The sequence below is a fragment of the Notamacropus eugenii genome, chromosome 5 (genome assembly GCF_028372415.1).
Source record: "Notamacropus eugenii isolate mMacEug1 chromosome 5, mMacEug1.pri_v2, whole genome shotgun sequence".
Classification (NCBI taxonomy): domain Eukaryota; kingdom Metazoa; phylum Chordata; class Mammalia; order Diprotodontia; family Macropodidae; genus Notamacropus; species Notamacropus eugenii.
In genome coordinates this window covers 763,440-835,528 of record NC_092876.1, presented here as the reverse complement: position 1 = coordinate 835,528, position 72,089 = coordinate 763,440, and the positions used below count along the sequence as shown (strand labels likewise).

At 42.0% G+C, this 72,089-nt stretch overlaps 1 protein-coding gene across 1 annotated transcript; it reads left to right on the top strand.

The window, feature by feature from the left end:
• The first annotated feature begins 23,445 nt into the window (after window positions 1-23,445).
• LOC140508081 (uncharacterized) lies at window positions 23,446-60,378 on the top strand. Its single transcript, XM_072615822.1, is given in 6 exon segments — window positions 23,446-24,122; window positions 35,986-36,112; window positions 37,603-37,698; window positions 47,003-48,326; window positions 48,328-48,369; window positions 48,371-60,378. Coding segments are annotated over 6 exon segments (1,779 nt in total). The 5' UTR covers window positions 23,446-24,083; the 3' UTR covers window positions 48,522-60,378.
• Window positions 60,379-72,089: the final 11,711 nt, after the last annotated feature.

Genomic DNA, 72,089 nt, shown 5'->3' with positions numbered 1-72,089 from the left:
TTGTTTCTCTGTTTCTCTCCTCAGCCCCCTTCTATAAAGTTTGTTTTGCTTATCTACACCGCCTGCCCTCAATAGACTTTCATTATCCAAAGGTGGTCCTGCTGCTGTCCCTGACCCCTCCCGCTTTGTCCCTTCATCTCTACCTCACACGCACACACCCCGGCGAGGTTCGAGTGTTTCCTGCTCTCTGGAGGCCTTTATCACCAACCCCCTTCAGCCCCTTGGCATTCTCTTGCTTGGTCTGTTCATTGCTAACAGTGGGCAGAGCGCTGCACACACCCCCCCCCCCTGCCCCCCCGTTCTTTAGGTAAAAATTGCCCTTCTGGACCAAAAGATACCTGCCACATCACCAGTCACAAGTGGAAAATCGCCCAAGTTCAGGGTACTTGAGCTCGGATGACCCCAACAAGCTGAAAGCCATCCGACTTTCCCACTGCCCTTAGCTGAACGGGAAGACACGGAACCACAGCTTCAAGCGCTAGGAGGCAGCCAAGGACTGCTCCAATAAGCCCACCCTGAGCCAGGGCAACCCGCCCGCTGGGAGCCCCGCAAGGCGGCTCTGTTGGTTCGCTTTTTGGGAGTCTCCGTCAGAGACAAAGTCCAACATTTCGGCTCTCCTTCCAGAAGCCGAGGTCTTCCTGTTTCCAGGCAATGTGCACCCCGTGCAGACTTCAGGTGACTCCAATTCATCCTCATCCGACGTCCACAGACTTCCCCCTGGACGCCCATTGCTCTGACTCTTGTAGACCTCACCTCCATGCCCTGCCCAGACCCTCGGATCCCCATACCCCCACTTAATCCCATAGATTCACTTCTTGAGTATTTCATGGCGAGCAATGGGAGCGGGTGACAAATAATCCCTTTGTCAAGGATACGTGTGCCTTCTTGAGACAGCCCTGTCTGGCTGCCATCCACTTCCCCCAAACACTGCTCACTGCTCCCACCCTCTGTCTTCCCAGAGCCCCAGCTTGTCCTAGAGCACCTCCTCCGCTGACTAGAGCGAGTAAATCCTTGGGCCCGAGCCCCAAGACCCCTCTTTGCAAAGTCTCTTGCCACCCAATTGCCTTTCTTCCCATCCCCCACCCCAGTCTCTCCACCACTCTCCTGAAGACAACGACCACCAGGCTGCCATAAAGTCGGGGGATAAGATGGCTCATTCCTGCCAGGAGAAGGATGTGGGTTCCCCCTTGCCAAGGGCTATTGGCCTAGAGTTTAAGCCCTTCAGGCTGTGCTGAAGTAAGAAGAATTAGTAAAACTCAGAGGTGGGGAAGATAAAAGAGGGGATGGTGGAGGGGAGAGGACCCAGAACAGGGAAAATTAATCCTAACCACCCCAAATGCCACGAACATCATCATCCCTCCCTTCCTCCTTGGGCTGGGATTGGCTTCCGACCAGACCCTCTGATTTTAGATGGTCATCGAATCAGTATGGGGAAATGGAGTATCGTCCATGTCTTTGGAGATAAGGACTTCTCTTTGAGTCGTCCAGCGTCGTGGTTGTGAAGTCTCTCATCCGTTCCCCAAGTACCCTGAGTGACTCTTTTATTGTCGGAGAAGTGTGGGATTTCTGGGATCCGGGTAAGTGTCTCTCAGTGTGCCAGAGGTGACCAAAGGTTGGCTTGAAGGTGGAGCACCATTAGGTTCAGGGAGATCCAATCCCAGAAGAAACGGGGGCGGGCAGTCCAAAGCAGAACCTGGCTTTGGGGGATCCCCATGCTGCCCTGCAGGTTCAATTCCCCACAGCCCTCTGCCGCCATGAACAGAAGCTGGGGAAGGGTCAGCAAAGAAGGAGTCTAGGCAGGACAGGGGGCCTTCTTTCCCTGAGAAGAAGCTAGAGCTGAAGAACGCAACTCAGGCTGCTCTCTGCCATCCAGGGAAAAGTATCTCTTTCAGGTTTTGCCCACAGTTCTAAATCTTCTCCCTACCTCCATTCCTCCCCTAACACACACACTCACCTACTGAGAAGGCAAGAAAGAAATCAGATCCTCATTCGGTGTAGGAAGCAGCACAAAGCCTATTTCATAAAACTGCCAGCCCTTCCCTTAGTTAAGGATCTGACAGGTATATTTTTGAAAATTCTCTTGGTTGGCTTAGGATATGACCCTTTATGCCTCAGTTGTGCTCCCCCCCCCCCCCGTTTAGACCTTCTCTTGGTCTCCATTCAGAGAGAACTGTTAGTCTAGCCCTAGTTTCTCCTAGATCGCTTTCCACTTTTCCCAGCAGTCCAATAGTGAGTTCTTTCCCAAAGCTCGAATCTTTGTCTTACTACTTTCTTTTATTTACCTAATCTGTTCCACTGATCGACCACTGCTCTTCTGGGCCAAGGTCAGATGGTTTGGAAGATTCCTGCTTTTTTTTTTTTTTAAATAGAATTTGAGATCTAGCATTGCTGGGCCTCCCTCCTCAGTTTCCCTCCTTCATTCTCTTGATAGTGTTTCCAGCTGTTCTTCCAGCTGAATTCTATCTCATTCCCCCTGCCCCCTACAAAATGATTCTTTGGTAGTTTGATATGTGCCACACCAATACCGAATCTCCATTTTGACTAGATAGCATCGGCCCAATCTAACCAACCCTTGGTGATCTCTTCCATCATTGTTTTTCGTTCATAGTTGGTCTCCTGTGACAACATACCCTGCCACCAGAGGAATGGTCAGGAGGTTATCCACCCCTTCCTTGAATCCATTTGGGAAATGTCTGTTGTACACATCTACTACAACACTCTAATTAAGCCCTTCTCCTACACGCCAAGGAAATCTTTGTTTTTACTTGTTGATTATTTGTGTCCAAGCTATCTTGGCTGGTGTTCATTTGACTGCTCTGGCCCCTGAGGTCTGTACCCTTTCCCCTGTGCCTTTCTTTCTCACTTCCCTGCTGGCTCTCAGGACTTTGGATGTTCCCAGGCCAGCCAGCAAGGATGACTTTCTGTCAGGGACCCTGAGCTTTTGTGGCTCAGGTCTAGGGTTCCAGGGCCAGAAGGGGTCATGGAAACTCCCCCAGCAGCCAGGAAAGACTGGAAGGGAATGTGTGCACACACACACACAATTCTTTCCCAGATGTAGCTGGGCATGGATTCAGAAATCATTTCCTTTCCCCTGCTACCTGTCTGCCTGGCTTCTTCATGCAGCACAAGCCAGCTTTCTGACTCACTAGGAAGTTTCCATTGAATGAGTGAATAGGAATTCCAGAATAGGTCCAAGGATGCCTAACTGGATGGCTACTCTTCCACTTCATGCTTAGTGCCCCCCTATTCAACCCCCAGAAGGACAACTTGGTGCCTGTACTGGAGCCTGAGGCCCTCCTCTGTGGTCCTGTCCTGGACCCTAGGGGAGTAAGGGTGGGGAAGAACTTCAGAGGGGGAAGGGGATGGGAACAAGACCCCAAAGGGTCTGAGATTGCAGGGGCATGGGAGGGGCACTCCTGGGACTTTCTTCTGACTTTCTTCTTCTGGTTTCTCCATCATGACTGGGGTCCAGAAGGGATCCCTTGTTTTGGACATGGTTAGCTTGACTCTGGATATTCTGGGTCCAAATGTAGAACGACTGATCAGAACCTGCCCAACAGCTGACTAACAAGTTCTGACCTCCCCCTGAGCCACTCAGAGTCTGCCCCCCACTTCTGGGGACTCCTCACTCTCGGTACCCCCCTTGTCCCCCAACCCACATTAGGTGTTCAGGTATTCCAAGAGGTTGAGACCTGAGAAGGTGCCAGGCCTTCTGGCCCTTAGCCTGTGCCACACACTGAAGAACAGGAACCCCACCCCACCTCATCCTGTAAGAGCCAGGTTCACACCCCCTAAAGCAGGTTCTGCCCCCCCCCCCAGTAGCAACACAGCTTGGCTAAGTGAGGTCAGACTCTTCTCTGGCACCATTAACTGCTGCTTGGTCCTGGGGATGTTTCCTCTGCACCTGGTACAGAACAAGGATGCTCCCTCCCCCCCCCACCTTGGAACTGGTAACACCCGCCTGGAAACCACAACCCTAAAGCCCCACCTCCCTCCCCAACACACCTGCTATGCCTTGCTCAGCCTGGGAGGAACCCCCGAGGCCAAGGCTGAGCTCTATCTTGGATAGTGGCAGGCCTGAAAGCCTGGAAAGCCCAGGGTTTGATGGGGGCCATTTGGTGGGGAGCATCCTGTGGGTCTTGTGGGGCCGTGGATGGGCTTCTGGTGGGGGGCTGCGGGGGTGCAGGAGTGCAGTTTTTTCCTTCCCTCTCCTTTAGAAAAATCCTTATCAAAGTCAGCTACCCCCTCAAACTGGTGTCAGTGCGAATTCTGTCAAATATCTTCTAACTCTGCTTCACTTCCTTGCAGAAGCTGACCATCCCCTGAATAGGAAAGGTCCTGTAGATCATATTAATTTGTAGATCATATTAATTTTTGATTTTTTTCATTCTACTTTGAGTGGTCCTCCTCCCTCCCAACCACACCATAGAGGCCAGTATTTTATATAGACATATACACATATCTAACCAAGCCACCCCTCTTGAGAAGGCAAGGTTATGATGTAGGTTGTGCATATGTGGTCATGCAAAATGTATTTCCATATTAGTCACGTTGCGAAAGAAAACATAGACCAAAAAACTCAAGAGAAATAAAGAAAAAAAGTATTCTTCAATCTGCATTCAGACACCATCAGCTCTTTCTCTGGGAGGGGCAGCATCTTTCATCTTAAGTCTCCCAGAGCTGTCTTGGATCATTGTATTGTGAGAAGACTGAAGTCGTTCAGGGATGATCATCTCACAATATTGCTGTCACTTTGGACATAGTACATGTCACTTTGCATCAGCTTCTGTAAGCCCAGGTTTTTCTGAAAGCATCCTGCTCATCATTTCTCATAGCACAATATTATTCTGTCACAATCACATGCCACAGTTTGTCCAGTCATTCCCCAGCTGGTGGGCATACACCTCAATTTCCAATTCTTTGCCACCAGAAAAGACATTCTATAAATATTTCTTGTACATATAAGTCATTTTCCTTTTTGTTTTCATCTCTTTTTTTGGATACAGACCTGGATTAACAAGTATGCATGCTTTTATAGCCCTTTGGGCATAGTTCCAAATTGTTCTACAGAATGGTTCACAACTCCACCAACAGTGCATTAATGTCTCATTTTCCCCATATCCCCTCAAACATTTGCCATTTTCCTTTTCTGTCATTTCAACCAATCTGATAGGTATGAGGTAGTACTTCAGAATTGTTTTTATTTGCATTTCTGCAATCAATAGTGAGTTAGAGAAAATTTTTTTATATGACTATAGATAGCTTTATTTCATTTGAAAACTGTTCATATCTTTTCATCATTTGTCAATAATTCTTATTTTTGTAAATTTGACTCAGAAGTAATTCTTTTATCAGAGAAACTTGCTTCTAAGTTTTTTCAGTTACTACTGTGTTGGGGGTGTAAGCTCAGTTTTCACGTGGACAGTCTCGGGCAGGTAAAAGTGAGGACCTCTAAACCTCAGAGTTCTCAAGAGGCCCCCTGGGGAACAGCTGGGGATTGAGGCATGAAACACGGGCTATCTCATGCATTTCCACCTCTTCTCAGTGGGAAACTTGCTGGGGAGAGCATCCCACCCTTGAGATTGGTCCGTGGTCTGAGCACACCTGTTGTTAATTAGCTAGGGGCTGAGAGAACGCACAGTATTCACGTGCAAACTATGCAGAGGGAGAGCTTAAGTAGGGACAGGAAAGCCTGAAGGCTCTTTTCTGGCTGTGGGGTCCCCTTTGGGGGTCCCTCCCCTCTCTTCTTACTGCAGGGCCCTTAGAGGGAAGAGGGTCCCTCCCTCTTCCGCTCCCATCCTCTTGCCCTTGGGAGGAGGAGGGTTCCTCTCACCTGAGGAAGAATTCACCCTGCATATGGATACGTAACTAAGACCCTGAATAAAGCCTAACCCTTGTTTGACTCTGGAAAGTCTCTTCTCTCAATACGTTTATCTGGATGGCCACCGAAGACCTGGATGAAAGGTAAGTAGACTCGGGTAGCTCTCAGCCTCTAGGCCAAACACTACTGCTAACTGTCTTTCCCTCTATCCTATTTTCCTCTCTGTTTATTCTGTTCTATTCTCTCTCCCTTTACCTTGTCCCTCCTCAAAAGTGTTTTGCTTCTGACTACCCTCCCCTGAACTGTTCTTCCTTCTATCACTCCTTCCCCCGTTCTCTTATTTTTTTCCCCTCCTAATCTCCTGTAGGGTAAGGTAGATTTCTACACCAATTGAGTGTGTATGTTATTACCTCTGAGCCAATTCTGATAAGAGTAAAATTTTCTTGTTCTCTTTCATCTCCCCCATCTTCCCCTTCACTGTAAAAGCTTTTTCTTTCTTCTTTTATATGAGATAATTTGCCCCATTCTACCTTTCCCTGTCTCCTAATACATTCCTCTCTTACCCCTTAATTTTATTTTTAATATATCATCCCTTCATATTCGATTCACACTCGTGCCCTCATTCTATATATATTCCTTCTAACTGCTCTAATATTGACCTTTTTACTAAATCTCTTTAATGCCATCCCAATTAAATTACTAGAAAATTATTTTACTGAGTTAGAAAAAATAATAACAAAGTTCATTTGGAAGAACAAAAGGTCAGGAATTTCAGATAAACTAGGGGGAGAAATGTAAAGGAAGTAGATTTAGCAGTATCAGACCTTAAACTATATTCTAAGGTGAGACTATTGTTGAAGTGTAAAATGGATAACTTCTATTATTTTAAGTTGAGACCCCCTGGAAAGGTCTCAGGGTCCATTGACCACTCCATATCCAACACTTTGATTTTACAGAACTGGAAAGTGAGGCACAGACAGGTGAAGGCCACAGAAGCTGGGTGCCCCAGCAGACCGAGCCCCAGATCTGCAAAGTAATGCTGTGAAAGTTTTGTTGGTAAGGCACTGAAAAAATAAAATAAATTAGGTAATATTGTCATCTTCATTATGTTGTTTGGCCTTTGAGGCCAGGGACAATTCTCCAATGATTTTCTTTACTGCTGTACCGTGTTGTATAGTTGTGGTCATTTAGTTCGTGTGTGTGTGCGTGTGTGTGTGTGTGTGTGTGTGTGTGTGTGTGTGTGTGTGTGTGTGTGTGTGTGTTAGTTCAACCAGGCATGACTGCAATACAGCCATCTTTCCACAAGATGGAGACATTTTATAGCAAAGATCAAAGGAGGTAGGCATGGAAGGCTGAAGGAAGACATACCAATCTATTTGGTCCAGGTTGGGTAAGCTGCCAGGGATGGATAGTCCCAAACGTTCCCTGAAGTTGGTCAGAATCTCAGTGAAGAATACAAATCTTGGCTACTAGAAAAATGTTCCAAAGTAAAAGTTCGATTATTCTTTGTCTACGAGATTACTTTTCCTTAAGGTCAAAACCATTTCCAAAACAATACTAAGCTGTTATTTATCTATTAAAATGCTCCTTCCTTTTTCAACTACTCAGTGGCATGAGGTCAGTTATTTTGAACGACATTTTGAACATATAGCAGCACACCAAAGGCAGGAGCAGCCCAGAGAACCCAGCTTTATATCTTCTGTGAAGATATAAAGCATAATTACATTCTTACCACTTGTTGTTTTTTGCTTTGGGAAATACTTATTTTTTCAGGAAACTCTCTCATTTGTGTTCATGTGTAATGGGTTTATCAGAATTGTTAGAGAAATAAACCAGTATTTTATTAATATTTGATCTCTTAGGGTGTCTGATACAGTTGCTATGATGAACAGTGGGGTGCGTGGTGATGGTTGACAGACGGCTCCCCGGAGCATTTTTCAGCTGGATCCTTCTCCTTCAGCTTGAATTTGTCACTTTTTAAAGTCCAGATGACTCACAGAACAATAACTCCAGGCCGGGTGTAGGGGTGCACCGCTTTCTGAACACCAGACCCCACGGATAGTTCAATTCTTGGGGCCTCAGTCATTTGGGTGTGTCAAGGAGCTGGGAACCCCCAGGGGTGGGGGAGCGTTGACTCCATCTGGGACCCTGAAGTCCCTTTCCAACATTAACCCAGGCTCCTAGGGCTGCAAACCTCCAGAGATACGGAGGGGAAACTTCCCCAGGGTGGGACCACATCGCTCTCTGCACATTCAAAAAGGAAAGACAAAATACTGGGAGCCAGCATTCCTCTGTGGAGGGCCACTAGGTGGGGCAGTGGATAGCCTTGATCCCACACTAGGGAAGACTAGAGTTCATACTCTGCCTCCAATGTGGACCTGGGCACCTGCCTCTCACTGGAGTAAAGAGGATCCAAGGGACTGAGCAGGTAAAGCTCTAGGTCAGCCTCTGAGTTCTATGTACATTCAGGCTGTCGATTAGTCACTTTCCTTGGAGTTCTAGCTCCTGGCCCCAACAAGACAGAGGACTGGCAGAGGACTGGCAGAGTAGCCCACACTGTACCAGCAACAAAGAAACAAAAGGTAGGAGGTCAACGGTGACTGGAAGGGCTTCAGAGGCTTGGTGGGGGGGGGGGGAAGAGGGAGGAAAGGAGATTAAGACCCACCCCCAAGCTGGAAGCAGAGTTATGGGTTTAAAAACTCTCCAAACAACAGATAACCTGACAATGTCAAGGGTACAAAAATCAGCGGAATACTATCGCTTACCCCAATTTAGAGAGGGACTGTCTTTAAGAGAAACCATGAAAGTGTCTGCTGGGGCAGGAGAGGCTTTCTAGAGAGTTACACACACCCACATACCCACACCCCCACACCCCCAGCCTTACAGGGATTTCCAGGGATCTGAGAAGTGGGGAAAGTCAAGATGAGAAAAAGGTAAAAAGCAATTTTCTCATAAAAAGGGGGGATGAAAGAAAAAAAACTAATACAGAAGAAGCAGGTAGGGGTGGAGAGGTGGTAATATTGGAATCTTATAGCCATTGGAATTGAAGATGAAACAACTTAGACATCTAGAGAAGCTTAACAGTTTTCTGAGCTTCTAAAGAGGTGAGAAACCTGGGGGGCGTGGTGGGGGAGGGACTTTTGGATAGGTATATAGATTAAGATTAGGAGGGGAGGGGAGAAACTAGGGGAGTGTCATTTCTGGGATGTGTATAACAAGGTGGGGGAAAGGGAGAAGATAAGATTATAGAAATAGGGTAAAAAGAGAGGCTGAGAAGTAAAATAATGTGTAAAAATAAAATGGAGGGAAATTAAAAAATCGTGATTATGACAGCGAATGTGAATAGGAAAAACTCACCCTTAAAATGGAAATGGATACCAGAATGGATTAAAAAATCCGAATCCAACCATATGTTGTTTATAAGAAACACATTGAAGAATGAGAGATAACACACAGTTAAAATGGAGGATTGGAGTAGAATTTATTATACTTTAGCTGATGTACAAAAGGCAGGAGTAGAAATTATGATCTCAGGTAAGGTTATAGCTAAAATAGATTTAATTAAAAGAGATAAACAGGGTAACTACATTTTGATAAAAGGTAATCTGGACAATGAAGCAACATCAATACTGAACCTATATATACCAAATACTACAGCATCTAAATTTTTTTTTAAAAACAAACTAAGTGAATTACAGGTGAAGATGGATGGTAGTACTATAATAGTAGGAAACTTTAATTTTCCTCTCTCAGAACTGGATAAATCTAATCCTAACCCTAACCCTAACCACAAAATGAATAAGAAAGAAGATAAGGAAGAGAACAGATTTTTAGATAAGCTTCATATGACATATCTGGGGAGAACTGAATGGAAACAGAAAGTTATACTCCTTTTTTCAGTGGTTCATGGTACATTTATTCTGCAGAAAAGCAGAAATATTAAGAGTATCCTTTTCAGATCCTAATACAATAAAAATTATATTGAGTAAGGGACTAAGGAACCATAGATTAAAAACTAATTGGAGATTAAACAATCTAATCTTAAAGAATGAATGGGTTAAAGAACAAATCGTAGAAATAATCAATAATTCCATTAATGAGAATGACAATAATGAGACACCATAGCAAAACCAATAGGATACAGCAAAAGCAGGGCTTTCTGCTTTTAACTATAAAATTTTTATGTAATAATGTATGGTCAATCTTTATAAATGTACCATGAACCACTGAAAAAAAGGAGTATTACTTTCTGTTTCCATTCAATTCTCCCCAGATATCTGTCATATGAAGGTTATCTAAAATTCCACCCACTTCCTTATCTTCTTTCTTATTTATTTTGTTCTTAGTGTCAGCTTTATCCAGTTTGGAGAGAGGAAAATTAAGGCTCGATCTTCACCTGTAATTCATTTAACTTGTTTTTTAAAAAATTTAGATGCTGTAGTATTTGAAGAAAATTTTCCTCTCTAAATGCTTACATCAATAACACAGAAAAAAACAGACTAAGGAATTAGGTATACAAGTAAAAAACTAGAAAAAGAACAAATTTAAAATCCCCAATTAAACACTAAATTGAAAATCTCAAAAACTAAAGATGAAATCAATAAAATTGAGAGTAAAAAAACCCATTGGAATTAATAAATAAAACTAGTTGTTGGTTTTATGAAAAAAATAAACAATTGGTTAATTAAAAAAGATTAAAAAAGAGAAAATCAAGTCATCAGTATCAAAAATGAAAAGCTTGAACATACCAGTAACAAATATTAAATTAAAGCATTGTAAGGAGTTATCTTGCTCAATTATATGCTAATAAATTGAACAATTTAAGGCAAATGAAAGGATATTTACAAAAATATAAATCATCTAGATTAGCAGAAGAGAAAATAGAATATCAAAATAGGCATATTTTAGAAAAGTAAATTTAACAGGTCATAATTGAGCTTTCTAAGAGAAAAGCACCAGGATTTACAAGTGAATTCTATCAATCATTTAAGGATCTACTAACTTCAATATTAAATAATTTGGAATAATAGGCAAAGAAGGGATCCTTACCAAATTCCTTTTATGAAACAAACATGATATTGTTACACAAGCCAAGAGGAGTAAAAACAGGAAAAGAAATACAAACTGATTTCATTAATGAATATGGATGCAAAAACCCGTAATATAACACTAGCTAAAAGATTACAACATAGTGCAAAGATTACATATTGTGATCAACTGGGATTTATCCCAGGAATGCAGGAGTGATTTAACCTAAAGAAAACTATTAACATGGTTGATTATATCAACAATTAAAAAGTTTTAAAAATCCTATGCTTATATCTATAGATACAGAAAAAAGTTTTAGATGAAGTCCAACACTCATTTTTATTAAAAAAAAAAAAACTTTTGAAAGTACTGATATAAATGGATTGTTCCTCAAGTTGATAAAAACCCCCACATTTATCTAAAGTGATTAGCAAGCTTAATTTGCAATGAGGATAAACTAGCAGCCTTCCCAGTAACATGAGGTGTGAAAGAAGGATGCCCAGTGTTACTGATATCATTCCACAGAAATAGCAACACGAGAAGAAAAGAAAGAGGAAGAATCAGTAGGGAATGAGGTAATAAAAATGATCTCTTTTTGCAGACAATAAAAAGATATTCTTGGAAAATCCTCAGTCAAAAAGTTAGTTGAAAAAATGAATTTAACAGAGTAGCAGGATATAAAGTAAATCGTCACCATTTCTGTGTGTAACAAACAAAACTCTGCTAGAGGAGATAGTAAAAAATATCCCATCTGAAATAACTCTAGATAGTATAAAATACCTGGGAGTATACCTCCCCAAACAAACAAAGCTGCTAAAGTACCACGCCCCTTTTAATATAAATACTATCAGATTTAAATAATTGGAGAAATAGTAATTGTTCAAGGATAGGCAGGGCCCCCAAAAATAACAGAGACAATTTTACCCAAATAAATATATATATTCAACCCCAACCCAATTAAATTACAGAAAACAAAACAAACAAGCAAAAAAAACCTGAATTAGGAAAAAAAACAAAATTCATTTGGAAAAGCAAAACATCAAGAATATCAAAAGAAATAATGAAAAATGTAAAGGAAGGAGGTTTAGCAGGACCAGATCTTAAACTCTATTATAAAGCAGTAATTATCAAAACTATCTGATACTGGCTAAGAAATAGAGAGGTAGATCATTGGAATAGAGTAGACATACAATTTACAGCAGCAAATAAACATAATAACCTTGTATTTGACAAGCGTAAAGACTTCAGCTTTGGGGACAAGAATTCATTATTTGGCAGAATTGTAGAGAAAACTGGAAAGTATGGCCGAAACTGGACATAGACAAGTTTCTTACACCATTTACCAAGAAAAGGTCAAAATGGATACATGCCCTCCATGTAAACAGAGATTTTACAAGAAAATGAGAAGAACATGGAACATATTAATCATCGGACTTATGGATAAGCAAATAATTTATGGACAAATGAGATAGAAAGTGAAGTCAGGCATAAAATGGATATTTTTGATTACATTAAATTGAAAAGTATTTGTAGAAATGAAAAAAGTAGTCAAGATCAGAGGGAAAGCTGAAAATTGGGGGGAAAATTTCTAGACAATTTCTCAGATAAAAGTGTCATATCAAAAATATATTAAAGAGCTTTGTCAAACCTATAAGAATATGAGACATTCTCCAATTGATAAATGGCCAAAGAATGTGAACTGGCAGTTTTCTGATAAAGATATCAAAATAATTGATATTCATATTAAAAAACTGTCATTATTGATTAGAGAAATGCAAATGAAACTGCCTTGAGATATCATTTTTCTCCTACCAGATTGGCTAAAATGTTAGAAGGAGAAAGTGACAAATGTTGGGGGGATATGGAAAAATTGGTACACTAATTCATTGTTGGTGGAATTGTGAACTGATCCAACCATTTTAGAGAGCAATCTGGAATTTTGTCCAAAGAATTATTAAATTTCCTATAACCTTTGACCTAACAATATCACTACTAGATCTATTTCCAAAGATGATTATGGAAAAAGAAAAAGAACCTATGTGTGCTAAAATGTTTATAGCAGCTCTCCTTGTGGTAGAAAAGGACTGGAAATTGCAGGGATGCTCATCAATTGGGGAATGGTTGAACAAGCTGTGGTGTATGATAGTGATGAAATACTGCTGTGCTCTAAGAAATGAAAAGTTCAATGATCTTAGAAAAACATGGAAAGACTTTCATTAAATAATGAAGAGCAAAATGAGTGGAACAAAGAGACCATTGTATGTAATAATAGTAATATTGTTTTAAGAATGACTTTGAGTGAGTGGATTATTTTGAATATTATAATTGCCCAAACGGACTATAAAAGACACATGCTGTTTGTATGTATGCATGAATGCACACATGCGTGACTGTGTGCACATATATGTATATGTGAATGTGTGTATATATAAATACGAACTGCCAAGCATTCAGATTATGCTTCAGAGAACCCACTCCGATGGGCTGGCCACATTGATCAAATACAAAATGTACACTTGGCAAATGGACTATTTTATGGAGAACTCACATGGGACAGGTGATCACATGGTGGTCAGAAGAAGTGATACAAGGACACTCTCAAGGTCTCTCTCAAGAACTCTGGATTTGACTGTACAACACGGGAGACACTGGCACAGGACCACTCAGCATGGTGTGCCCACATCAGAAAGGGTGCTCTTTGAGCAAAGCAGAATTGAGACAGCACAAAGTAAATGCAGGATGGGCAAATATGGAGTATGCACCCCAAATATTCACATGGACTATCTGCGCCCAGCCTGTGGCAGAACATTCCAAGCCCGTATTGGTCTGATCGGCCACAGTCAGGCACGTTGAAACTTGACTCTAGCACAGTGATGGCATTTTGGTCCTCTTCGAAAATGAAGGACAACAACCAACCAACCAACATATATGTACATATATGATAAACATACACACACATAAACATATATTTGCATCCACTACTAGCTGTCTCTAAGGTGGCATAGAGGGAGGGTAGAAAAAAAGAAATTTACCTGATAATTTTGCTGTATATTTGAAAGAAATAGCAAGCTATCCTTAGTAGGTTTGCCGTTTTGTATACAATCATCTTTTTTATTGTACTATGTTATGGAAATGCTTGTTTCATCACATAAATATGCACTAATGTAAAAAAAAATAAAAGGGAAAGAAAAGAAAATTGGAATATGACAAAGTAATTTGATTCTTAAGCTAGAATGGACTGAATCCTGATCAACAATCTGGTTATGAACATCAAGATGGGCATACAACAGATGGCAGGCCAAGGGGAGCCCCTTGCAGGCCAGCCTGCTAAAGCATCAGCTGGAGGTAGAATTGTGGCCTTTTCTTTTGAAGGGCAGCATTTGATCCAGGGAGTATGAAAGGCCCTGCCTGGTGAGGTCTTCCCTTTAGTCACCTACTGCACTGATTTCCAATAAGCCCTTCCAAGAGAAGGTCAGTAATTACATAAAGGAGTTTGGACTTTTTATGCACATAGGAAAGAGAAAGACTTATCTGCTACCCAGACCAACAGGTACTTGGATTGACGTCTTGTAGGGCTAGCTTATTCATCAATATATATGGGTGGGGAAATGAATTTGGTCCAGAAGATGCTGCATCTCCTTCAGGAAATCTCAAGAATTTCCTAGCCCTAAGCTTCTCAATACCAACAGTTTACAAGTGTTGCTATAAAGCAATTAGATCTGGAACACACTTACCTCTAAACAATTCAAAGTTGTTGGAGAGCATTGGAGAGCTTTATGATGTGAGTAGATATCTAGAAATAACCAATAAGGAACTCTAAAGAACAGGAACAAAGGATGTCAGAAATTTCTATGACAGATGGGTTGGTCCTGTGGCAAGGGCAAGATATCTTGGAGAGATAGCCATAGGACTCCCCTTGTACTCTGGGAATGTTAGGAGAAATTGAGGAAGGCCTCCAACATGGTGGATGGATTTTCTATGGCAAACTTTTGGGAGAGGAACATGGACAAGAGTTGTGCAGGATGAGAAGTGATATGCTTTTCAAGGAAACTTTCTGAATCAAGGAGATAGATTGGTTAGATGTAGAAAAGGTCCAGTTATTAAGACACTGAATATTTTGACATTCAAGATCCTATGGAAGGAGTTGGCATAGAATTGCCCTGAGTGTCACACTAAGTTGTTGGAGGTGAATAGTACACATCTGTGCCTCCCATGTGGTCACCCCTCAAGAGAATGTAGGATCTCTGTGAAGGAGCCTCAAAGCCTTATGGAGATTTCCCCAAACTGGGAGTGATGAAAGGGCCAATTGAGGAGGAGGAAGTGATTGGAAAAGCTGGGAAGCCGATAACCAGGAATGGAAGAACTGTCACCATTCCATGCCACTGTGGCTTTGACTTTTATTGTTAGATATCTTTCAAGCTGAACTTGTTTCATTAAAATGTTCTTCATAGTCAAAAACTGTTCAATAAAGAAATTAATATCAAGTCTTTTTCATATATATATATAAAACATTGAGCCTATGAGTTTTTGCAGGATCATTTTCAATTCATAGAAAATATTCCACATGAAATGTTTATAATATTATAGTTCAGTTTTTATGCTGGAAAGTTTTCACAGTTGTTGGTATGGTGAAATTCTCTATGTTAAGATTGTTTAAGGTAAATTTAATTTGGAGATTTTTGGGGGGACAAATTTCATCATAATTATTATAATTATTTAATGACCAACATAAAAATGATAAGAGAGGTAATAATATTGCCCTTTGAATCACAGTTTTCCCCAGAAACTGTCTCCAGCTCCTGCCATTGGTAAAGTATAGATGGAGGAAGTTCTCAACACTTTTTGCTGCTTCCTGAGGTTTTCAGAAGAGATCAGTGTGCTATCAGAAGCACAATGTGGCAAAATAGGCTAGGTTTCTCTGCTCCATTGTGGAGTTTGTCTTGAATCCTTTGTGGAACATTGCAATGGTCACCACCCGTTGTGGCAAGAAAATGGAATGCAATGAGAGTTTTTAATAAGCTAAGGATTGCAAGGAAAGCTAAAGATCAAAACTCCAAGCATCTTAACCCCCCTCCCCGCCCCCCACAATATTAGGGAAGAATAAGATTAAAAGAGGACTGGCAGGGCACAGGACCAGCACACACAGGTCAGGTAGAAAGCCTCAATTCTGGTTGTGCTTGCTCTCTACTACGGAGAATGATCGTTGGACTCGAAGGGGCTGAATTCTTGCCCATATGAAGTTGACACTCAAGATCAAATAGTAAGAATCCACTGTTGTTCCTGAAAAGGGCTTTGCAATGGATTGAACCTCCTCCAAACAGGTCTGATGTCAGTCAAGGGAGCAAAGTTAATCTTGGCGATATTGAAAGCACTGGTGTGCAGAAACACGGAGTTGTTAGTCTCACTCTGCTGTCCTAATTAGCCTTTAATAATGGCCAGTGCCCAGGACTGGGTACAATTTTAGGCTGGTGATCAGTAACCTGAGAAACTTCTAGGTAAGAACATTATAGTGTCTTGAGTTTGTAACATGAAAAGCAGTTAAAAGGACTAGATATTCAGTCTAAGGACAAGAGAGCCATCTTCAATTCCTTTAAGCAACTCAACTTGTCTTGTTGAATTTAGAGAAAAGCCAGGAGTGATAGATATGGGGAGAGGGAGATTTATAAAAAGGTAAGTTTCATTTTGATTTAAGGGGAAAACCCTTCTTTATATTGGGCACCATTCACAAGTGGAATAGGATGTCTCGGGATATAATGGATTCATTTCACTTGAGATATTTAAGTGGTTAAGTGAATCACCACCTAGCCTTCTGGTTTGACTAGATGGCTCCTGAACTAGCTTTAAACTCAGACATCCAGAGATGTGAGAGAACTTCTGCCTGATTTGTTATCATAAACAAGACTCAAACAACTCCTTTCCCCCAACCCAGAAAGAATAAAGCTTCAGTCACTGAGGTGTAACATATAGTTGCCAAAGGAAGATCACGAAGCTGGGTGCCAGGCTCTCACATGAAGTATGACACCTGTGGCTAATCAGAAACTGAAACCAGAGCATTGCCTTATCATCACTATTTTCCAAAGGAGCACTTGGACCCTTTCCAATGTAGCATCCAATCCTACTAACAAATGCACAGAGCACATGACTGATGCCTTGGAGATGACGTCTTGGACTATTCCAGAAAGGATAGGAAGAGACAGACCCCATCAGATGAGACAGGGAAGTTTGAAGGGTATGGGTAGTCATAGGCTCTTTGATCACTTGATTTAAGGAATGTATGGTACGACTAGAGGATTATATTGAAGATGAAGGTTTTTGAAGGAAATTCTTTAGCCCAAACAGAACCCAGGAGACATTGTCTCAAATATAACACCTTGGAGAATGGATTAGTACTAATAGAGGCCATAAAGAGAGGGCTGATGGTTGCACTTGAAGAGCAGATGAAATCAACAGGGATGTGTAGTTTATACAAGGGGGATTAATAGCCATCTTCAAATATTTCAATGTGCATCCTGTGAAGACTGACTGATTCAATTTAGGCCAGAGTTTAGAACAAAGACTAGGGGGTGAAAGTTGGAGAAAGAACTGATAAAGGTTTCCAGAAATGGAATCAGCACTACGGAGGAACATTCATTGTAAGCCCCATAATAATAACTTCCTTCTTGTTTCAGATAAGAAATAGAGCCAAGGAGGTAGTGTCCCAGCCTGTGACTGGATTAAACCCCTTCTCAAAGGTTTTGTTCCAAATGAAAATGTCACACACTCCCTCTCAAGTGATTTGATTTGTGAGGATCTTTTAGTGACACCTGCATACTTGTAAATAGCATGTAGATGCCTAGACAAAGCAGTTAATGTCACCAGTTGTCACCCAGCATGACCCTATGAATGAGCAAAGGCACTGTACAGCCCCAAACTACCACTGGATCACAACTAATTCAAATTGGAATTAGATTAGTGTGCCATTCTCTCCCACTCCAGCACACTGGAAGGGCTTGGGGGGCAGGAGGGTGCAGCCAGAGAGCACATACAACAGCCCTGGAATCAGCAATGAGAACCCTTTTCCGATGGGGGATTCCAGAATGGTAAGGCAATTTACTAGAAAGTTGTCAAGCTGAATTCTGTTCTGTTAGAGGTATGGTTTGTGTGGCTTTAATCTGAGAAGAAGTGGTTCCTAAGCCAGTCTAGCTTTGTGGAAATTTACTTAGAACACAGACTTCATAAGAGTTGAGCTGTAGTAATAAATCTCTGTTCCCTTTGACTGAAGATGAACAGTCTAACATTGACTCTAGAGTGGGGGTGTTGGGGGGGAAGCCTCCAGGAAGAGGCTTCTCAAGGCACCTGCTAGTTGTGCTCTTGGAGGGGTCACGTGAAATGTGGAGCCTAAGAATTTGTGCAGTGTTCTATTTGGCCATTACAGACTGCCCAGGGAATTGGAGCCACCATTTACTTGATGAAGATACAAAGGTCCAAAGAGTGACCCCAATTTATCTTCCTGGAGAAGGAGGGATAGGATCAAATATATCTCAACAAGGATTAGGATTTCTCTAATTGCTCTTTGTGGGATGACTTGATCAGTTGAGAGTTGCATGTTGGAACTACTCCTTTGTATCAGCCATTAAGATGAAGCCTGTATTTAGACTTGGCTCTTGCTAGGTTCAAAGACAGCTCCGGAAAGACTCATGATGACAAATGCTCTCCATGCCCCGAGAACTAATTACAGAGGCTGAATGCAGATGCAAGTATACTATTTGCTCTCTCTCTTTTTGTTTTGTTTCTTCTTTTCCATAGTCCATCCATTGGTTCTAGTTCTTCTTTGCCACATGACTAATGTGAAGATATGTTTAACATGAATGTATATGGAGAGCCTATATCAGATTGCACACCCTCTTGGGGGAGAGGGGGAGAGAATTTGGAACTCAAAAGCTTGTGGAACTGAACGTTGTAAACTAAAAATAAATTAATTAAAAAAAAGATGAAGCAGGCATTGCCTGTCCCTCCCTCTCCTCTTTGGGGGGATCCAGAGCTGAGCACAAGGGCAGAGATCAGACTCTGGCACCTAGGGAGTGACTGCACCCTGCTCTTTCATCCACATTACCCCAAAGATGATTGCAGCCAGACCAGTGGCAGTGGAAGAATTCTCCAACCCAATTCTACAAAAGTAGCTGCAAAGTCATGTCATACTTGCACATGCTCCTGCCATGTGACTCCAGGAAAGGGGAACCCTGAGGCCAAGTAGGGGGAGTCTCTGGGCATACAATCAAGAGGGAGGGATGGTGCAAAAGTCCCTGCAGTAGCAGAAGTGGCATGGTGACAAGTCACAACTCAGTGTGGGATAACAATAGCTCTAGACAATCTCCCGTTACCGAGTTATTTGGACCATGCCTTGATGGGAAAGGGGTCACATCTCTTGAAATCCTCTAGGTATTTTTCTTCATAGAGCAAGGCTAAGCCTATCAGGGAGTCCCATGAGGCTTGTGGTATGTGCCCCTTGGATAAAAAGAACTTACTGACATATATGGTAAGATATGGCAGAAGGGGGAGTCTTTCTTTACATGCTGAGGTTGCCTTCCTAGAGAGGGTCCAAACCATAACTCAGTAGTGATGGTTTTATAAATTATTTGAATTACTGCAGCTCCTTGGTATAATTTCTACATTTCCTGCAGGGTGAAATAACGCCTTTCCTATACCCAATACACATTGTTACCTTGAAACAGAGGAGCTGGGTTTCTAGAACCACACCATCTTTGAAGGCTTCCCAGAGTGTGGCTGATGGTGGGGGGGGTGGGGGGTGGGGGGGGGGGGGGGTGGGGAGGGGAGGGAGGAGAGAGACAAACCAAAGATAAGACTTTCCAAAGATTAAACCCAGTCCATATAAACTCCATTTTAGGGCCTTCATTGCCTTGTTATTGCTGGATAACTCTAGTTCTGTGGTGCAAGAAGACCTTCCTAGACATCTGTGAGGAATAAAATTATCCAACCTCCAATAAGAGAGACTGAGGCAGAGTTCTGACCGAAGGGCAGTTTATTAAATGGTCCGTGGTCCCCTCTAACGAAGTAGACCTCAGATCTTCTTCATGATCCGAGATGCCCCCACCTTCTAGGGCCCAGTTTTTGTACAACTACATTCTAGACATTCTTGAGTGGCTATAGCAAATACAGAATAATTCCATTGGTTGACATATGACACATAGGCTAAAATAAACAAAACAATATATCAACAGGGCCACAGGTTGGACAAAGCAGGAAATGTCTCAGCTGACTTGGTGATCAAAAGCTGGAGGGGCTTCTCCTTAGCTTGGGCAGGACCAAGAACATATGGGGGCAGGGGACTTTCCATACCATGCTATCTTCCTGACTGGGTTTGGTCATGGAATATGAGCAAAGTAGGATGGAGATATCCTTGGCAGCCTTCTTGGGGTTGTGCATGTGAGCACCACAGATGTTCTGTCTGTCTATGTTCATCCTTCATTTTCTTTTTTTAAAATTAATTAATTTATTTGTTTTCAGTTTTCTACAATCACTTCCACATATCTTAGATTTTGTCCCCCTTCCTCCCCTACCTTCCCTCTTGCCTCTTCCCTCTCTTCCCATGACAGCATGCATCTTATATAGGTTCTACACATACATTCTCATTAAATATATTTTCACCTTAGTCATGTTGCATGGAAGAATTAAAATGCATGTGAGAAACCATGAAAAAAAAACAAAACATAACACAAGAGAAAATGGTCTGCTTCATTCTGCAATCCAATTCCATAGTTCTTTCTCTGGATGTGGAAGGTGTTTTGCCTCAAAAGTCCATTGGGAATTTTTTAGGTCCTTACATTGCTTTGAAAGGCTAAGTCTATCAGAAAAATTCCTCACACACTGTGGTTGTTACTGTGTACAAAGTTCTCCTGGTTCTGTTCCTTTCACTCAGCATCAGTTCATATAAGTCCTTCCAGGCCTCTCTGAAGTCTTCTGTCCTTTGTTTTCGAAGAAGATGATGACATCAGAGAAATGATGACATGACTTGCACTTGACTTTGTTTTGAGTGAGAGAGGGCTGTGCAAGGTCATCAGCCTCACTTTCCCCTCCTGAGTCATCTGGATCCAGTGACCAGATATTCATCAGGATGGAGAAGGCCCAGGATGCACTGGGAGACCTTGATCTATTCAGGTAATCACTTAGAGTGAGGTAAGGCCATTCAGTGAATAAACCTCTCTAAGAAGTAATCAGGGAATGGCTCCTGTAATGTGCAAAAGAAAAAAAATAAGTAAATCAAACTGGGAGGGAAAGAGCAACAGTTACTATTGATAATCACTTTGAAGCCAGGAGGGTCCAGAAAACAGTCATTAAGTGGAGTTTGTGGAATCAATCTATGGACTTCAGAGCACACTGGGTTTAAGGCTTTAGGAAAACAAGAAAGAAACAGAGAGAAAGAGAGAGAGAGAAAGAGAGAGAGAGAGAGAGAGAGAGAGAGAGAGAGAGAGAGAGAGAGAGAGAGAGAAAGGAGAGAGAGAGATGAGAGATAGACAGACAGACAGAAAGAAAGAAATCTAGCCCAAGTTAACTGGGCATCCTCTGAACATCCAAATTTACCTTCCTTTGGAGAGGAGAAGGAGTTGGGGACAGAAGGGAGCAGATGAGCTGAGTTACCCAGCTAGCTGGGTTCCCATCCAGGCCAGTCTACTCACAGGTCAGTGTTTGTCCTTTGTTTTCAAAGAAGAGTATGGCATCTGCCACAGCTGGTAAGGAAGTGATGAACATTACAATAGAGTTTGAGGTCTGTTATAAGACCCTTCTATTGGAATCTATACTCCTATGTTACTTATACAAAGTATGGATTAACACATGGCTTATTCTTATGCTAATATGCAAAAGAGGTGTGGCAAAATACAGAATCTCATTGGTTAACAGACCTTGCTCTTGAGGGCCCAAAATGTCATATTAGCAAGGTGTATTTGTGTGTGTGTGTGTGTGTGTGTGTGTGTGTGTGTGTGTGACAGACTGGGCAAAGCTCAGGCATCTCCAGTGATTAAGTGGTCACAAGATGGTCACTTGCTCATCTGAAGGCACAGAAGTTGGGGGATTTTCCATTGGGATTTATTGCTTCTTGAAACCACATGATAGAGTCCCCATTTCAAGTGAATTGGAGGAATTATTTTCCGTTCTGCATTCTAAGAGCTGACAACATCAACTTGAGTTAAGGAGTCTCATTCTGGATTGAGTCTGGTCTCTGCTGAGACCGTCATTTCAGAACACATTATTCCAGGTGCGATTTTCTAATTTTCATAATAATTTTCATGGTCAGACAATCTGTCAGATAAAAAGTACTTCTCTAGTAGAAGCAAACCCTAACCCTGAATGCCCTGGAGGTATCATTGTGTCCTCTGTGTGGGTACAGGACCCGGGTAGGTCTGGTTCCCGGCTTCTTTCTGGCTCCTGCCCTTTCCACTGGGCCTCTCCCTCCACTTGGCCCCCACTTCCCCTGGTACCGTTCTCAGTAACTCAGGAAAGCACTTCATCACTCACTTTCAAAGTGGCCAGCCTTCTTTCAGCCACTTCTTGCCCAGGCCTGATAAGATTTGGTGACCTTGCCTAAAGTCCCAAGGCACTGACTTGGCATAAAAGAAGGAGAGTTTAGGTGGTCTTCTTAACTTTTCTCAAGTTGTTCTTTTTGAATTAATTTTGAAGCAAGATAGGCTCGATTCAACATAACTTGTTTCGAAACACTGGCCACGCTCTCTTACAGCTTAATTCATATTTTCATAGCATCCTGATCAGCAGAGAAGTGAAATTTCTGAGCATACAATTATATCACCATTTAGAAATTGTTTTGCAAATTACAATATTTTATACACTGTTTTCCCAAACATTCCAAAAGGAGAACAAGCTGAACCACAATAATATAAACAATGTTATAGGTTTAAAACAAAACGAAATTGCCAAATGCCAGCAATTCACATCAACGCATTTCAGAATTACCTCCAACAGAACAATCCATTCACTTCCCAATTTGACATTGTGGACGGATTGCATTCAGAGTAGAATACAGTAGTTCAGATTCAATTGCGTTTCGTTCTCATAATTCCTCATCATGTTACCTTAATGCTGAAGTTTAAGTGTATTTTGCCTTAAAGTCTGGTCAAACATCACAATTACTAAGGGAGACAAACTCAGTCCCAGCCGATGTGGATTTACACAGACTGCATGGGGTATCCCAGTTTTCACCAGAGCCATGTGCTGCCCGCTCCTCAAAGCACAGGGTCCATCACATTCAGGTTAGTTGGTGCTGCAGCTTTATCAAGGAACTGTTTCTGCTGGAAGAAGGAGGGGATGAGTGGGGGAGGGAGGGAGGGAGCTGGTGGCCCAGGTGGAGCATTGGGGTGGAGTTTGGAGGCCTGGGAGGAGTTTAGGGGAAGAAGGATCATTGCAGCGGAGAAGACTTCCCACGTGATGGAGGGGTGGGCTAGGGGAGGAGAGGCAGGCAGGGTCCTTGAGTCCTGGCCTGACTGTGATTGGAGGAAAGGGCTCAGCCATTATGGGGGCCTCAGGGGTTGGACAGAGTGGTGCTCTTGGGACTAGGAGGACCCACCCAGAGTGGCCTGGTGGGAAGCAGGAAGTCTTTGAACTGAGATTGTTCTGACTTCCCCAGAGCTCAGAATGTCTCATTTTTTCTTTTGACCTGAGATCTCTCTGCCTTCCCTTGGATCTGAGTTCTCTCTGCCTTCCCTGCAGCTGAGATCTCTCTGCCTTCCCTTGGATCTGAGTTCTCTCTGCTGTCCCTGAAGCTGAGCTCTCTTTGCCTTACCTTAGATCTAAGATCTCTCTGCCTTCCCTGCAGCTGAGATCTCTCTGCCTTCCCTTGGATCTGAGATCTCTCTGCCTTCCCTTGGATCTGAGTTCTCTCTGCCTTCCCTGCAGCTGAGTTCTCTCTGCCTTCCCTTGGATCTGAGTTCTCTCTGCTGTCCCTGAAGCTGAGCTCTCTTTGCCTTACCTTAGATCTAAGATCTCTCTGTCTTCCCTGCAGCTGAGATCTCTCTGCCTTTCCTGCAGCTGAGTTCTCTCTGCCTTCCCTTGGATCTGAGTTCTCTCTGCTGTCCCTGAAGCTGAGCTCTCTTTCCCTTACCTTAGATCTGAGATCTCTCTGTCTTCCCCTGGACCTGAACTCTCTTGGCCTTCCCTGGGACTGGAGATTTCTGTGCCTTCCCTTGGACCTGCGATCTCTGTGCTTTCCCTTCGACCTGAGATCTCTATGCCTTCTGGAAGACCCCTCTGCACATGCAGGTCCCAGGTAGGTCTGCGCCAGGGCCCTCGCACACATTCTGATTTTTGTTGGCCCTCCTTCCCATTGGGTCTCATTTTCCAGGTCTGCCAGAAGCAGACCTCCCAGATTTGGCTACTGGACCAGCTCCCCACCCCTCAAACTTTTCCAGACTCCCAGTCACTTCCTAAACATCCTGGCACATCCTTCCCAAGATTTCCCATTGGGTCACACTTTTCCAAACTTTTGCCCAAAGAGATTCAGGTGTCCTGTTTCAGCCTTCTCATCAGGACCCAGGTGTCTTTGCTCCCTGCCCCCACCTCCTGGTTAGAGATTCAGTTGTCCTGTCTTCAGACCCAGCCCCCTGTAAGCATCCTCAAGTCCTATCTTCCTGTCCCCAGACCCCACCTTGGATGGAGGTACCAAAGCTCTTTCCTGATTCCTCTTATCTGAATCCTTGGCTCGTGGGCTGGATCCTTATCAGATACCAGTCTTTCAACTTCCTTGAAGGATTCAAAATGTGGGGATTAAAATTATCCAACCTACAATAAGAGAGACTGAGGCAGAGCTCTGAGCCAATGACACTTGATTAATGAAGTGGGCCTCAGGTCTCCCTCACTATCTGAGATGTCTCCTCCTTCCATGCCCAATTGTTATAGGGCTAGATATCTTAACCAGGGGTGGGGAACCTGTGGTCTTAAGATCATGTGTGACCTTCTAAATCCTTAAGTGCAGCCTTTTGATGAATCCAAACTGCTCTGTATTGTTCTGTAAAATTTGGATGCAGTCATAATGCTGCGCTTAAGGACCTAGAAGGCCACATGTGGCCTTACAGCCACAGTTTCTCCACCCCTGATCTAGTAATTCTTGAGTAGCTGTACCAAATACAATATAATTCCATTGGTTGACTTGATGCATAGGCTTCTAATGAAGTGGACCTCAGAGCTTCCTCATGATCTGAGATATCCCTCCTTCCAGGGCCCAGTTTTTATGGGGCTAAACATCTAGGCATTCCTGAGCAGCTATAAGCAAAGTAGTATGGCTGTAGAGTGACAGGTTGGGCAAAGCAGGAAATATCTCAGCTGACCAGGTGGTCACAAGCTGGAGGGACTTCTCCTTAGCTTAGGTAGGGGCTCCCAAGACACATGGGGGGGACTTTCCACACCATGCCACCTCCCAGGCTGGGTTTGGTCATGGAATTGGAGCAAAGCAGGATGGAGATGTCCTTGTAAGCATTCTTGGGATTGTGTATGTGAGGGCCATAGCTGGTGAGGGAGTAATGATCATTGATTAGGGTTTGAGGCATCATATCGAGGCCTTCTACTAGAAACTATATTCCTATGGGACTTATACAAAGGATGGCTGAATACATGGCTCATTCTTATGCTAATATACCAAAGAGGTGTGGCAAAATACAGAATCTCATTGGTTAAGAGACCCTGCTCTTGAGAGCCATACTAGCAGGGGATGGGGGGAGGGGAGGTGTCACAGGTTGGGCAAGGCATGGGGCATCTCCACTGTGGTCAGAACATGGTCACCTGTTCCTGTTGGACAAGAGAGAATGGTCCAGAAGCACAAAAATAAGGTGGAGGATGTTCCATGTAGTTGAGTCATCTCCACCACACCAGGCTTGGTCACCATGACGAGGAAAAACCAGGGGTCTCTAGTTAACGTCCTATGGTTAAGCCACTGAAGATAGTGTGCAGCTCACAGATCTGGGGCCTGATACTGAGGATTTCCCATCCCCACCTCTGTAGAATCAGATCAGATTGATTGATACTGATGGGAATGGAGTAGGGGTCCTCCCTGAATCAACTTCCTCATAACCCTAAGCTGTACCAGAGCGTCCCAGGCATCCTCCCCAGACCCTAGTTAGACCCCAGGGCACAATCAGCCTTCCCTTCCCAGTCTGGAATCCCTTCACCCATGTCCCTGACCTCCCTTCATGACTAATGCTAGACTGTCTTGCCTTCCAGACCCTACCCCCGCTCCCCTTCCCCAGGCCTCCTGCTGCCCTGCCTCAGATTCCCTGCCAGGAACCGAATCCCAGACTGGCTTTTGTCTCCCAGTCTCAGGCCTCCTTGCTCACTCCCTGGGGGCTCCATTCCACATCCCTCCTCCTCCTCCTCAACTTTCTCCAGCTTTCCACCCTCCTAGATCAGTCAGCGTATTATTTAGATAATTTGAGTGTTAATTGGGGAAAGGGGATGCCAGGAGGGCAGAAGACCAGTTGGAGGGAGAGCTCTGGCACAGGAGTCACTATGGCTCTGACTAGTCTCATCCCATCTGGGATGCCAAGCCCCCTCTGCCTCTTGGGGCTCTATAGGAGGATGGGGTAAATAAGGGGGACAGAGGAGGAGTAAGAGAGGGAGGGAAGTAGTTTCCCTGTTCAGACCCTCCTCATTTCCAAGCCTGATCCTCTCTGCTGTCTGATTCCCTCTACAGGTTGGAGTCTTTCCCCTGAAGGCAGGGCCTGGGTCTTCCTAACTCCTATGGGACCTCACCCTCTGTAAATGCCAGTTGGGCAGCCTCCTGCCTAGGAGGAGAAGGAAAGGAGCTCTCTCTGTCTGGGATCCTTCTCCCTCCCCAGCTCTGTCTGCAAAGGCCCCAAACCTGGCCCAATCAAGGGCTGGGTCAAATCTAGACACTAATGCTGGAGGGAAATTGGAAGATTCATTATAAGGTACAACAAGTGACAATAGCCCACAGTATGAGCCCCAAGGCAGTCACAGCTAGGGCGGATAGGGTTTACTGTGCAGAGGTGAAGAAGAGACAGACTTTCCAGGTGGTTCTAGGCTGTCTCCTGGTTATCAGAAAGGTCCATGACTCGTTGGGACATTTTTGGAGCCATAGAGGGTGGGGGAGCAGGTCCCTGGGGTAGACGAGGTCCAGGGATAAGATGGAGGGACTTTACACACTGGAGTCACTTTGGTTTCTTTGCTCCCTACACAGGGAGCCTGGATTGTGAGGGAATGGCCCTTGGGAACAGCCAAGTGCCAGCCCAGGTGAGTGCAGTCCATACACAGGCTTGACCCACATCAGCAATGCAGCCATTTCCATGGTCCTTGAGGATGGTCTATGAAGCTGGTGATGGCTGCCCTATGGGTCGCCTCTGTACGAAAAGAGGCATGAAATTGAATAGAGTAGTAACAGCACTGCCCTGCTCCTGTCTTCTGTGCTTGAACCTGATTCATGGGTACTGCCCCTCCCACCCCTGTTGCCCTTTCCTGTTTGTTTGTGTCTTTTTGTGAGGCAGTTGGGGTTAAGTGTCTTACCCTGGCGCACACAGCTAGTAAGTGTCAAGTATCTGAGGCTGGATTTGAACTCAGGTCCTGTTCACTCCATGGACAGTGCTCTTATCTACTGCTCTACCTACTGCCTCCAATTGGTTTTTAACTTCCCCTTCATTATAGCTGACTGACAAGGGGGGGCCCTTCATTCCTCAGTCTCTGTTACCCAGGGTTCATATCTTTGCTCTCTTATTGACTGCCAGCCCCCTCTCCCCCTACACACAGCTCCTCCCCCTCCTCTGTCTTTCTTATGGCCAAGGTCTCCCTTGTAGTGATTGACGATCCAGGAAAATGTTTCCCCCTGAGTCTTGTCTGGGCAGCCCTGGAGCAGAGCCCTGAAGACTCCCCCAGCTCCTATGCTTTGCCTTGGGGTCATCAGATCAGAACTTGTTCTCCTGGTGCTGCTCCTGTCCTCCTGCCCTAACTCTCACAAGCATTCCCAGATCCCTCAGAAACCCTCCCCTTTATCCATTTTCAGGTCAAGAGCAAGGTGTGGCCATGTGCTATCTGGTGAAATCTGTCATATCTGAAGGCCCCTGATTTCATATTGATAGACATTTGTACTTTTAGGCTTCCAGGCAGCCACACCAGAGTGAGAGACCCTCAGAATATTACTTGAAGGGAAGCACATGGAGCCTTTGCCCCCCATGTAAGTCAGGTCCTTGGGACAGCTTTGTCACCTTTCAGGGGGAAAAATAAACCAAACTGGCCTAAGTATATGACAGTGGAAGGACAGAACTCCAGGAGATCATGTCCCCTTCGCTCATGGGGGGGCTACCTTGGACAGCAACCAGGTGAGTACTCAGTCTCATTTCAAGACTGGCTGAAGGAAGGAAACCAGCATTTATTATGGAGTCTCTCCTTTCCCTTTCTGTCACCCTCCCTCCATTTAGAACCCTTATTACAAGAATGTATGTAGTTAAGCTAAACAAAATTTCTCATTGGTCATATCTAAAGAAAATCATATCAATCAGCACTTTGAGTACACCTCTCTATCAAGAGGTAGGCAACGTTTGGTGACTCCTCAAGAACTGATCAATCATTACATTGAGCAGAGTTCCAATGTGTGTGGACACTCATATATATGAAGGCACACATTGGTATCAGCCAAGATCCACCTTCTCATCTTCCCACCTGCTCCTTCTCCAACACCAAGAACACAAGCCAAACAAAGCCCATTACATACAATGTATCATCAATCTGAAAAAAAAAATCCACAGGGCCTGTGCCCTAAAAATATATTTCTCATTCTGTACCTGAGTCCTTCCCCTCAAGGATGGGAGGCAGGGTGTTTCATCACCCTTCGCCCTCGGAAGTCTGGCTTGGTCACTATGCTAATTCAAGGTCATTGGATCATTATCCCATTACATTTAGGGATCTTATTTATCCATACCCCATTTATGAATAATCCTTCAGATTCCCTTATTTTGCCACCTCAAAGAGAATTATAAAAATTCTGATGCATTCTTTGAATTTTATATGCTTAGGCCTTATCCCTCCCATAATATATCCTCCTAATTCCCCTTTTCCTTTTCCTCCTTCTCACTAGTGATTAAAATGTATTTCTATACCCAACTCTGTTGTGTGTATTTCTGCTTCCTTTGACTAGAGGACTAAGGTTCAGATATATTGCTCCTCCTTGTTTGTATAGATGTCTACTTGTGCCCCCTCATTATGGGAGATAATCTTTCCTAACCCACATTTTCATCCACCCACCTTAGTGTATCCCTCTTCCTCTCTTTCCATCTTTGCCTTAAAATCAAGACATAATAGAACCCCTCCCAGGACTTTTCTAATTTGATTTCTTCTATGAGCCCTGAGAAGGATCAAAGGGAATACATACCATCTCCCCATATTTGAATATAAGTGGGTTAGCCTTTATTTTTTTTAGTCCCTTAGGCAACTTCATCATTGTTTACTTTTTGATGTTTCTTTTCACTTGTGTTTGAACTTCAAAAGTTCTGTGCAGTTATGGTCTTTTCATCCAGAATGCTTGGATGTCTTTTCCTTAAGGGTTGCTTTTCTCCTGTACCCTCCTACTCAGCTGAGTAAATTACCCTTGGCTATAAGGTCATGCCCTTTGCCTTCTGGCGTATCCTTCCAAGCTCTGTCCTCTTTAATGATGATTATTGTTTGTTTCTTGCTGCTTGCTGTGCTTTTTCTCATTCACCTGGAAGCCCTGCATTTTGGCTTTGATGTTCCTGGGAGTTTCCTTTTAGAGATTTCTTTCAGGAATTCACCTGTGAGTTATTTTGGCTTTGTGCTCTGCTTGTGATAATGTTTAATATAAAATTTTGGAATAATCTCTTTGTTCTCTCTGAAGTAAACTCAGAGAGTGCCTTTTCCTATGCAAAAGCCAGCCAAGGCCAGCTCTACACTCCTTAAGGAGACCTTTAACCTAAGACACTATATCTTGAATAATGAGACTTTCCTTTGAATCTTATTATCTATAGACACATACTATGTTATGAATAACGGGACTTTCCTTTGATCTATAGACATATACTATGTTATGACATATTAGTGATAAAGAAAATATAGACATCTTAGATCATAATTTCTATTGAACATTGTTTACCCTTTCCTATATCAATTATCTGTTTAAGGGAGGAAGCCTGTCACTTACTAGTGGTGGGGTTTCTTTCCTTATCACCGAGACATATGCTTACCCAGCTTGGAATCTCAAGGCCTGACTAACATTGCTTTGTTAATTGTCCTGTCTTACTGAATTTATGATTTGCTTAATTAAGAGAGTTTCTTTCTCATGGCAAAATGTACTTAAGACAGATGATTTCTGTACTAGATAGTCAGAGTCACCTCTTACTCCATAGCGCTATGACTGTTATCTTTAAGAGGGAATTAATTAATTAATAAACAACGCATGCCTTTAGTCTGATGTTTTTCTTTAACCGAGTTTTCAGGTTAACATTTGTAAGACATCTGCGCAGTTTTAAGGTTTCTTGAAATCTCATGTCCGGCTCCTATTTTTATGGTATTTAGATAGTCCAGTGATATTTAAATTTTCCCTTATTCTCTTTTCAATGTGAATTGTTTTCTATGACATATCTTGCATTTTCTTCTGTTTTGTTTTCAGCCCCTTGAATTTGTTTTAATATTATTGCCTTGTGGCTTCTATTTGGTTAGTTCAGAATTTCAAAGAGTTTGTCGCGTGGCCAAGGTTTTATACCTCTCATGCCAAGGTGTTACCCCCTTGATTCTTTCTCCCACACTCCCCATTTCTTTTCCCCTCGAGCACTCTCGTTCCACTTAGAGACATGTTTAACTCTTGCTTCAAAGTTTTGGGAAAGTCTGATTGTGGCCAACCTGGGTTTTTTGGAGGCCATGTTTGTCAATATGAGTCCCTCTTCTGTATTTGTGTCTCCAGTTCCTCTGCCGCCATAATCATTCTTTATGGTGAGGTTCTTTGTTTGATGGAGCATTCTTTCAGCCTAAATCCCGACTTCAGACTTGAAGTTAGACCAGACTCTGCAGCACCTTTGGAAGGATTGATACTTTCTTCGGGTACTGAGTCTTATTCCAGGATCTCAGGAACAGGATAGAGGCCTATGAACTCTCAGTGCTCCCAAAATGGTTTGATCCAGGGCAAAATAGGATTGCTGCCCTCCTGCTCTGAATTCTCTAACTTTCTGACCTGGGGTGAGTCTTTACAAGACTGGACTGCTGCCAAGCTCTGTTCCTATTGGCCAACTACTAAGCTCTGCTGGCTGGCTCAGAGAGGTGGAACTGTAAGTTTCTCTTTATTTTGAGATTTCTGTCCTTGTTATTCCACTGCAGGCTGGGCTGGACATTGGAAGGCAGACCCTGCTTGGCATCTCAGGCCTGAGCCACACCCCTGCCTCTACAGACTTCTGTACTTTCTTCATTCCAGGGCTGCCCTATCCAGGAATTCCACTGCTTGGCACAGATTCCCTTGACCCTGATTATATTATCTGGGCCTGGGAGAGGGTGAAAGAGCTGCCAGTGACAGCCATCTTGTTGTTGCAGGGTGGTGATATGGTCAAATTTTTCCTTTAGGAAAGGTCACTTTAGTGTCTGAATAGTGGACAGATTGGAGTGGGAAGAAGCTGGAGGCAGGTAGATCCATCAACAGGCTAGGCAATGGCCAAGGTGTGGAGTGATGAGGGCTTGGACCAGGGTAGCATTAGGTGGAGGAGAAGTGATCATTTATGAAAGATGTTGCAAAGGTGAACTCAGCAGACCTGGACAACAGGTAGGAGAATGTGTGGAGCAGAGGTAGGAACCTAGCTTGTCTACCTGAGGGACTTGCACCAGGTGCTAAATGACATCTTAGTTTTTCACTTGGTTACCCAAGTCCTGGATTGAATAGGTGAGGACCTGGGCCTCAAGGCAGCCTTTGGGAATGAGGAGAAGTTGGAGGCTCTAGATGGAATACCTAGAGAGAAGCAAAGAATCCATCATTGGATCACAGGATGGGAGCCCAGGTTCAGTCCCAGCTCCTATCCCAGTCTGAAACACGCATGAGAATCACCAGGGCAGGAATCACAGACTAACTTGGGACCAGCAACCTGGCAGATAATGGCCAAGTCCAGTAGATTTACTGTTGCCAAGAAGGCTGAAAACCAGATCAGGAGCCTGCAGAACTAGGTTCCCAGTATGGGCAAGGGGAGCCTCAGTCAACTTTGCCACAGATCAGGGGGTGGTAGTGGTGACTGTCTTCATCCTGGAAGAGGACCAAAATGACATCACTGTACTAGAGTCAAGTTTCAGTGTGTCTTACTGTGGCTGATCAGACCATTCTGAACCTGGAAAGTTCTGCTGCAGGTTGGGCACAAATAGTCCATGTGAACATTTGGGGCGGATTCTCTAAATCTGTCTATCCTGCATTGCCTTTGAGCTCTTTCAATTATGGTTTGCTCATAGAGCCCAGCATCTTCTCTGAGGTGGGCACACCATGCTGGAAAGTCCTGTGCCAGTGTCTCCCAAGTCACACAATGAATTCCAAAGCTCTTGAGAGAGACCTTGAAACCATTCTAGGAGTACTGAAAGCTTGCAGGTCCCCAGCCTGAGCTGTCCTTGAGATCCTAGAGTAAAACAACATTTAATATCCCCAAGAGAGCAGCAGCGGGACCCAGGAGAACACAAGCTCAGCCCAGGTACTCCTCTAGGAGGGCACAGAGACTAGCTTTAAGTTAAACATTGAAGTCAGTAATGATATAGAAATGTGATGGACTACCATTGGTCTGTAAGAAGTGAGGAAGGGGTGGATACAGAGTAGTCTGGGAAGATATGTATGAACTGATGCATAGCAGAGGCAACAGCACCAGGTTTATATGGAGACAATGTTGCAGTGATTACCTTGCAAGACTTGAGAATTCTGATCTGTGTACTGGTCTGCCACTAATCAAGGGACTAATCAAAAATGCTCCTGCCTCCCCTTCTAATATGCGTGACAGACTCAGTCCAGAATGAAACTTGGGTGTGGCCAAGGTGAAAGTGGGTTTTACATGATTATATATATTGAAAACAAGTGTCTGGTTTTTCATTTTATTTTCAACGAGGGTCAAGGTGAGAGAAAATGTAGGGGGATTTTTTTCTGATGGAAAAACCTATTTATTTTCCATGGGTTAGTGACATTTTCCTCTCCATCTTCATGAAGACTTTAGGGAGGATCATTTGATTTTGTCTCTAGAATTGGGAGCCAAGAACTAGACACACTGAGAAAAGGCAGCTTCAGAACTACACAGAACTCTAACCTGTGAAGCCCTGTAAAGAGTTACTTCTCAGGGGAACCTCATGGAGACTCTGGGAAGAGAGAAGACCAATTTCCATTCTTCCAGCAACTTTGAATTGCCCATTGGCCATGTGAGGTCTAAGCATGAGTCCTCATACCCCTGGACTCTTTTTAAAAAAATATCTCAATGATTTATTGAATTTTTCACCTTTTATCCTGATGTTTAGACATAAGAATGCCAGATGGTATATGGAAAACAATTGTGATAAAACTGTCTAATAATTATGACAAAGAAAAGTAATAGCCTACTTCTTAGAAAAGATGAGAATGCATATCACATTTTTAATATTTTTATTTTTAATTTTCAATATTCACTTACATAAGATTTTGACTTTTAAATTTTCTCTCTCCCTCCCCTCCAATCTCCCCAAGACAGCAGGCAATCTGACATGGACTCCACGGATTGGATGGTTGGCTGTTGTCCTTTGTTCTCAAAGAGGACCAAAATGACATCACCATGATAAAGTAAAATTTCAATGCCCAACTGTGACTGATCAGACCAATATGAGCTTGGAATGCTCTACCACAGGTTGGGCACAGATAGTCCCTGTGAATATTTGGGATGGATACTCCAAATTTCCTCATCCTATGTTTACTTTGTGCTGTCTCAATTCTACTTTGCTCAGAGAACACAGTATCCTTTCTGATGTGGGCACACCATGCTGAGTGGTCTTGTGCCAGTGTCTCCCACGTTGCACAGTCAAATCCAAAGTTCTTGAGAGAAACCTTGTGAATGTCCTTGTATTTTTTCTTCTGGCCACCATGTGATTACCTGCCCCATGCAAGTTCTCCATAAAGTAGTCTTTTTGGCAAGCATACATTTTGCAATTGAACAACGTGGTCAGTACATCGCAGTTGCGCTCTCTGAAGCATAGTTTGAATGCTTGGCAGTTTAGTTTGAACAAGGACCTCAGTGTGTGGTACCTTATCCTGCCAGGTGATCCTCAGAATCTTCCTAAGACAATTCAAATGGAAATGATTCAGTTTCTTGTCATGGTGCGGTTAGACTGTCCATGTTTCACAGGCATACAACAATGAGGTCAGCACGCATTCAAAACTCCTCTATTTGTTGTAACCAATGGTTCCACTTATGGATAGTGTGGTCGTGGCTGATGGACTCTTGCTACATTGGTAGCAGTGATGACATTGGACTGGGACATAGCAGTGGGGTGTGGAAGACAGGTTAAAGCAGGATACCAATGAGAGGCTTATAGAATGTTTTTAGAAATTGTTCGGTGGTTTCAGTCATGTATGACTCTTAAGTAAAGAATGAGTGACTCAAGGGAACCTAGAGAAAAGAAAAGATTTAGAAATTCTTGGGAATGTCAAGAAGTGTAAAGGAACAATAAATTCCTCAATTTTTCTGAAGTAAAATAATAGAATAAGGGAAGTGAAAGGTGAAATGTGGATTGCAAATAGAACCTAAATCAAATATTTTAAAGAAGAAATCACAACGATGAAAAATGAATTGGTAATTTTATGCACAGGATAGAGGATTGTTTCCAGAGTATCTGATAAAGTGAATCCTATGCTTATGACAGCAGGGGAAAAAAACGAAGTGGAAGACCATCAAATTCCAAGATCATTGGAATGTCACAGGCTGCAAATATAAATGATCTCTCCCAAGTGTCGGTGTCATATCTAGCCAGCCTTTCCTATGTATTGCCTCTCATTTGGCCCCTTAACTCATTTGCTTGACTCTTCTCCCAAGTTTCTACAGTTCTAGGGATGTGTTTTGATTATATACTTCTCATACAGAAACTGGTTACGTTTTTCTTATGACTTAGCTTGAAAAAACCAAGATAATTAACTATTGCTTTTTTAGGCAATAAAGGAACCCTCTGTTCTCCATCGTTGTTGTTCAGTCGTTTCAGTCATTTCAACAGTAAACCCATGAGGGCTCTTGTTAGCAAAGATACTGGAGTAGTTTGCCATTTCCTTCTCCAGTTCATTTTACAAATGAGAAAACTGAGGCAAAAAGGTTAAGTAACTTGAGGTCATATTTGAACTCCTAAAATGAGTCTTGCTGATTCCAAGTCCAGTACTCTACCCACTACACCACACTTCTCCATTACAGTTATTCTGAATACTAAGTAATTAATTTTGTAATTAAGGAATATATGCTCTAGACAAATGAAAGCAATCCTAAAGCCAAGGCATAGGCTGTTTTAGAAGTGACACATATGCAGCGTGACCTCGAGCCCTCAATGAAATAACAGATACGGCTCCTTCACTTGGCTGGCAACCACCTCATACCATTCAGTGCAGTCCAGATTCTGATGAATATTTTTCCAGTGTCCTCTTCATGTTTTCATCTAGATAAGCCTTTGTTTCAGCCCTTCAGGAAGCAAACTAGATCTTTTCTTTAACTTTGCTCTCTTTTCAGTGATCATATTTAATGTTTCCCTCCTCTCTCCCCAGAATGCAGTGCAGCTGCCAGCTTCTCCCAGACTTTTCTTTAGAATATATCACTAACATCAGTTCTGATAAGGAAGAAATTTCATATCATCCTCTTTTTCTTTCTCCTTCGCAGATGCTCCTACCTTACAGATAATATACACACTTTCTCCCTGATTCCACAGGGAGATACATTCCACAAGATATTTCTCCGCTTTATTCCAGCTGATAATATAAAATGCTTTTCTCAAAATTCCACTGGGTTCTTACTGACTGTGGTTGCAAGAACTAACTCTGACACTCATAAAGGGCATGACCTTTGGGCAAATCCCTTCTGTGGGCTTCGGGTTTCCTCCTGTAAATTGATGAAGATTGGATTATTTAACTCTGAAATGTCTTTCAGCTCTACGTCCTCTGATTTTTGATCATTTAGGAGATAGTGACATTCAAGGACGTGGCTGTGGACTTCAGCCCAGAGGAGTGGGGCCTCTTGGACCATCCTCAGAAGGAGCTGTACCAGGAGGTCATGTTGGAGAACGCCCAGAACCTGCTTTCCCTGGGTAAGGACACTTCCTCTGGTAATGTTGAGCCTCTACTCAAAGGGAATATCTTCATTCCTTAACATGCAGGCGTTGGAGCATCTGTTAATTATTAGGGGAAAGTGCTGGTCTCCCGTGTTCAAGAGACAGGGTCCTCCTGCTCCCTAGTTTTCCTACAGGAAGTCTTTGCATTGTGTGATATGAACCTGAGGGTCTCCTTTGCTGTTCCTGAAGCTGTGTCTTACCAATTCTAGGTAGCTTCAGGTCAAATATCCAATCAGTGTGGAAGCATCTCAGATGTGGCACCAATCTCAGGGTTTATTTGGTCTAATTTATTCCTGGGCATGAATTTTGTCTGCCCCATCTCTGAAAACTGCTCTGGCAGCTTTTCCTTGCAATCCCTTCCTCTTTGAGGTAGGTCTAATATTTTTGGAATATTCTTCTCTTTAACAAGCACACATTGGTAACCTGTAGCTCTTAAGTATGTCTAGAGTAGCGGGTTTGGCCTTAACCTTCCCTGCTATTTCCCTAAGCTTCCAGCACAGATAGTGGGAAAAGAAGGGAAGGGAATAAAGGTTTGTATTCACCTGCTCTTGGCCATGGTCTCTGCCAAGGGCTTTCTTTACAATATTATGACACTTCATCCTCATAGTAAATTTCCATGTTAGGTGATATTATTATACCCATTTTACAGCTGGGAAACTGAGGCAAACAGGAGAAGTGACTGGTCCAGAGGCACACAACAACTAAGTTTCTGAGGATGGATTTAAACTCAGGCAATCCTGACTGCAGGCCCAGGGGTCTCTCCACTGCACTATCAGTGCATTGCCACTGCCTCTGATTTCTAGACAATGGAAAGTTTACAATGAATCCATCCTTCCATGAAGGATGGTGCACAAGATCAAATTCTCCGATGCCAAACTGGTTCCATGATTTTCTCCCCAGAACTCCCCAAATTAAATGCTATGGAATCTCTCCTTCAGGAGTCCTGGAAACCACTCAGGGGTCCTTGCTTGCATGCCCCTGTGGGTGACAGGAATAACACACTGGCCAAGAAATAAGACTTTGGACTAGCTAGGATTTGTTGAGTTTGCCTGAAGGAAAATCTCTCCCAAAGAGGCAAACACTCCCTGAGTAAACATACACAAGGTTTATATGGGGTTCAGGGAGTGAGGAGCCAGGTAGGGAGAGAAGTCAAATGCTTATGCATCCAGCTCCCTGTTCCTTGGGCTTGAGGCTGATCTGGTACAATTACCCTTTTACCCAGTTTTGGGGTAAGGAGTTTCTGCCAGAATGGAGCATAAGAGGAAGGGGGGCAGAGGGTTTGGCTGGTTCACAGAGCAGGTTGTACAACACATCCTCTTTTGGATTACCTGCATCACAAGCACAATGGATCAGTACAGACGCCTATAATGGAGGGATTCTGAAGATGGAGCAGCTCTGCATCCACACCCTTTCCCTAAAGAGAACTAAATTACAGGTGTCTTTACATGCTCATTCCCCATGCCCAGGGTGTCCAGTTCCCAGAGAAGACGTGATCGCTTATTTTGAGCAAAGGGAAGCCTCATGGATGCTGGAGCAAGGAGGCCCGAGGATCCTGTGTCCAGGTAAATGAGGTGAAAGCTCGTGTATGAGAGCTGGGGTTCCAAGAGGCTGCTATGTGTTGTGGTGAAGGAAGTGCTAGATTTGGGGGCAGGAAAATCTGCCTTGGAATTTTTCTTCAGATATTTCTCAATAGTGGTTTCCTGGGCCAGTCACTGAACCATGGAGCCTCAGTTTCCCCATATGTAGAATGAGGAGGTTGGACCCCATGGCCTTCTAGGAATAAATCTATGATTCTATAAGAAGTCATTGTTTGGAATGTGTGACTAGAATTCTCCTAGAAGTGCAAAAAGCATTTAGATTATCCAGTATGAGCTCTTTCCTATTTAAGTACCTGCTTTGTACCAGGCCTATGCCTGGGAATATAAAAGGTGTGAGGGACGTTCCTGGCTGTCATGGAGTTCCCTGTGTGGTGGGTCAGACAACTATGTAGAAACCCACTATGGACAGGATCAATTACAGTTGTTCAAGAGAAGGAAAGCCCTCCAGGGAAGGAGGACTGGGAAAGGTTATCGTGGAAGGTGGGCTCTAGCTGGGTCTTCAGGGAAGCCAAGGTGAGTGTTCTAGGCAAAAGGGACAGGGAGGAACCCATGGAGTCAGGAAGAACAGAAAGGAGGCCCATCCCACTGAATTATAGCAAATATGGGAGAAATAGGGTGAAAGAAAACTGGAAGAATTGGAGAGGGGTACATGTTGAAGTGCTTTAGCAGTCCTAGGGAGGATTTTATACTGGATCCTTTTGCTGTGGAGCCACTGGAGGGTGTTAACTAGATGGTGACATGGTCAGGTGAGAGCTTTAGGAAGATGAATTTGATGACTGGGTGGAGGATTGACTGGACTGGGAGAAGATGAGGCAGCCAGACCAAATGGCAGACTGTGAAATACCTCAGGTGTGAGGTATGTGATTGGGGTCTGAACCAAGAAAGTGAGAGTTTGGGGAGAGATTCCCACAGGTGGAATCATGGCACTTTGCTCCACATTGAATGAGGGGGTCAGGAGTGTGAATGTATAAGCTGGTGGGGAGTGCATGACATTCCATATCTGAGCTGGGACTACTGGAGGATTCTTTGGATAGAGTTAAAAAAGTAGGAAGATGGGAGCGTTGGGGGAAAGAGAATGAGTTGCCTTTTGCATATGGTAAAAGGAGAACCAGAAGAGAGTAGTGTCACCAAAACTTAGAGAGGAGAGTATCAAGAAAAGGTGTGATGGACAGTGTCAGAGCCTGCAGAGAAGTCAGGAAGGATGAGGTTCAAGAAGTGGCCATTGAATTTAGCAACTGCAGAGAAATTTTATTTTTTATTTTAAAAAAATTTTTGACATTTAATTTTTAAATTTATTTTCAGTGTTCTACCATCACTACCATATAACTTAGATTTTTTCTCCCTCCCTCCCCCTTTACTCCTCAAGATGGCATTCAATTTTATATAGGTTCTACACAGACATTCCTATTAAATACATTTTCACCATAGTCATGTTATGTATAAGAATGAAAATGAATGGGAGAAATCATATAACAAACTAAAACGTAAAACAAAAGAAAATGATCTTGCAGAGAAATTTTAGAGAAAGAAGTTTAAATTGAATAATGAAGTTGGGAGCCAGACTGTAGAGAGCTTCGAAGGAAGGGAAAGCAGCTGGAGACCCCAGGTGCAATGGCCATCTCCAGCTATTTGGCCATGAAATGGAGGAAAGGTATTAGACAGTATCTCATGGGAATGCATGGATCATTGAGGGTGCCTTGAGAGAAATGGTTTTACTTGTGACCACAGGAAAGGAGTCCTTAGTGTGAGAGAGTGTGAAAATAAGTGAAAAAATGGAGATAAAAATGGAGATCAAGGTAGATAAAGGATGGAATGGGATTATTTTCATACATACAGAGATTTGCTTTATCAAGCAAAAGGTTGACCTTTTCATCTGATGCTGGATGCCAAAAAATGAAAGAAGGGAGTATAGGGAGTATAAGATAGGGAGAGATAGGGAGTATAAGATAGCTCTTGGTAAATGTCCAGTTTTTTCAATGAAATAAAAGGCCAAGGTCTTAATTGAGAAGGTGCGGATGGGTAGGGTTGGGGTGGGCAGAGAATAAGCCATAAAGGAGGGTTGGGGATGAATGAAGAGACTTGGAAAAGCTTCTGTGGTGAGTGGCATGGGGAGTTCATTTAGGGAGATGTCAAAGAATTGCCTTGCCACAATGATGGTCCAGCTGACATTATGTAGCTTAAATTCGTAGTGGACCCAGGCAGCCTGGTTTCATGATTTTTCTCTTTCTTATCAAGTAGCATGAGCAGGAGTGAAGGCTTCTGCCTACTTGGAAGTAATCAAAGGCTAAGATTTGCATAAATCTTTAGCCCAAGTCCCTTTTCTGATCTGTATCCATGTCACATTCTTGGAGAATCCTTGACCAGGTTCATGAATGTGATGATTGCTTCCATTTAGGGAGCTGAGAGGTAGAAACTTGAAGGTGTCCCCAGGTAGGAGACCCTTCAGGAACCTAGAAAGAAGTCTCTGTGATCCTCAGTGTTGGGTCTGGTCAGGTTCCATCAGGGTTAGAGCCTAAAAAAGGGGATGACAGAGGTGATTGGGCGCAAGAAAGAGACAGAACCATGACAGAAGCCAGAAGATGCATTTGACGAGTGGGAGAGAGACCAGAATGCAAGGTAGAGGCTGGGGCCTTCTGTCAGCCCTGGTGTGAAGTCAGGCAATCTATAAACAAGGATTAAGCACCTTGTGTTTTAGGTACTTTGCTAAGCTCTAAAGGGTAGAAAGAATAGCAAAAGAAATCTCTTCTGTCAGGAAGCTCACAATCCAGTATACAAACCTGGAGATAATTGGAGAAAAAGCAACAGAAAATGAATTTCATCTTAGCTGATCTATGTGAAAAGAGATTGTTTTGGAATAGAAATACATTTAGTTCAACAAGGAAATGAGAGAATACAAGGAGTGAGGATAGTAACACTCTAAGATGGAGAACGGAATTGAGGGGAAACAATCTATATCAAAATCAGGGATAAAAATAAGAGAATCGATAGTCATGTGAAAAAATTCTCTAAATCACTATTGATCAGAGAAATGCAAATTAAAACAATTCTGAGGTACTACCTAACACCTATCAGAGTGACTAATATCACAAAAAAGGAAAATGTTGGCTGTTGGAGGGGATGTGGGAAAACTTGGACACCAATACACTGTTGGTGAAGTTGTGAACTGATCCAATCCTTCTGGAGAGCAATTTGGAACTATACTCAGAGGGCTATAAAACTGTATATACTCTTTGATCAAGCAAGATCATATCCAAAAAAAAGGAAAAGGTCCTATTTGTACAAAAATATTTATACAGCTCTTTTTGTGGGACAAAGAATTAGAAACTGAGGGAATGCTCTTCAATTGGGAAATGGCTAAACAAGCTGTGGTATATGATGGTAATGGAATATTACTGTCCTATAAGAAATGAGAAGCAGGATGATTTCAGTAAAGTCTTGGATGACTTATATGAGCTGATTCATGGTGCAGCAAGCAGAACCAGAAATTGTACACAATACCAGCAGTATCATTCAATGAAGAACTGTGACTGACTTAGCTTTTCTCAGCAATGTAATGATCCAAGATAATAAAAAATGACTGATGCATAGTGAACAGAACTAGAGCACTGTACACAGTAACAACAATATTGTTCAATAAGCAAGTGTGAATGACTTAGCTATTTTTAGAAACACAATGATCCAAGACAATCCCAAATACTGTAAATTCTTTTTTTTTTTATTTTAACTTCCTAACCGGTCAATAAAATGAATTGCTGGTGACTATATAAAAGGTTTATTATTCTACTGGCTCATGACAAGTAATGTATTAAATGATAAGTGTACTTTAAATCAGTTGCACATATTACTTTTTTTAAAGCAATGTTTATGTTGAAAACATCCTTTGTAAGAATGGGATTTCTTTAGACATTCTTTTTTTCTACCACTGGAAAATCTGCTACTCTCATTGAAACTACTGACTGACTAATCTGTATTGCCAAACACAGCTTTGATAAGCTTTCCCTCTCTATTCTTTGTTATTAATAAATAACATAAGTGGAGGATAGGTTCAAATCAGAAAATAACTTTAGCATTGCAATGATGGGCACTTTAAGGTCTGTTTTGTAGAAAGGTTGTGGGTGTCCATCATGGTTTCATTGTGGTCTCTACAGTAAATGCATAGCAATCATGGTTCCAAAGAGTGTGTTATCTCTGTTATAAGAATTCAAACTGAACTAAGATCTTGTTCTGGTAACTTCAACTTTTATGAGATGTGATTACAAGATAATGCAGGAATGAGAGGACTACTCTGGTGTAGTACCAGCCAGCCAGTGAAGGTCTATGTATGCTTATGAACATTTGCACATGAATGTCCAACCTTCCTAGAAGTTTGGAAACAATTTGATGTCAAGTTAAGGAGCTGAAAAAATATGTTGCACTTAGAAAGAGTAAGAATGTGAAGTTATCATTACATGAATTCCAAAAGCATTATATACCTGACCATAATGATTTGGAATCACTGCAATAAGAATCCTATTATGGTTGAATTATGGGCATGCTTGTTGTCTCAGAGGATTAATATTTCAGTTACAACATTAGGTGATTATTTACTCCGTAAGATGCCACTGATCAATTTTTAGTTCAAATCCTGTGGACCACTCTCTAGAATCTCCAAGGGGTTTGTGAACTCCTCAATGGGAAAGGTCTTCAAGAGGACTAATAGTGAAGCATGATGTCCACTTCCTTACAAAAGGATGATAGAATTGCCACAGGGCAATCAAACTGTGTATAACCTTTGATCCAACAGTACCACTATGAAGTCTGTATCACAAAGAGATTATAAAAAAGGGAAAAGGACCCACATGTACAAAAATATTTATAGCAGCTCTTTTGTGGTGGCCAAGAATTGGAAATTGAGGGGATGACCATCACTTGGGGAATGGCTAAACAAGTTGTGTTATATGAAAGTAATTCATGACTAATTAAGAAAAACCTGGAAAGACTTGCATCAACTGATGCTGAATAAAGTAAGTTGAATCATGAGAACACGGAACACATTAAGACGACATTGTGTGATGACCGACTTTGATAGACTTAACTCTTTTCAGCAATGCAAAGATCTAAGATAATTCCAAAGTTTTTATGATGAAAAATATTATCCATATCCAGAAAAAGAGCTGTGGAGTCTGAATGCAGATTGAATCATATTATTTTCTTTTTCATTTGGCTTTTTCTTTCTTGTGGTTTTTGCCTTTTTTCTGATTCTTCTTTCACAATATGACAAATGTGGCAATATGTTTAATGTATATGTATACTATGTATATATACATATATGTATATACACACATATATGTACAACATATGTAAAGCCTATATCCGATTGCATGCCATCTTGGGGAAAGGTGAGGGGTGGAAGGAAGGACAATTTGGAACTGGAAATCTTAGAAAAGTGAAAGTTGAAAACTATAAATTAATTACCTAGTTACAAAAGGGTTATAGTCTCAAATTTGTATATGAGACATTTTCAGACTTGATAAAATGCCATGCATTATTAAAATTTTGTTTATTGTAAAGATTTATTTTTAGTACAAACAGATTTTATTTTTAATATAATATTTTACTTTCCCCTATTAGATATTAAAACAACTTAAACATTTTTTTTTTAAATTTTGAATTCTGAATTCTGTCTCTGCTTACCCTCCCTCCTCCCAGAGATGGTAAGCAATTTGATATAGGCTATACATGTACAATTATCATTCCAAAGTTTTTGTTTTAATTTTAGTTAGCAGAGGCATTTAAGAACGGTTAAAAAAAGAAATAAGTAATGACTATCTCCCAACATTAATAGGCCAAAACAAATTTTTTTTGGTTTTCAACATTCATTTCCAGAAAAGTTTGAGTTCCAAATTTTTTCCCCATCTCTCCCTTCCCCTCACCCCAAAACACTGTGCATTCTGAATAGCCCTTCCCCCAATCAACCCTCCCTTCTATCACACCCCTCTCTTCCCTTATCCCCATCTTCTCTCTTTTCTTGTAGGGCAAGATAGATTTCTATATCCCATTACCTGTATTTATTATTTCCCAGTTGCATGGAAAAACAATTCTCAATATTCTTGCCTAAAACTTTGAGTTGTAACTTCTCTCCCTTCCTCCCACCCCACCAATCCCCACTGAGAAGGCAAGCAATTCAATATAGGCTATATATATGTAGCTTTGCAAAAGACTTCCACAATAGTCACATTGTATAAGACTAACTATTATTTCCCTCCATCCTATCCTGCCTCCCATTTATTCTATTCTCTCTTTTGGCCTTGTCTTTCCCCAAAAGTGTTTATTTCTAATTACTTCCTCCTCCCATTAGCCCTCCCTTTTATCATCCTTCCCACCCCACATATCCCCTTCTCCCCTACTTTCCTGTAGTGTAAGATAGATTTTTATACCAAATTGAGTGTGCATGTTATTCCCTCCTGAAACCAAATGTGATAAGAGTAAGCTTCACTTTTTCCCTCTCACCTCCCCCCCTTTCCCCTCCATTGAAAAAGCTCTTTCTTGCCTCTTTTATGAGAGATAGTGTGCACCATTCCATTTCTTCCTTTCTCTCCCAGTATATTCCTCTCTCACCCCTTAATTTATTTTTTTTAGATATCATCCCTTCCTATTCAACTCGCCCTGCGCCCTTTGTGTGTGTGTGTGTCTGTGTGTGTGTGTGTGTGTGTGTATTATCCCTCCTACTACCCAAATACTGAGAAAAGTTCCAAGAATTACAAATATGATCTTTCCATGTAGAAACAGAAACAGTTCAACTTTAGTAGCCTTAGGATTTCTCTTTCCTATTTACCTTTTCATGCTTCTCTTGACTCTTGTGTTTGAAAGTGAAATTTTCTATCCAGCTCTGGTCTATGCATCAAGAATGCCTGAAAGTCTTCTATTTCATTGAATGACCATTTTTTCCCCTGAAGTATTATGCTCATTTTTGTTGGGTAGGTGATTCTTGGTTTTAATCCTAATTCCTTTGACTTCTGGAATATCATATTCTAAGCCCTTTGATTCCTTAATGTAGAAGCTGCTAGGTCTTGTGTTATCCTGATTGTATTTGCACAATACTCAAATTGTTTCTTTCTAGCTGCTTGCAATATTTTCTCCTTGACCTGGGAACTCTGGAATTTGGCTACAATATTCCTAGGAGTTTTTCTTTTTGGATTTCTTTTAGGAAGCGATTGGTAGATTCTTTCAATATTTATTTTACCTTCTGGTTCTAGAATATCAGGGCAATTTTCCTTGATAATTTCATGAAAGATGATGTCTAGGTTCTTTTTTTGATCATGGCTTTCAGGTAGTCCCATAATTTTTAAATTGTCTCTCCTGGATCTATTTTCCAGGTCAGTTGTTTTTCCAATGAGATATTTCACATTTTCTTCTATTTTTTCATTCCTTTGGTTTTGTTTTGTAATTTCATGGTTTCTCATAAAGTCATTAGTTTCCTTCTGCTCCATCCTAATTTTTAAAGAACTATTTTTTCAGTGAACTTTTGAACCTCCTTTTCCATTTGGCTAATTCTGCTTTTAAAAGCATTCTTCTCCTCATTGGCTTTTTGGACCTCTTTTGCCATTTGAATTAGTCTGTTTTTAAGGGTGTTATTTTCTTTAGCATTTTTTTGGGTCTTCTTTAGCAATTTGTTGACTCATTTTTCATGATTTTCATGTATCACTCTCATTTCTCTTCCTAATTTTTCCTCGACCTCTCTTACTTGATTTTCAAAATCCCTTCTGAGGTCTTCCATGGCCCGAGGCCCTTGCATATTTATTTTGCAGGTTTTGGATGCAGAAGCCTTGATTTTTATGTCTTCCTCTGATGGTATGCATTGTCCTTCCTCCTCTGAAAGGAGGGAAGAAAATACCTGTTCACCTAGAAAGTAACCTTTTATAGTCTTATTTTTTCCCCCTTTTTTGGCATTTTCCCAGCCTGTTACTTGACTTTTGAGTCCTTTGTTAAAAGGAGGGTGTACTATAGGACCTCTGAGTTCTCAGTTCCTCCAAGGAGGCACAATCAAGGGAGAGTTTACTCCTCTCCTGGCCTGTGGTCTGGTCTGGGAGCAACCAAAAACTTTTCTGCCCAGGATCTCTGAGTAGAATTCTCTCTCCACAACTGCCTCCAGCTCCACCATGCCAGTGCTCCTCTTCACCCCAGGGCTGCCACTCAGAGCTGAGATCCAGATCAGTGGCTCAATTCCCCTAGGGTCTTTAGGCAGAGGGCTCCAAAAATGGACACTGCCATTGCAGTGGCTGCTGCTGGTGGGGCTAGACCTCATTCCCTTCTCACTCAGGTGAGAGAACTTTCTCACTGACCTTTGAAGTTGTCTTTGGCATTTGTGGGTTGAACAATCTGGGAACTGCAGCTGTTGCCAGGGATTTGGCCCCCTGAGACATGCTCTGGTCCTGTCCCTGCTATGCCATGAGGCCAAGGCTGGGCTGTGCTCTGCTCCATGCCAGGTGTGATACACCTTTCCTGTTGGCCTTCCAGGCTGTCTTGGGCTGGAAATCTCTTTACCTCTGTTGTTTTTGACTTCTGCTGCTCTAGAATTTGTTTAGAGTCATTTTTTACAGGTATTTTATGGGTTATGGGGGAGAGCTTTTACTGCCCTTCTACTCCACCATTTTGGCTCCACCTCCCAAAACAAATTTTTTTATGCCTTAAGGAAATACAAAAAAACAGGAGTGATCTTCTTTATATAACCTCAAATACTGCAACAGAAAAAAATAAAACTGAAAGCTATTATTAAAGAAGTTATATTACACTTTCAGATGATAGATCATAAAAGAATTTGAGTATATGCTATATGTGCACCATATGGCATGATATCTATGAAGAAAGAATTGAAAGTGCAGATGATGAAAGTGCAAAGGAAAGACTGACAGTGGAAACAATTTGTCTAGAATTGTGGACAGAGTATACCCTGTCATGGGTTTCAGTTTGTATTTCAGCTATTGGGATTTGGGTTGTCACTCAGCCATTTTGAACTAATGCCCTCAGATGTGAATGTGATAAGAATGCCCTTCCTGTGTCACAGGTATGTTGTGAGAATCTAATATAATTGTGTGTGTAGCTCTTTGTAAATTAAATAATCATTAGGCTATGAACTAAAGGCATTTTGAAATAATTCATTTTTCCCTTTGAGGTTTGAAGACTGTTCTCTTTGCCTGGGGAAAGAGAGTTTATGTTCTGCCAGTGGCGGGAAGGGGATAAAATTATGTACGTTTCTGTGTATATATGTTTTATTCTTTGTGTCTTTCAGAAGGAGAGATCAGATTTCAAATGAAAGAGACTACTGCAGAACTAAGCTTTTCTGTAATAGAAACTCACAAGCAACGATTCATGAGTAATAGTTCCTGTGGCTTAACTTGGAGAGAAATCTGTGCTATACATCAGAGCATCTACACTGGAGAGAAACCTTATGAATGTGATCAGTGTGAAAAGGCTTTTACACAGAGGGCCAGTCTTAGAGTACATCAAAGAATACATACTAGAGAGAAACCTTATGAATGTAATCAGTGTGGAAAGGCTTTCACATGGTGGACTCATCTTAGCGAACATCAGAGAATCCACACTGGAGAAAAACTTTATGAATGCAATCAATGTGGAAAGACTTTTACACATAGGGGCACTCTTACTATACATCAGAAAATCCACACTGGAGAGAAACCTTATAAATGTAATCAGTGTGGAAAGGCTTTCCGAGACAGCTCTAGTCTTACTAAACATCAAAGAATCCACACTGGAGAAAAACCTTATGAATGTAATCAGTGTGGAAAGGCTTTCAGAGGCAGCTCCAGTCTTGCTAATCATCAGAGAATCCACACTGGAGAAAAACCTTATGAATGCAGTCAGTGTGGAAAGGCTTTCAGAGGCAGGTCCAATTTTGCTAAACATCAGAGAATCCACACTGGAGAAAAACCTTATGAATGTAGTCAGTGTGGAAAGGCTTTTACCCAGAGGATTCATCTTGCTGAACATCAGCGAATTCACACTGGGGAGAAACCTTATAGATGTAATCAGTGTGAAAAGGCTTTCAGAGGCAGCTCCAGTCTTGCCAAACATCAGAGAGTCCACACTGGAGAAAAACCTTATGAATGTAATCAGTGTGGAAAATCTTTCTTAAAGAGAGCCAATCTTGCTTTACATAAAAGAATTCACACAGGAGAGAAGCCTTATGAATGTAATCAATGTGGAAAGACTTTCAGAGAAAGTTCTACTCTTACTAAACATCAGAGAATCCACACTCAGGAGAAACCTTATGAATGTAATCAATGTGGAAAGGCTTTCAGAGTTAGCTCCAGTCTTGCTGAACATCAAAGAATTCACACTGGAGAAAAACCTTATGAATGTAGTCAGTGTGGCAAGGCTTTTGCACATAAAACAACTCTTACAGTACATGAGAGAACACACACTGGAGAGAAACCTTATAAATGTAATCACTGTGGAAAGGCTTTCAGAGAAAGCTCCAGTCTTGCTAAACATCAGAGAATACACACTGGAGGGAAACCTTATGAATGTAATCAATGTGGAAAGGCTTTCAGAACTATCTCCAGTCTTGCTGAACATCAGAGAATCCACACTGGACAGACCTTATAAGTGTAATCAAGTTTGGAAATACTTTCAGACTCAATCTTAATGTGCATCAGAGAATCCACATTGTAGGCAAACCTTATGAATGTAATCAGTGTGGAAAATCTTTCCTACAGAGGGCCCCTTTTGCTTTACATAAAAGAATCCACACTGGAGAGAAAATTTATGAATGTAATCAATGTGGATAGGCTTTTAGGCAAAATCAGTCCTTGTTTCACATCAGAAAATTTATATAAGATATAAATTTTTATCACTGACATGATTGAGGAAAGGCATTGAAATGTAGTGCAGAGCTTCTTAGACAGTAGAAAATTCTGGGCACAAGGCATTTGTGGACTCAATGCTTTCCATCAGGAATTATTTCTCACCCTCTCATCAGAGGATTCATACTGGAAGAGCCCTTATGAAAGTGCTCCATGGGGACATGCCTTTCTCTGAACCATGGAGGTCTCTGGTGAAGGTTAAATTTTGTGTCAGATTGTAACAGAATGGTGAAGTGATGGGAAATAATTCATGCCATCCTACCAAGTTGCAAAATTAAAGAAATAGTAAATGTCCTCATCAATTGTAGAATTGAGGAAAAGTAAACATCTGAATGTTCTCAAAAGCAGAATGTCTTCAGAATAAGGAAATGAACTTGTATCATTACTATGTCAACTGGGGAACAATGTTTGTTGAAGGGAAGAAATCAGAGATGTTTGCTCAAAGGTATAAAAATTGGGGCAATTTAGAGGAATTTTGTGATCTCCTGTAGGCTACCTACATGCATGTATAAGCTTACATTCAGGCTACTCCATGTGATAATGAAGAAACTTCTCAATATCTTGAGATAGTTTCTGCCTCCTGATTTTTGTTATCCAACAGTCATGGTGGTGAGGAAAGGATTCCCCTGATGGATTTGAGGCAGAGTCAAACTACTCTCTGAAAAATCAGCCACTCCTAGGCAGGTAAGAGGCCTTGTGATTCCTATGTAACCAGCCTCCCATGGCTGCTCCTCTCCACCCTGTCATGGGAATGGAAAGGAGCTAGCAACCACATAAGAGGAATCTGGACTAATTTTCACATACAGTCCAGAGCTTTGGATAGTCAAAAACAACCTTCAGTTACACCTTTATGGGAGATACTGTTGTGTCTGGTAAATCTAAGTAGATTGTCTCCTGTGGGTAGATCAGCCATGGGAAAAGGGGTGTAAAGAGAATGAAAACTTCTCTGTGGAACTTTCAATGCGTTAAAAAAGACAGAGTCTCTCTCTTTTTTTCTACCTCTGTTCACATTGGCTAGGGAGACAAGAGACATACAAGAGGGCAGAACTCTCCAAAATTCCCCTCCAAACAACTTGAAATAATGCTTCAAATCAAAATCTGGGCCAACAAAAAGTCAAGATGAAACAATTTTCCAAACCAAGGCAACTTAGGAGGCCAGCAGGCAAAGTGATGATCATTGGGCCTGGAGAACAATGTGGTGCAGTCCACTCCTCACCAAGGCAACAACAACAGCTTAGAGAATTCTCAGCTCATAGACAGGGAAAGGGGTCAGACAGCTAGACAGAAGGAGATTATAAAGTAGTCTTTGCTGGCATTGGTGCAGGACCATTTTGTATTTGCCCATAGTTTCATGTCACAATTCCAGAGTAAAGGGAAGAGGGAAGGAGAGAATTTGGAATTCAATTTTTTTTCTAAAGTTTTAAAATGTTTTTGCATGTGCTTGAAAAAATATATAATTGTTTTTCACAAAAAAGTAAAGTGCTGCACTCCATATGCAAGCAAATTTGGAAATCTCAAAAGTAGTCATTGGATTGGAAAATATCAGTTTAAGTCCAAATCCTAAAGAGGGGCTATGCCAAAGAATGTTTAAATAACCAAACAATTGCACTTTTTTACACTCCAGCAACGTTATGCTTAAGATTCTGCAAGCTGGAGTTCACCTATATGTGAACCTAGAATTAGCAGAACTGATTCTCAAAGAGGCGGAGGAATGACCGAAAAATTGTCAGCCTTTGCTGGATTAGAATGAAAGCAAGAGAATTCCAGAAGAAAAAATACCCCATCTACTTCCATTTCATTGACTCTTTCCTTTAACTGTGTAGATCACACCTGTATATGGCCAGTTCTCAAAGGGATGGGACTACTGGTTCATCTTACTTGTCTCCTGAGGAACCTGTATGTGGGTCAAGAACAAGATAGAACTGACCATGATACATGACAAGATAGAACATGACCATGATTGATTTAAGATTTAGAAAGGAGTACAGAGCTGTCTACTGCCACTTTATTTCACATATACAGAGTACATCAGGTTAAATGCTCGTCTGGACAAATCTAAAGACAGAATCCAGTTTGCTGGAGGAAATAGGACCAATGTCAGGGGCAGCTAGGGGACCCAGTGAATAGTGCACAGGCCCTGGAGTCAGGAGGACTTGAACTCAAATCTGCCCTCAGACACTTACTAGCTATGTGATCCTGATTATAGATGGTTACACTCTGAGGGCAGAAAGTGAAGAATTAAGACACTTATTGATGAGAGTAAAAGAGGAGAGTGTAAAAGCTAGCTTAAACATAACACTCAAAGAAACTAAGGTAATGGCAACTGGTTCCATTACCTCCTGGCAGACAGAGGGAGAAGAAATGGAAGCAGTGTCAGAGTTCATAGTCTTGGGCTCAGAGGTCACTGCAAATGACAAGTACAGCCAGAAAATGAAAGGATGCTTGCTTCTTGTCAGGGAAGCTATGGCTAATCTAGACAGCATTCTGAAGAGCAAAGACATCACCTTGCAAAGGGACATTCAGTCAAAGCCATCATTTTTTCAGGAGCAATGTTTTGCTGCGAAAGCTGGAATCTGAGGAAAGCTGACTGTCACAGAATTTCTAATTGTGGTGCTGGGGAAGACTTTTGAGAGTCCATTGGACTGCAAGGAGATCAAATCCAATTCATGCTATTACTGGAAGGTCAAATACTGAAGTTGACGCTTAAATACTTCGGCCAAGTAATGAGAAGACAAGACTTGCAGGAAAGACCTTGATGCTGGGAAGGATTATAGACAGAAGGAGAAGGGGATGGCACTGGATGAGGTGGGCAGTGTCAGGGAAACAATGAGCATGGGTGATAGTGAGGGATAGAAAGGCCTGACATGCTGTGGTCCCTGGGATCATGAAGAGTCCAAGATGATTCAACAACTGAACCACAAAAATAATGGCATCAGTTTCTAGAAATCATTTTTAATTAGCAATGTTCCATGCACAATACATCCCAATATAAGAAAAATTAAAAGATAGTAGCATAAATGATCTTATGGATTTAAAATATGAGATAAAATTACTGACAGTCGAATGACGTCATTTCAATTCAATGCATTAGAAAATCACTCCATGTCTCAATTTGACACTGCTCTGATTGCATTCAGAGACCAGCATAGCATAATTTTGGCCCAATAATACATTTATTTCTTATTCTTACAACTTCTAATTATCATCTTCACATCTAATTTTATATGTATATATGTATGCATACACACACACACACACATATATACATATAATTTTTCAAAAGATGTGACCTACTGTGAGACATCATTCGTTTGGACCCCCTGCTCTATTTCAACCAGTATTAAACAGTTTGATATTTTACATAAACCATATAGGGATAGCTAGGTTCTTACAGTGGTTCTCAAACTTTAAGGTTCAGTACTTGTTCACCAAGTTATGAGGCTCATTTACACAACCACAAGAATATTGACAAGGATATCTCCATCTTTTGCTCAATTTCATGTTCAAACCCAGCATAAGTGAGACACCTTGATGCTTTGGAAAGTCTTTCAACTTATTTTTATATTTCTAGACCAGCCTCCCTTGGCCAACAATTGCAGGTGATCATCTTCTGAACACTTAGTGAAGATGCTCCATGCTTCACCCAATCTGTGACCCACCCCTCTGTAACCATGTCCCCCCTCCCCGCCGCTAATATGTCATTTTTGGCCCTCAAGAACAAAGTCTATCAGCCAATGATATTCTGTATTATGCCATGCCTCCTTTGCTTATTTGTATATCAGACCCTTTAATAACAAGGTGCTAGGAGAAGGGGGTCACCTCAGATTTTGAGGAAGATCTTAAGTCCACTTCCTCACATGGGATCATAGATTCTTTAAAAAGTGCTATTGGCTCAGAGCTTTGTGTCAGTCTCTTTGATTGTAGTTGGATAATTTTAGTTTCCAAACTACCTTTATACGTCTGGCAAGACAGTCTTTCACTTTCACAATCATTTTCTCCTTGTAATATTCAATTCTAGCTCAGAGCTAGATTAGAGTAAACCAGAAAAACTCTTCACATTTTATTTGCTTTTGGCTCATGGCTCCCAAAAGCAACTAGGAGACCTAATCAAGAGAACTATTCTATGGCTACACATGTATAACCTAGATCCAATAGCTTGCATTCTCAATGAGGGGGTGCGGAGGGAGGGAGAGAATTTGTAATTCAATTTCAGAAATGAATGTTAAACATTGTTTTTGCCTATAACTGGAGAAAAATAAAATACTAAATCAAATATAGAAAAATAAAATGCATGTCAATAGCACCCAATATTGATACTGTAGCAGTAACATAATTGTGTAATTAATCAAACATTAAATCTGATTTGGAGCCATGAAAAAAGAAATATACTAGATCAGTTATGAGAATATTAAAATGAGAAATCAAGTTACGTCCCTATAGCTTAACTAGCTACAGAGGGCTGAGCAGGAGGGAGGAAGAAATCAGAACTATTAATCAGGGGGCTCAGAGGAGGCCCTCACCCCATCCTCTTCTTGGTTCCTCTTTGGGCTGGCATGGTTTCTACAACACTCCCTTCCCAACCTAGATGACCTTTTGGTTTTTCTGGGCCGCTTTAAGTTACGATTTCTGCCACATTCCCCCGAAAACCTACGTGTCAGTCTTCTCATTTTGTTTGTTTGTATCTCTGTAAAATGTGTGGCTTGTGAAGCTCCAGCAAAGATTCAGCTACAAAACGCAATTTAGGACTGAGACATAGAGTGCAAGTGTGACTTCCTGTCACGTAAGTCCAAATACAGCTAAGTCGATCCATGGCTCAGTCCATCCTGAGTCACAGGGGCTAAGAAGGCATTATATTTTCAAAGTCACTTAACTGATTATTCTGAACCAGGTTCTGAACCTCCAAAGACAGCATGAAGGATTACTTATCACTCATCAAATCAGAAGTTATAAGAGTGGACCATTTTGGACCTACTCTATGCTTGAGGATGACCGCTTTCCCAGTCATATTTTCCTAGGATTCAGAGCCTGTAGGGAGATCATTATTCATAGAAGAATAGCAGACTTGTAGGTGCCTGACCATTTGAAATTTACAGCCATGGGCAAGGTCAACTGCTGTGGCCAGTGCAGTCCAGCAGGTCCAGGGCAGTTACGGGGCTCACAGAGTGAGGATGAAAAGACAGGCGGGACACAGCAGTCTGAACAAGCTGAGTTTATTCTGGACATCCTGAGCCAATAAATTAGGGGATCGGGGTGCTTAAATAGTAAAAAACCATAGGGGTAGCAATTGAGGCATGAAACAGAACAGATTGTGATAAGTAGAAAGGGAGGCCTCAAGGACTCTTTATTGGAATGTTACCCTGTGTAGCAGGGGCCCTGATTCCTGGAACTTCAACGACTCAAGGACATGCACCTGAGAATAATATGTCACTTAACTTCTCAAGTCAGCTACTCTCTCTTGGAGGAGGGGAACTCTTGATAAGGGGCTCTTTCAAACCCCTCAATGTTCTGCACAGTCAACTCAGTCCAGTTCTTGAGGATGGTACACAGATTTCATTTAGCTTCTCAGAGACTGAAGGTATTTGAAGTAACAAACCTGCCTTGGCAAGCCTGATTTCCAGGCATTGCTGAGATTGCTTAGAGTTTCTCTCCAACTAGCAATGCTCATGGCAGAGCTATAGCTTATACATCTAGCCACAAAGAGTTAAATTTATTGAACTTAAGAGCTGCTTACCTTAGCAACAAAAATGATTGGAGCTGTTACATAGATTACAGAGAAGAATCACAGAGTGGAATAAAATATAAAATACAGATTAGAATAACAGATTTGAATATATAATACCAAATCCATATCTGCTTTCAATTCATTACAAGCCAGCTGAGTCTTTAAACCAAATTCAGATACAAAGGGCCATGACTTAAGTAGTTACAGGATAAATTAATTACTTGTAGATAGGATCAATAAGAAAATGTTCCAAGATCAGTCTTGCTCTTCTCAGGGAAAATGATTTCATTGTTGGCTAAGTAATCAAGTGGAAGCTAGTGACTATGAGATATCTAGAATCAGTCAAAATTAAAAAATGAAAAAAATAAAAGAAGACAAATTTCCCATTGGAAAAACATGTGGTCTGGAAAATAGCTGTAAGAGAGACAATTTTAAAATTATTTGACTACCTGAAAGTCATGATAAAAAAAAGCCTAGACAGCATTTTTCAAGGAATTATCAGGAAAAACTGCCTTGATATTCTAGAAACAGAGGGCAAATTAGAAATTGAAAGAATCCACCAATCACCTCCTGGAAGAGATCCTATAATGGAAACTCCAAGGAATATTATAGCCAAATTTCTGAACTCTCAAATCAAAGAGAAGATATTGTTGTTATAGTTCCTGAGTGTGTTTTGGCAGGTAGACTCCCAAATATTCTATATCTACAGCAACTTTAAATGGAATTTCTCCTTGTATCTCTTGCTGTTGGTCTTTGTTGGTTATATATAGAAATGCTGATGATTTATATGGGTTTATTTTGGATCCTGCAACTTTGCTAAATTTATTATTTCCAGTAATTTTTTTTACTTGAGCCTCTAGGATTGTTTAAGTATATCATCATATCATCTTCAAAGAGTGATAGCTTTGTTTCTTCTTTGACTATTCTAATTCCTTCAATTTCTTTTTCTTCTCTCACTGCTAAAGCTAATATTTCTCATACCCTATTGAATAACAATGGTGATGACAGACATTCTTTCACCGCCCCCCCCCGCTCCCCAATCTTATTGGAAATGCTTCTTGCTTATTCTCACTACATATAATGATTACTGATGGTTTTAGCTCGATGTTACCTATTATTTGCAGAAAGACTCCATTAACTTCTAAGTGTTTTTAATAGCAATGGGTGCTGTATTGTGTCAAATGTTTTTTCTAAATCTGTTGAAATAATCATATGATTTCTGTTTGTGTTGTTGTTGATATGATCAACCATGCTGATAGTTTTCCTAATATTGAACCAGCCCTGCTTTCCTGTTATAAATCCTGCCTGATCATGGTGTATCATTCTCATGATAAGTTGCAGTAATTTCTTTCTTTATATTTTATTTAAAATTTTTGCATCTATATTCACTAGCAAAATTGGTCTCTAATTTTCTTTCTGTTTTGGCTCTTCCCATATGGCACCATATTTGTATCATAAAAAGAATTTGGTAGTACTCCTTCTTCACTTATTTCCCCAAATAGTTTATATAGTATTGGAATTATTTGTTCTTTAAATGTTTGATAGAATTCAAAAACCCTAAAAGTAACTTCACTTGTAAAATAGGGTATTAATATACTGTTGGTGGAGTTATGAACTGATTCAACAATTCTGTGCAACAGTTTGGAACTATGCTCAAAGGGCTTTAAAACCATGCAGACCCTTTGACCTTACAATAACACTAGTAGGTCTGCATTCCAAAAGAGATAAAAAAAAAAATAAAGACATATGTCCAAAATATTCATAGCAGCTCTTTTCTTGTGTCAAAGAATTGGAAGTTGAGGGGATGCCCATTAACTGAGGAATGGTTAAACAAGTCGTAGTATGTGATTGTGATGGAATATTATTGTGCTATGGGAAAAAACAAAGGTTAAAAATTATTTTACATGTAACTGGGGAAAATAAAATATTAAATAAAAAGTTTTTAAAAGAAAAAATTAAAATTTTGCACCAATATTCATTAGGAAAATTGGTCTGTAGTTTTCTTTCTCTGTTTTGACTCTTCCTGGTTTGGGTATTAGCACTATATTGATGATTAAAAGGAATTTGTTAGGACTCATTCTTAGCCTATTTTTCCAAATACTTTATATAGTATTGGGATTAACTGTTCTTTAAATGTTTGGTAGAATTTTCTTCTGGTCCTGGGGATTTTTTTCTTAGGAAGTTCATTGATGGTTTGTTTAATTCCTTTTTCTAAGATTGAGTTGTTTTCTTTCTTCTTTTTTTAATCTGAGTAATTTATGTTTTTGTAGACATTCATTTATTTCATTTAGATTGTCAAATTTATTAGCATGTAATCAGGCAAAATATCTCCTAACCATTGTCTTAATTTCCTCTTCATTGGTGGTGCATTCATCCCTTTCATTTTTGATACTGGTAATTTAGTTGTCTTCTTTCCTTTTTTAAAATCAAATTAACCAATGGATTATGTGTTTTATTGTTTTCTCTTTCATAAAAACAGCTTCTTGTTTTATTTATTAGTTCAAAGGTTTACTTGCTTTCAATTTTATTAATCTTCCCTTTGATTTTCAGTGTTTCCAAGCTGGTGTTTATCTGGGGATTTAAAATTTGTTCTTTTCCTATTTTTTTTGGTTGCATGCCTAATTCACTGATCTTTTCCCCCTCTATTTTATTGATGCAAGCAATTAGAGATATAAACATTCCCCGAAGTATAGCTTTGGCTCTAAATCATAAATTTTGGTCTGCTGTCTCTTTGTTTTCATTTTCTTTAATGAAATTATCAATTGTTTCTCTGATTTGTCCTTTGACCCACTTATTTTTTAGGATTAGATTATTTAATTTAAAATTAGTGTTTAATCTCTCTTTCAATTGTCTATTACCGAATGTAATTTTTATTGCATTATGATCTGAAAAGGATGTGTTTACTATTTCTGCTTTTCTGTATTTGATTGTGAGGTTTTTAAGTCCTAATATTTGGTCACTTTTGTCCTCTTTGAGAATGAAGGACAGCAACCAACCAACCAATGTATTGCTGAGAAGAGGATATATTCCTTTTTATTCACATTCAATTTTGACCAGAGATCTGTCATATCTAACTTTTCCAAAATTTTATTCACCTCCTCAACTCCTTTCTGTTTATTTTTTGGTTAGATTTATCTAGTTCAGAGAAGGGAAAGTTGAGGTCCTTCACTAGTATAGTTTTATTATCTATTTCCTCCTGTAACTCATTCAACTTCAAAAATTTAGGTGGTATACCATTTGGTGTATTTATGTTTAGTACTGATATGACTTCATTATCTATGGTACCTTTTAGCAAGCTATGGTTTCCTTCTTTAACTCTTTTAATTAAATCTATTTTTGCTTTTGCTTTGTCTGAGATAATGATTCCTACCTCTGCTTTCTTTGCTTCAACTGAAGCATGATAGATTTTGCTCCAGGTCTTTAGCTTTATCCTGTTTATCTCTTTGCTTCAAATGTGTTTTACATTTGTGTGTTACATGTGTGTAACACATGTGTGTTACAACATATTGTAAGATTTTTAATCCATTCTGCTATCTGCTTCCATTTTAAGTGAATTTGTATCATTCATATTTATAGTTATAATAATTGTGTATTTCCCTCCATGCTGTCTTTCACTTATTTATTCCTCCCCTTCTCTCCCCCTTCATCCTTTCCCTCCTCACACAGGTTTTATTTCTGATGACCACCTTCTTCATTATAATCTCCTGTTTTTCAGTTCCCTCTCCCTCCTATTATCCCTGCCCCTTTTTACTTCCTTATAGGGTAAGAGATTTCTGTATTCAACTGAATGTGTATGTTATTCCCTCTTTGAGTTAATTCTGATAGGAATAACGTTTAAACTTTGCCCACCACTCCTCTCACATCTTCCCCTTCATTATAATAGCTTCTTCATGCCTCTTTTATGTGGGATAATTTGTGTGATGTCATATGGGAATGGAAGGAATTGGAAAATGCTGCCTTCCACGGAGGATTATTCTTTTGTTTGGATTCAAGGCATAACCTGTTCCGTGCTCCTAGCAGAGTGGTGCATAAATAACATTGGAAATCCAATGTTCTGGGTTCTGTTCCTGGCATTCTTATTTACTGTGACCTTACTTATTGAGAGTTAATTCCCTTCCCTATAAAAGGATTGTCATAAATGATGCCTCAAACCTCATCTATGTCTGCTTCATATGATGATAAGTGAACCAATGTTTCTGTTTTCAATTTCATTTCATGGCAGTGCTCTGCACTTCATGGAAAATTTCTCCATGGTGTCTATCAAAGAATTGTCCTCTTTTTAACCTATGGTGGGAGGTAACTTGTTTGATGAGAGCCTTCAAGGGCACATTTAGTTCTACTGAGTCAAACAATCATTATTGAGTCTACAATTATTACCAGTAGATTTCATGGCATCTCACATGTTCTACTTTTCAGTCAGTTACCTGACCCAAGATAGGCGCTTTGGAACTATTCTGCAACATTCTGCCTTTTTTCCATTTTTAATAGACTCTGTCTTCTAAGTGTGTAGAGACTATTCTCATAATGGTTTTGCAAAGAGGGAACAACAGACTGATGGGTGGTTGATGGTGACGTTTGTCTTCTTCATTGCCTTTATTTATTTGGCATGGTGGTGGTAAAGTACTCAGAACTTTTCAATTCTTTGGGGATCTTCCTCCATTTGAAGGAATTTAATAATTGAGGCTTCTAGGGAAATAGCACCATGAGAAGTCATGTGAGAGTCCATCCAACGCCACAAAATTGTCATCAAAACAGCAATAAAAATGACCAAAAAACAAAAGCACCAGAACTTCTCACAAGACAGATGTGAAGAAAAGAAGAGGCCTATCATAATGGGAAACCATTATTCTGGATTCAAAGGAGCTGAGATGCAAGGCTTGCTGGCCCAAGTCTGGAGTACCAGCCACTAGGAAGGCCAAAGCTGGCAGAAGTTCAGGCAGCAGCATTGGGAGAAGGGGGAAGAGGAAGAGCTGAGGCTCCCAGAACAAGGAGAAAAAATAAACTGGAAAAGCAGTGGCAGCAACCAAAAAAGCTCTATATTTCCCAAGACATGATAGAAATCACTGAAGGAATTTATGAGAAAAGTAGAATTAGGTAAAAAAGGACAGAAACATTAAAAGACTAGGGAGGGATCAGGTTGGATTAAATTCTAGGTGACATCCACCTCTGATTCTCTGATGGAGTCTTTGAATAAGGGAGTCATTGAGTTCTAGGAAGAGCTGAGAAATCTCTGGAAATGAGGAAACCGAGTCATTGGAAACTAAGGTAGAAAAATGAAAAGAGAAACACAGTGTGATTGATGCCACGTAGAGTGATTTTGCTGGAGGGAAACCTGACAGGAGGAAAGAGGAAAGCAGAACCATATCATGATGAAATGGCTAAAGAGTCAAAGAAACAGGAGGCAAACAGCAGTGACAGGTTATGAGGACAGATCAAGGAGCAAGTGTGGGTCCTTCAAGCCTACTTAAGAGTAAACTGTTCAGGGAAGCTGAGTGGTGCAGTCGATAGAGCACCTGCCCTGGAGGCAGGAAGACCTGGGTTCAAATCCAGTCTCAGATACTTGACACTAGTTGTATAACCCTAAGCAAGTCAAATAGTTAACCTGCTGTAGGAAAAGGCCACCAGGTAGCATTTGGTCCCCATATCCAGAGAAGTGAGAAAATGCTGACTTGTGGCCCAGGGTGGAGAGCCAGGGTAGAGGTGCCCAGGCAATGTAGCCATCCTTCCTATTTCATTGGTTCTTTCTGTCCTTGGCTGCTGGGCTTAGGAAATAATCATTTGTTTCTCTCTCTCAAGATGGAGAAGGTCTTAAGTGCTCTGGAGCTCTATGTATCTCTATTCAGAAAAAAGCTGGTGGAGAAAGCTCCACCAATAACATGCCTAGTCAGCCACATAAAGCTTCCCAGGGTATCTCTCTTTACATTCTGGAATTTTTGTACCTCACAAGGCCATGGTGCACCAGTCCATGTAACTGCTTTCTAAATTAGTGATAGACTTTAAGTATTTTAAAAATTAAATTATATTTTAATTATCTTCTAAAATAAAATTTATTTCAATGATCATGGATTTGTTTTTTCTTCCTTCCACCTCCCCTCACTCATCCCTCCACCTGAATAAAAAAAAAAACCCAAAACCCCTGTAATAAATAGAGGCAAGTTAAGAAAAAAATTCCCCTATTGGAGATGTCCAAAGATGTGGCTCATTCTGAATCTTTAGTTCATTATCTGAGGTAGTGGCAATCTTTATCATTGGGACTCTGGGATCTGGCTTGGACATTGCATTTATGAAAATTCATAAGACTTTCAAAATTGTTTGTTTTTACAATATTGTTCTTGTACAAATTGTTCTTCTGGCTCTGTTTATTTTACTCCGCATCAATTCATACAAGGCTTCCCTAGTTTCCCTGAAACCTTCTCTTTCATCATTCACACCAAAATATGTTTAGTTAGTCTGAAACAGGTTCACACTGCTTTAATTTCCAGTTCTTTGTCATTAAAAAGGTGTTCTATTTAACATAGATGTATATATGTGTATGTGTATGTATATATGTATGTATGTATGTATACCAACTTTTCCCTTTTCTTTGCACTCTTTGGGGTCTAAATCTAGACATAGTCCTGTTAGGTAAAATGGCATCACGCATAATAGAATCATTTGGGACGCCCAGGCCTAAACTGCTTTCCAGAATGACTGGGCCAATTTACAGCCTGACCCCAAGGGCACCAAAGAGCCTGTCTCCTGGCAGCCCCTCAACATTGGTCATTTCTTTTCTGGCCAGCCTGGATTCTTAACACTTTAACCTGGTCCTTCACTCCCACTAAACCCTGTAGGTGGTGCTATAGAGCAGCCTTTCCTGCTAATTCTCAGCGCTGGAAGTTGGCAGAACACCTCCTCTAGTCTAAGATGCCTCTTTGAGGTTTGCTTTTGACTCTGTCCCTGCCGTCCTTTTCCTTACAGACAAATCAATCAACATCCCAGGCTTCCTTTCTTAGGCAGCTGTTTTCCATGTGTTTCACTGCATGTCGGAGGCTTTGGTGCTCTCTCTTCCTCTGTCACTGTTCACAGCTTTTCTCTCTGTCCCTTCTTCTGCCTTTCTCCTCCCTCTCACTGTCCCTTTCTCTCCCTCCCTCTCTCTCCCCTCTGTCTGTCTTTCTGTCTGTCTGTCTCTTTCTCTGTCTTTCTCTTTCCCTCCTTCTCTTCTCTCCTCACACTCCTCTTTCTTAGCACTTGCTGGACTTTGCTTCTTAGTGCTTTCTTTAGGGCTCTGGGTCTACAATGGCTCCCTGCACCCCTCCAGTTAACACAGCTAAGGGCACTGAATCTCACAGCCATGTACTCCAAGACCTGCAGACTTAACACTATATTATAATTTGTGCTAAGCAAGAGAAATATGTTTGCCTTGGGTCCTAGCTTATTTTCTCCTTCTCTCTTTCTCTCTTCTATTTGAATGACTGGGGAGAGAAAATGCCCTTTTCACTTGTAGGCATGGTGGTTGGGGCTGATAACTCAGAATCAGAGACCAAGCACATTAGGTGTCCACTCCAGCTCCCTTCTGAACATTTCCTTCTACATCTTAACCATATGGCCACTAATCTCTGCCTAAGGACCTCCAAGGAGGGGGAAGCCACGACTTCCAGGGGGGTGCCTGTGCACGTCTAGACAGACCTAATCCTCAGGTGAAATCAACCTCTCTGCAATGTTTCCTCAGATCCTAGTTTTGCCCACTTGGACTCCTTTGACTCTGTTTCCAAACAATCCTTCAAATAATTGGAGACAATCATCTTCTCTCCTCAGAATCTTCTCCAAGGGAAACCTCCCCAACTCCTTCTCCTAATCCTCCATGCCAAGGTCTCTGCTCCCCACTCCATTTGGGTCATTGTCTTCCTTGGAGGGACTGAGTGACCAAATCCTATGGGTTTGCTCCAGTGTGGATTCCAGCAGGTATAGGTTTGAGCAGGCCAGCTGGCTGGCTGCAATGTGCTGGAATGCTTTGGAAGCAGGCTGAAGTGTGGTTGGGAGATATTTAACAAAGAAATAAAAATACAAAAAAAGAGAAGATAACATTTCATTTTAAAACTATGTCACTCTGTGGCCTGCAGTGATCCTTAAGTACAGATTGGTAGCCTCCCTTCTATTTGGGGGCAGCCAGGTGGTTCAGTGGAGAGTGCAGGTCCTGGAGTCATCTTCCTGAGCTCAAATCTGGCCTCAGGCAGGAGCTGTGTGACCCTGGGCAAATCACTTCCCCCTGTTTGCCTCAGTTCCCCCATCTGTAAAATGAACTGTTGAAAGAATTGGCAAACCCATCCAGTATCTTTGCCAAGAAAACCCGAAATGGAGTCACGGAGTGTAGGACCCAGCTGAAAATAACTGAATAACCACCAATATCTCTGTGAGTTTGACATTAGTGGTCAGACTAGCTAACCTCTGATCTCAGACCTCTGCAGATCCAGATGACTCTCAGTTTCTGTGATTCAGATTTCCCCTACACCTAGTGCTACTTCATATCAAGGAGTTCCCTGGCCATTGCTATTTACCCACACAACACACATAGGACCACGGAAAGATGTAGACAATGCCCATGGGGAACAATTGTTGTTATCCTTCTAGAGTCCCATATTCGTGTGCTGGGGTCAGGGTCTGGCAAAGCAAGACCTTCCCATCCCAAATATTAGCTTGCCTGATAAGGACCTTGGCTACGCCTTCTTCCTTTCCTAACAGTCTCCCTGTCACTCACAGGTTCGAAGCAAGAGATCTGGCTCATTAGCCTCAGTATCACTGACAATGCAAATGTCATTCTCTTTTTACTGATGAAGAAACTAAGGCACAGAGCAGCTCAGTGAGGTACGCAGAACCACATGCCCAGTGAAAGCCAGACCTAGGATTTGACCTCGGGTCTTCCACTCCACCATGGGGCTTCCCAATCCTGGCAGCAGGATTGGGAATCCTGCCAGGGATAGACCTGTGGAGGTCTGCCTCTGCAATCTTCCTTCTGTATCTCCAGTTAATCCCTTAAATGTCGATGCCTCACTTTGCAGCTCTCCCTCTCCTGAATGCCCTGTTTATAGCACGGATCTCCCCTGGAATCTAGAAATATCTCTGGAATCTTCCAGCAAAGACATGAGCAGGATGGGAGGAGAGGAGGCATCCCTGTGTGTCCCAGCCATGTACTGCCAGTGATTGCAGCCCCTGAACCTCAGTTGTGTGCCTGAACCCTCCCCCCAGCCCTGTCCAATGTTAGAGGAATATTAAACCAGCAGATGAAGGTCATTTTCACAGGCATCCATGTGAGATGAAATTGGGGCTCACATTCCTCATTTACAGCAGAAAGTGGGTCTAAATGCAAGGCTCAGTCGGTGTAGACTTGGACTGAGAATCAGGAAGACCCGAGTTCAAATCCCATCTCAGTCACTTAATAACTTTGTGACCTTGAGCAGGTCACTTAGCTTCTCCCCTTAGTTTTCCGTATCTGTAAGAGGGAGTCATAACAGCCTCTCCTCCAAGGGTGGGTGTGAAGATCACGTGAGATATTTACAAAGTGCTTTGCAAAGCTTACTATAGAAATGTGTACTGTTATTATTATTATTATGGTTTTCAAGCACTAACTCCTATGATTCTGCCAATTCCAAACAGTCATTCAATCACCCTGATGCTCATTGAAGTGATGACTTTCGTCCTATCCCTTCAGAACTCTAAGAATTCCTCCCAGTGTGAAGTCAGTCATTAATCTCCTAAGCAGGGACCCTCCTGCCACCCAGTAGGTGGTACTCATGGTATTACAGGATTTAGAAAGAGAGAATCCTCCCTTCTGAAATGACGAATGTGAAGAGTGGAGGAGGGGGATGTCCTCTGACAAATCAGTCCCTGAAACCTCCACACTTCCTGGTGAGCTTGGGGACTTCACAGACTCATCAATCTAGAGTCTGAAGGGGCCTCCGAGGCCCCTCAGGTGCAGCTGCTAGCCCATGGGAGACTCAATCAGTGCTGTTGGCCCACCTAACTCCAATCCCAAATCCATTCCTCTGATCTCTAGGACTTTAATGTGAAAGTAAAATCTTGACAATTACTAAAAACTTGATTATTCAGTAGAACCATGATAGATAACAAGTTATTGAAGGAAGGTTCTGGAAATAGAGGGCCCTTCATCTGCTTTCTGGGTTACTGGAAATTGCATATGTATGGGACAATAGCAAACAACACAGGGTCATGATTAGGAGCAGCTTCCGAAGTCCAGGCTAGGTCAGCTACGGGTTTTCAGAGGAGTCAGTCTGGGATACCCAGGGAAGGTTCCTCAAGAGGAGAGGAATTCAGCTTAAAAGTTGAAGCTATATTTACCTGCAGCACGGGCTCTTCACCCCTGAGGAATCTGATGAGAATTTCAGGGGGTCTCTGAACTTGAATGGGAAAAATGCATCTTTATTTTGTCTCACTTCTAATTGAAATGTAATCATTCCTTTGACTATTAAATTGTCAAAAGCCACTTTGGCATTCTGGAAAGGAGTTTATTAAAAGCTTCACCAGATGACACACAAATGAATTAAGTCCAGGTTATAGATGGGAGAGTAATAGAAGTGGTCAGGGAATGTGTCATTAGGTCAATGTGGGGGTATTAACTGTTGGTCAAATTAACCAAATCAGCATCACCATAATGGTCAAATCCCTTTAGATAAAATACAGCAGCATTTTATATACAGAGGTATGACTCTTTCAGACTATAACAATACAGAGAAGTAGACTTGTTTCTATGCATCAGAATGATGAGGGAAATACAACTGTATGTTAGGTGACTTTAGGCACTTTTCATACATGTGAGCGTATATGTGTGTACATACATCTGTACGTAGGTATGTATATACACACACATACATATATGAGGCAAAAACTACTGACTGATCTATTCTTCTGGAAGTATTTCTTAATAACCTGTCCCTGTCCAAGGTGCTGGGGGAAAGACACATGTGGAACAGACCCTGCCTTGAAAGGAATTTGCATCTTGCCTAGAATTCTTCAGGACTAGTCTCCGCGGCCGCTGCGTTTGATCAGAGCGTTGCTATTTTTACCTTTTTGTTGTGATGAACTTGACAAATGTGGTCTTTCCCTAGACAAAGAACAGAGAAATGAATTGTATTTGGAATTGCCAATCAATTGCAGTCAGCTTATTTTCACATGATGAATTTGTATAGAGTTAAACACTGTAGTTCCCAAACTGCCCTGTGTTCTCTGTGTTTCTAAACGTCCTTCTGCTCTCTTCTGTACATTTTATCTGCTTCTTGGTGATATCTTCTTTCTTTTCTTTTTTTATGTCACTCACTGCCAGCTCCCAAATTGTCCCATTCCCAAACCCAAATCCCTATAACAAAGAAGTAAATGACAACAAATCCACTCATTTCCTGTGTCTGAATGTGTATGTGAACATTTTTCACCTTTAGTTCTTTCCCAAGGTGGAACTCATTGTTGGCCTTTGGGAACGGTGACTGGTCATTGCAATGATCAAAAATTTTAAGACTTTCAAACTTGTTTTCTTTTACAGTGTTGTAACCAGTGTATAAGTTGTTTACCAGCTTGTCTGACTGCATCTATTCCCAAACTCTTCTCAGGCTCTGGGCTTTGTTTTATTTTTATTTTTGCAGTTTTCATATTAGCTTTATCAGACTTAAAAAAATTAAATTAGTTGCTCATCAACAGAAATAGATTTTTCTCTTCCTCTTAGTTCACCTTTCTCATTGATAAAAAGGAAGTGTAGGCAAACTCTTTGTAACAAAAATGGCTAATCAGGCAAAGTTAATTGCCACATTGGCTATGTCCCCAAACCCCCATGTTCTGATCTGCCCATGACCTCTTTCTGTGGTGGTGAGTAATATTCATCATGAGTCCTCTGGAATCCTGATTGGTCAGTGCATTGATGAGAATTATTGCATCTTTTAAAACTGTTTTCACAATTGTTTTGTTTTTGTAAAAAACAACAACAACACTTTTTTGGGGGCTTTGATTCCTGCATAAATTGGATTTAAGTGAGACAGAGTTGCATAAAGTTGTCTGCCTCACTCTTTCCTCTGGAGTCATCATAGTCTGATGGCAGGACAGAGTCAAAATGGCTGGTGATGGATCAGGATGCAGTGGATGACCTTGGTGTCTTCTGTGTCTAACCAAGCACTAAGTGCTCCACATTGCCTGCTTCAGCTGCCTTCATAGCCACTGGAACAAATTATTCTCATCCACCTATTCTACCAGAGGAAGTCTTCACATGCTTGGGGTAGACACCTCCCCTCCCCCAATTCACTGAAGGGTTTGAGATCCCTTGGTCACCCTCATTCTGCATTAGCCTGCTGAAACAGTTTACTGGGGTGTGGCCGCTGAGCATTCTGGGGAGAGTTAGGTGTAACAGGTGGACACCGAAGGTGGGAAGAAGCCCTGAAAGGGTTCAGCACCCAAAGGTACTGGCCTCGCTGAACATGCCCTACACCCCACTACACCTTATATTGTTCTTGTAGGTTCTGTTATCTTCACTTTGTATCCATTCATAAATCCTTCCACATTTGATAGTTTTAAAAATTCCATTAAGGAGAATTCTTATTTTTCAAACACTTATATATTTGTAATTTTAAAAATATTTTGTTAATACTTTTTTTTTTTTACAAGATTCACTTCTCAATGACCCCTCCCTCTCCACTCAATAGTTCCCTCCCTTCCAAGACAAAAACCAAAGTTTTAAGCAAAACTGACCAGGAGTAAGTAGGGAGGGTTCCATCCCCATCACCAACCTACCTCCAAGTGTTATTTTGAGGACCAAATGCAATAATCTATGTACAGTACTTGGCACATAGTAGGTACTTCATAAATGTTTCTTCCCTTCTCCTCTCTACTTTCTTGAAATGCAAATCTCCTGCTTCTCCCATCACTTCTGCCAAGCCATGTCTGAAACCCTGGATCTATAATTGCCCCAATTCCACTTCTGTTCCCAGGCCAAAGTTCCAGCACTTAAGAAGCTTCCCTGAACCCCCGGAGTCTTTTGAAGGATCTGAAGTCCCCTTCCTTGTGGGTAACCCTGGTCAAAATCCCCCCTGCTTCTGTAACTCCCCCACTCTGCAGGTATAATTGGCATCCCACCACAAAGAAGGAGCTCCATGAGTGTGGGCAGGACCTGTGAGGAAAGGAGAGTGAAACCCAGAGAACCTCTTCCAATCCACAAGGGCTTTCCTTCGTGACGTAGTAAGTGTGGCCAGAAGAGGCTGGCTCAGGTCAAAACTCCAGGAAGCCATCCTCACCTCAGTCAGTGTTTTCTCTAGTTTATGTAGCAATCTCCCCTACTCAATCCGCACTTTTATTATTTGTTTTTTACAAAATAAAATTGTCACACCACATGGTTTTAGACAATAAATTTTGGAAATTTCAAATGATTTTTAAGAGTTACTTCTTGTAAAGTCACAGGTTTTTGTAAACCAAAATAGTGATTATTATTATTATATAGTGCCAGGCCTAGAGGCCTGTGGGCTACCCGAGTCTTTTTACCTCACCTCCCGAGGTCTTCGATTGGCCAAACCAGATGCTCGTATGAGAGAAAGGACGTTCCAGAGTCGAACAAGGGTTGAGCTTTATTTCAGGGTCTAGTTACAAGTGCAGGGGAATTCTTCCTTAGGAGGGATAGAAGAATCTCCCAAGGAGGCAAAGATCTTACAATAAGAGATTGGAAGTAGAAGTACAAGCGGGGAGAGAGGGGGAGAGGAGAGAAGGAGAAGAGGAAAAGCGGAGCCTTGTGTCCTCTTTGGCTCCTCATGTGCTAAGAGAGCTTTCAGGCTTCCCTGATCCTACTTAACTCTCCAGTCGCATAGTTTGCATCTAAATACCGTGCTGTTAGATAACAATAGTGTGCCCAGATCCGGGACAATCTCGAGGGTGGGGAGATGTCTCTCCCATCACGTTTCTCATGGGAAGAGGCGGAAATACACGAGATAGCTCGGTTCACCTCGATTCCCAGCCGTTTCCTGGGGGGGTCTCGTGAGAGCTCTAAGATTTAGAAGTTCCCACCTTTACCCCCCCGAGACTGTCCACGCGGAATTGAGCTTCCAACCCCAACAATATAGCCCAAAATGAAGGAAGTTGAAAAATATCCCAGATGTTTTGGTATTTTTAACTCATATAAAGATCAACTTCATGTTTACACAGAACATGATCCAATGCAGAAAGTGCTGGGAAAGCCAGTCTGTGCGTGTCATGACCTGATGGTGGCTGAGGGGGCTGGGGACTGGACTGTAGTCATTGTCAGGTGCGAAGGTTTGTCTTGTCAGGTTCAGCTCTGGTGACTGGTTTGAACTTCACTTCATATTTAGAAACTGGAAATATTTATGTCAACATTGGAGAGCATCCAATGATTTGGATAATTGCTTTGCTTCCTTCCCCCCTCCCCGTACCTCTCCCCAAAGAAAAGGGTCTCCAACCCTTTGGCTGCTCAGAAGGTCTACACCATTCAAAGTCAGGTATGTGTGAAGAAGAGCAGGGCTTAGGAGAGTATGGGGAGCCTTAAGAGAGGAAAGAGGCAAAGATGGGGGAAGGAGAGTGGTGGCATTGAGGTGGGAAGGGTGGCAGAGGGGATACTGGAATAGTCTCCTATCTCTTGGCCTCAGTCACCCTTCCTCTGGTAGCATCTCCCCAGGCAGTGCCCAGGAAGATTCAGGATGTAGTGATAGTCACTGGGCAGGTGGTGCAGGAGGCAGTGAGAAGCCTGAAAACTGTGGGGAGTTTGGGGGCAGAAAAGGATGAAAGGAGCTCGAGAGGGTTGAGGAGGCAAGTGGGTACATCAAAGACAGTCCAGTGTGGAATACAGGTGTAGAGTGGACATTGTCTCCTCCTCCCTGACCTCCATTCATAGTGAACCTGCCGTCTTGTTTGACTTCCTCCATGCCCAGGGACTGCCTTCCTGCCCAGTACCTTAACACAGACTCAGAAAGGTCCAGAATTCCAAGGACACAGTGCAAAGAAACAGAATTCCCAAGATATTAAAGTAAACCAGTTTCATTGAGGGGAGATCGTCAAAAATGAAGGGCAGTCAGAGAGGACAATGAAAAAAGGTCTGTTGGGCTTCTTGGGGGCCATGAGCATCATGATGGAGTCCCAGAGGGAATGGGTCACCCCCTTCCAAACCAGCAGTCTGGTGAGTTTTTACAGACTTCTCTGGGTCTAGCAGGACCAGGCATTGGGGCAGGGACCAAAGAGCCTGGAGCCTGGTGCTGATTCATGCTAGTGGAGGGAGGAAAGGCTCCTGGGTCATTGGAGGCTAGTGTACTCACAGTCTCTGTGGGCAGAAAAGGAGTTTTGGGCAGTTCCTATTGGTCTTACACTGAGAGGGTGACTCCACTTCCCTGTCAGAGGTTTGGAACTTCCCTGGGGCTTTTTCCTTGAGCCGTGTCAGGGAGGTGGCTGTATTCCTTACTCCGGAATCTTCTAGGAGCTAGGCTCTAGGCAGGGAGATTACTGGCAGGAGGTCAGCAGCGGGTCTCAGCCCAAGTGCCCACCTCTGGTAAAGCCCTAGGTGTCCCATCCTCATGAAGGCTCCGGAAATAGTTGACATCTGCCCTTGAAAATGAGGCCCGTAGAGCAACTGAGAGAGATGAAAGCAATTTAGAGATTATTTATGAGAATGAAGTCTGCTTACATGTATACAGAAACAGTGGAATTACAGTATCTAAATGTATTGAACAATGTATTGATCACAATGTATCACAATGTATTCCAATGTACAATTACAATGTATAAATTTCATTCAGGACACATGAGAAAACTTAGGCCTGAGATGATCTGAGTCAGTTGTCACCGAGCAAGGGGGAGGAAAGGTTTCCCTTTCCCGAAGTTTCTCCCTTCTTTACAAAGAGGCAGAGCTGACATCCAGGAGTGGAGATAGGAAGCCTTCCTAATTTCACAGAATGTTTAAGCTAGACTTTATCCCGCCCCCGCTAAAGAGAACTCGAGATATTGAAACGTCACTGGGTACTAGTTGGTCTGGTTAGGGAAGATTCCTGTTCTAGGAAAAAGCAAACAAACAAACAAGCACAAATAAAAAACAGGCTTTCTCTTGAAGCCGGGAACTTCCCAGTCTGTGGCCAAATCTGAGATCATCCTGTGCCCTGAAATGCCGCGGACCTTGGACTTTTCTTAGCCCTAAGTTAGTGGAAGTAGAGATAAGAGGTAACCTCTGCGTATGAGGTGCTTAACCGTGTTTGTATCCTGAACCCCTACCGCTGCATGATAACCACTAGGGACCCCTTTGGGGAATAATTTTAAATACATCAATAAAACTCAGTGTAGGACAAAGAAAGTCAAGAAGACGGAAATAAAGACGCGATTCCCCAGCCCAGCCTTCCATCCAAGTTCATGCACTCCCTGACAGCCTTCCTTGGATCCCTGCAGCGAGGGAGAGGTGGGTCTAGGACTCTGAGTTCAGACTTGCTGTCGAGTGGGAGATAAGTCCCTGCCAACCCCTAACTGGTTACTGCTACTGGCGCCCCTCATTGGCCGGTGAGGCCTGCAACAATGCCCCATCCACACAGTTGTAATAATCCTAGCCCCCTGTCCAACCTTACGAGGTCGAACCCGGGAGGGAGTCTGAGATAAGGCTCCTGGGTCCGAGCAGGAATGGAGCACGACTCGGCAGCCACGCGTGGAAGCAGGGGTTTTGATATTCCAGGGCTGCTGAAACTCGAGCGGCTGGGTGGATGTGTGAGGGACGCAGATGCAGCCAGTTCATCACACAGGCAGCTTTCAGGCAGCTTTCATGTGTCTCCAGACTCCTGGATCGAAGGTCCTCCTTTCTCTCTCCTGCCCCCTTCCCCAAGCTCTCTTCTTCACCTCCCGAGACAGAGCGTTTTCCGTGCCAAAATTGACAGACGGATGCGGAGAGAAGTCCCTCCCCCACCGTCTTCCTCTCCTCTCCTCCTTTCGGCTTCCTTTATGTTCCCGACCCTGCCTCACCCCCAGAATCTCAGCCTGTTAGATGGTGTTTTAGAGGTGAGGGATCTGAGCTTCAGAGACAGTAGGTAACTAGCCCGAGGTCACACAGCAACGACCTAAGGTCTCCTGCCCGAGAGAGCGCTGTGTTCGCTTCACTCCTTTGCTGCCTTCTCGGGTTAGAGGAGAGGTTTGCTGCTTTCCGGAGAGGTGAAGGAAGATGGGAGGTGGGAGAAAGTAGCTGAACGCCTTCCAACTAAGGACTTTCCCCGAACCTCCCCTCCAGAGAGGAAGCCAGGGGTGGAATTCTAGATCCTTCTTGTCCTATTGCAGGGGAAGATGAGGACTCAAATGATCAGTCAGCCCCCAGCTGGATCTTGGCAAGTTAAGGGTGCTTCAGCAGACAATTGGCTGAATTTGGCTCCCTCTGCTGGCCAAAGGCAATCTTCTGTTTGGCCTCTTCTCCTGGTCAGACAAAGTCCTGTCTACGGAACGGGAGCTTTGGGATTTTTTTTCGGGAGGCAGAGGGGAAAGTAAACGGAGAGGGACCCCACAATGTTTCACTCCACATTCTTTCTGCATACATTCTACTTCTACAGAAGCTTTACATTTCATGTAATCTAAGTGATCAATTTTATCTTTCCTAATTGCATCCCTCCTTTGGATAAGAATTCATCCCTTACTGGAGGTTTTAAAACCAATACGTGCTCTCTTCCAGTCGAAGAGTATTCAGTTTTCAGGTCTCATGCCTGTTTTGTGGATCGTGGCATAAGATGCTGGTCCAAGGCTTATCTCTGCCAGACCGCTGTCCTGTTTTCTCAGTAATTCTCAAATAT